At 36.5% G+C, this 72,089-nt stretch overlaps 1 protein-coding gene across 1 annotated transcript; it reads left to right on the top strand.

The window, feature by feature from the left end:
- The first annotated feature begins 45,220 nt into the window (after positions 1-45,220).
- Positions 45,221-49,167, top strand: LOC149236718 (TMV resistance protein N-like). Its single transcript, XM_089372462.1, has 4 exons — positions 45,221-46,006; positions 46,828-47,917; positions 48,052-48,345; positions 48,487-49,167. The coding sequence occupies exons 1-4, from the start codon at positions 45,468-45,470 to the stop codon at positions 49,162-49,164; spliced, it is 2,601 nt and encodes an 866-aa protein (XP_089228588.1). The 5' UTR covers positions 45,221-45,467; the 3' UTR covers positions 49,165-49,167.
- The last annotated feature ends 22,922 nt before the right edge of the window (positions 49,168-72,089 follow it).

The raw sequence follows: 72,089 nt of genomic DNA, 5'->3' as shown, positions 1-72,089 counted from the left end.
AACCTCGCCACCCAACATTGCTACCCAGCATTATAGCTCAGCACTTTCAGTACGCTCTCAGCGTCCTTATGCTAATATGCATACAAGCGTACAGCCCTCTGTTTTTAAATTGTATGATTACATTGTAAGGCGAGTACAGGGTATTTCACATCCTCGGTTCCCATAATTTACAAAGTGAAAGTTTGAAGCAAGGGACGCGTGGAGATTGTCATCATATGGGTAGAGTTACAACGTAAAGGAGTGAAGCAAGGAACGCCGAGGCGATTGTTACCATTTGAGTGGGGTTACAAAGTGAAAATTTGAACAAAGAGCGCAGAGGAAAGTATCACTGTTTGGGGTCGGTTTACACAGTGAGACCGGTGAGCGCCGAGAAGGGAAGCATCACCATTCTACTTCTAACACCCACAGCAGTCATATCGATCAGCTAAGCACCATAATTGAAGATTGAAGGAAGCTACATATACCAGGTAACCGACTTGACATCTCTGTGTTTAAATTCTAAAAGTGTAGACAGAGAAGGGTTAGAGGCATAACCCTCTGCCATCACCATGACTAATAGAGTTGAACCTAGTACATTCGATAGCTCACAGTACCATAACGATTGCATTGAGATTCTTCAAGAAGCATAGTGGTTACCTTTTCTGGAAAAATTCCATGGGAGCAATGAAGAAGTCACAAAACAATTTGCCTTTACCTTCAATGGAGAAAAGGCCCTAATAGGCACCTTCTCCTTCAGAATCTCAGAGGATACCGTAGCTCAGGCAATTGGACTCAGCCCTGAGGGAGAAAAGTACTTTAAAACTAAACAATTCAAGGAGAAATCATGGACACAGTTCAAGTCCAGGTCTAGAGTTTCCTCAGTAAACTGGAAAAAGGGGGTTCCAAGAAGCTGGTTAGTTCATCCTTGGGATGAAATGGTCTACATTATCCAAAATTTTATAACATGTGAAGGTAGATACAACATTGTTTATCTCTATCACATCAAGCTACTCCTCCATCTAAAGAAACAATGTGTCATCAGTGTGCCATATTTTCTGCTGCAAAGTTTAACAAAGATGGCCAAAACTATCCAGAAACAAAAAGGGAATGAGGACAAAAGTCTATACCATTTTGGCCTGATTAAAATCCTCATTGAACATGAGTTGCAGAAGCGAGGGAAGCCATGGAAAGAATTTTTAACTGTCAACCAGATCAGAGAGGAGGAGGAAAAAGAAGAGCTGCAAGAAGATTCTGGGTTTATGAAGGATATAGATGAGGAAATTCCAGTGTCCAAGGCCAGTAGAGCACCTCAACCTGAGGGCAGCATAAGGACCAGAAACATGCAAAAAGAGGATGTCAAGAGAGCTGAGAAAGACAAAATCTTCACCACCTACTCCTGAAGATCAAGGAGGACATCAAAAACTCAGCTGCAAGAAGACCAATTTGAATCTCCTGCCCCTGCCCATTTGGATGTTGAAAGTGGTGATCATTCACCACCAGCACCAGAAGTTAACATAGAGGTGGAAAGCCATAACCAACAGGAGAAATGTTCACCACCTCCTACCAAGAGACAGAAGAAGTTAGAAAATCAAATTGAGGAATTAAAAGAAGAGCTCATGGAAGCTAACATGTTGGAAAAGGTTATCAAAAGAGAAAATGAACTGCTCAGGGCACAAAGCAAAGAAGTACAGAAGACAAATGAAAAGCTAAAGGAAAGGATCAGTGAGTTAGAGACTGAGCAATCTGAGATTTCCAACTGGGCCACTAAGTGGTACAACCAGAAAAAGGCTCTTAAAGAGAAATATAAAAAGCTGAAGCAAGAGCTCAAGGGACAGAAGGATCAACAGGTGGAGAAGAATGTAGATACCCTGCTCAAGGCAGCAGAGATCCATGCAGGCACAGAGTTCAAAGGGAGTACCTCTGGGGTAGCGTGAGGACATGCTAAGTCCTTAAGTCGGGGAGAGATGTTGGTATCATCCTAAGCCCCTTTTTCCTTCCCAGTTTCACATCATTTATCCATACATTTTCATCATTTACCCCTCAAAATCCTTGAATATTGATTATTAATTGTTCTATAGTTATTAAATTGCATAAGAATTAATTTAGGAGTTTTATGTTCCAGAATTAGAGGTTTTTGATGACTTGACTACAGGAAGTACCCACAACCTGTAATGAGTTTACCATTTGACATGTGGCGCAGCGGATGAGCGAGAATGAAAAGCATGGGCGAAAAGTGGAATGTCCAAGGATGGACAAACACCTATCTTCCATCCAAATCGAGCCTCCTATGCATGCGGTCAACTTCAGTCAAAGCAGGGTACTCTGGCGCATAAAAGCAGCAACAACATTGTTCTATTTTCATTTTGATTTTTGTTCTTTTTGAAACTTATGGTATGGAAACATTTTGCAAAAAGCTATGTAAAAACGTGGCAACAGCACTATGTACATTCACTGCATCGATGACATGGCTGTATGAACGCATGTGTAAATACAGTTAGTTAAATGTTTTGAAGGTTAATTAATCAGTTGTTGAAACATTTGCTCAGAACAGAGTTTAGTTAATACACAGAACCGGTTACAGTTCCAACATGTGTTCACTCTTTTGCATTGGTTGATTGCTGAACGGTGGTAGTCAGTATACCCTTAGGCGCGGACGGGCCCTGCGTCCTTTGTTTGGTATACTGCTCTTCGTTTTGTTACACTTCATTTCAGTTTATATATATATATATGTTTGCACAGCGTTGTATTAGTTTCAATCTATATGCTTACACAGCGTTGTATTGGTTTCGATTTATGTATCACACAGGTTGCATCATAGTTTCGATTTACATAACTGTTGATTCACATAGCATATACGCTGCAGTCATATGAGCTTTCGATTCCTTTATGTTTTGAGTTTCATTACATGTATATGGTGTGCGCATCCGAAGGGTTTATTGTTATGTTGAATGGTCAGCACTAAGATCTGGAACGAGAATCTTGTAAGGGATTTGGTCCTTGTGTGATTTACAGATGCATGCTCATAAACTCTGCCTCATTTCACAGTCTATTCATGTTCTTTTTATATAGTTTTATAGTGTAAATATCTTGCATGCTGTGTGTGTTTACTAAGCAAAGGTTTTCTGAGTGATACCTCTGTAAGGGGGTTAGAATCATTGCCACAATCATACACAGTCTTTAGATTCACAGTTTGCTTTGATAGATGCATTTCATAACCAGCATTGTAGTCAAGTACACCAGTAGGGTAATCTAGGTGTGTGAAGGATAGGCTGCATATCACGGTCTTCCGTAAAGAAGCCTGGCAATTTACCTCATAATCACCTGGGCGGTAATTCTTTATGTCTATATATTTTAGACCACGCCTCTAAGCTTACGCACCTCGATCGATATTAAATATAGAGTCCAGTCTAGCACCCTAGCTGGAACCACTACAAGGTCATCAAGAGATTGAATTTTCCATTAATGCCACACCCCCAACTATACACCATTGGTTGGTTGAGTATGGATGAGACATCTGTGTCAGCCAACAATGTCGTTTGTCCTATGGCATCAAGCCCTTCAAAGACGAGGTACTGTGTGATGTTTCCCCACTCAAAGTTTGTGATGTTCTTTTAAGAAAACCTTATATGTGGAAACATTATGCTATATATGAGTCTCAACCCCATAGTGTCATTGTTACTTTGAGGGATCAACTCTACAGGATACACGATGTAGTTCTATCTACTGCAAAAAAATGTGAGAAGGTAGTCTCTCATACTTCTAGGTTTTCCCTCTCCATGGTTCATCCAGAAGGTGAACAATTAGTTACAATGACCACCATAATTTCAATACAAGCTCTCTCTATGGAACACAAGTTGGTGGAAAAACTTATAGAATGGCCCAAAGATATACCCACCTCACCTACAAACGTGCCCTACACTTTCAAGTTACACATCCACTTACACATGATGACAAGATTCCATATGTTCAACATGGCTACAACATAGCTCTTTTCAACTCTATTAACTCTTTTAAAACATGTTCAAGGTTCCAGTCAATAATCCCCATGGATTTCAATTTTCAGATTGCATCTTCACCAACCAAGTCCTCCCATAAAGCAACCAAATTTGTTGACTTATTTCAACACTTTCAACATCAAGTTCATGGTGCCTTACCAAAATCCAATGCCAAGTAAAAAAAACAACATCAATAAGGACCCATGGATGTATACACAAATACATCTATACATAAATGGAGTTCATGGATATCTCCTCACTTGGTGCAACATACCAATATGATGTCAAAATAGAGAAACACTTTAAACAGAAGAAGCGAGACTTTGGATCTACAAATCCTTCACAATGGAAGCAGGGTAAGGGACAAGGCCAAGGTAGACCTCCCCAGGATAACCCTTCTAAGATGCAAATAAATAATGGTTATGGAAATTCAAAGGAATACATCAGAAATTGTTGTAGGCTCCACAAAATTATGTCACATAACACTGATGAATGTCGCTTGAAACAATCATTGTTGACATAGCTTAAATAGAAACAAACATAATTTGGATCAAATTCTAATTCAGAACGGGATAAATTAAAGTTAATCATTGATGCAAAACCCAATGTTACCATTAAAATCGTGAAGACCCAACTAGAAGAGTTAGAGGAACCTGAGGAGGGTGAGCACATCTTCCATTCATAGATGTGGGTGAGAAGGACCCCACTACATTTCATTGTTGACAATTGGAGCTAGGATAACCTAACCTCAGCTGAGGTCATCAATATATTTAAGTTTCCAATAATTCCACACCCACAACCATACACCATTGGTTGGTTGAGTCATGGATGAGGCATCTGTGTCAAACAACAATGTCATTTGTCCTATGGAATCAAGCCCTTCATAGATGAGGTACTGTGTGATGTTTCCCCGCTCAAAGTTTGTGATGTTCTTTTATGACAACCTTATATGTGGAAATATTATGTTGTACATGGGTCTCAACTTCGTAGTGTCATTGTTACTCTGATGGATCAACTCTACAAGATATCAAAGGTAGTTCTAACTACTACAAAACAATGTAAGAAGACAATATCTTATAATTATAGGTTTTTCCTCTCCATGGTTTATCCATAAGGTGAACAAATAGTCACAAAAACCAACACAATTTGAATATAATCTCTCTCTACAAAACACAAGTAGGTGGATAAAATTGTAGAAGGGTCCAAAGATATATTCACCTCACTTACAAAGGTTCCCATACACTTCCAAGTCACACATCCACTTACACACGATGATAAGATTCCATATGTTTAGCATGGATACAATATAGCTCTTTACAACTCTATTAACTCTTTTCAAACATGTTCAAGGTTCCATATGAAAATCCCCATGGATTTCACTTTTCAAACTACATTTTCAACAACCAAATCCTCCCATAAAGCAACCAAATTTCTTGAACAATTTCAACACTTCCAACAATGGATTCTTGATGCCCCGCCAAAAGCCAATGCCAAGTACACACAACAACATGAACAAGGATCCATGGTTGACTGCATAAATATGTCTAGATATAAATGGAGTTCATGGACATCTCCTCACTTGGTGTAGCATACCAATATGATGTCAAAATAGAGAAAAAAATTAAACAGAAGAAGTGAGACTTTGGATTAGTAAATACTTCACAATGGATGCAGAGCAAGGTACAAGGCCAAGGTGGACCTCCCTAGGAAAAACCAACTAAGACACAAAGAAATAATGGTTATGGAAAGTCAAAGGAAGATATTGGAAAGTGTTGTAAGCTCCACAAAAGTCCCTCACACAACACTGATGAATGTTGCTTGAAGTAATCATTGTTGACAAAGCTTAAAGAGAAACAAACAGACTCTGGCTCAAATTCTAATTCAGAATAGGATAAAATAAAGTTGATCATTGATACAAAACCCAATTTTACCATTGAAATTGAAAAGATCCAACTAGAAGAGTTAGAGGAACATGAGGAGGGGGAGCACCTCTCTCATTCATAGATATGGGAGAGAAGAACCCCACTCCATTTTGTTTTTGATAGTGGGAAGCAAAAGAACCTAACCTTAGCTGAGGTTGTCAAGAGATTGAGGTTTCCAATAATGCCACACCCCCAACCATACACCATTGGCTGGTTGATTCATGGATGAGACATCTGTGTCAGTTAACAATGTCAATTTTCCTATGGAATCAAGCCCTTCACAAATGAGGTACGGTATGTTGTTTTCCCACTCAAAGTTTGTAATTTTCTTTTACGACAACCTTCTATGTGGAAACTCTTATGCTGTATATGAGTCTCAACACCATAGTGTCATTGTTACTTTGAGGTATCAACTCTAAAGGATACCATAGGTAGTTTTGACTACTACAAAACAATGTAAGAAGGTAGTCTCTCATACTTTTAGGTTTGTTCTCTCCATGGTTCAGCCAAAAGGTGAATAAATAGTCACAACAAAAACCACAATTTCAATAAAAAATATCTCTAAATAACACAAGTAGGTGGACATACTTGTAGAAGGGCCCAAATATATATTCACCTCACCTAAAAATGTGCCCCTACACTTCCAAGTCACGCATCCACTTACACATGATGACAAGATTCCATATGATCAACATGGCTACAATATACCTCTTTACAACTCTATTAACTCTTTTCAAACATGTTCAAGTTTCCAGTTGAAAATCCCCATGGATTTCACTTTTCATATTGCATCTTCACCAACCAAGTCCTCCCATCAAGCAACCAAATTTGTTGAACGATTTCAACACTTCCAAGAACATGTTCATGATGCCTCGAAAAGAAAATGCCACATACAAACAACAACATTAACAAGGACCCATGCCTGTCTACAAAAATGCATCGAGACAGAAACAAAGTTTGTGTACATCTCCTCACTTAATGGAGCATACCAATATGATGTCAAAATAGAGCCAAAATTTAAATATAAAAACCGAGTCTTTGGATCTCCAAATCCATCATAGTGGCAGAAGGGAAAGGGACGAAGCGAAGGTGGACCTCCCTGAGACAACCCGATTAAGACACAAGCAAATAATGGTTATGAAAAGTCAAAGGAAGACACTAGAAAGTGTTGTAGGCTCCACAAAATTCCCTCGCACAACATTGATGAATGCCGCTTGAAAAAATCATTGTTAACTATGCTTAAAGAGAAATAAAAGAACTATGGCTCAATTTCTAATTCAAAATCATATAGAATAAAGTTGATCATTGACGCAGAACCCAATGTTTCCATTGCAACTACAAATATCCCACCATAAGATTCAAAGGAATGTGAGGAGGGGGAACACCTATTCCATTCATAGATGTGGGTAAGAAGGACCCCACTACATTTCATTATTGACAATGGGAGCCACAAGAACTTGACCTCTGCTGAGGTAGTCAAGAGAATGAAGCTGCCAATAATGCCACAACCCAAACCATACACCATTGGTTGGTTGAGTCATGGACGAGACATCTGTGTTAGCAAACAATGTCCTTTGTCCTATGGCAACAAGCCCTTCATAGATGATGTACATTGTGATGTTTCCCCACTCAAAGTTTGTGATGTTATTTTAGGACAACCTTATATGTGGAAATGTTATGCTATACATGAGTCTCAACCCCGTAGTGTCATTTTTACTCTGAGGGATCAACTCTATAGGATACCAAAGGTAGTTCTGACTACTCCAAACTAATTTACGAAGGTAGTCTCTCATACTTCTAGGTTTTTCCTCTCCATGGTTCAACCAGAAGGTGAACAAATAGTAAAAACAACCACCATAATTTCAATACATTCTTTCTCTATAGAACACAAGCAGTTTGACAAACTTGTAGAAGGGCCCAAGGATATATTCACCCAGCCTACAAAGGTTCCCATACACTTCCAAGTCACACATCCCCTCAGACATGATAACAAACTTCCATATGTTCAACATGGATATGACATATCTCTATACAAATCTATTAACTCTTTTCAAACATGTTCAAGGTTCCAACTGACAATCCCCATGGATTTCACTTTTTAGACTGCATCTTCACCAACCAAGTCGTCCCATTAAGCAACCAAATTTTTTGAACGATTTCAACACTTCCAACAATAGGTTCATGATGCCTTACCAAAAGCCAATGGTAAGTAAAAACAACAAAATGCAACATCAGGTTCTGCATAAGTTTTAGGCTACACTTGATGGGATTATGGACACCAAAATCAAGAGTAATCATCAACATAACATCCAATTGTATTGAGTAGTTAATGTAGGTAAGCTTCTTCACCAAGGTAAGTGGTTCACTAGGAATCACGATCAACAAAAAATAATTCCCATCCGATGAGATAACTTGACGCAATGGAGACCATTGTGGGGGAGGATTGATCTGGGTGGATGATAATTATCATAGTTAATAATCAATTTTCCACCCATTTTTGTAAAATCATGAATTATATTTGTAATATACATGGTAAAAAACAAAATAAATTATAATAGTGAAGTGAGAATATAATCACACGATGATTTAGTTTTTACCATCATATTCAACCATGACATTTGCTGATGGATTTTGTAAACAATGTTATCTGCCCATGGTATTTGAATCACACAATGTTTTAATCTTTACCATCGTAATTTCTGATATTTACCAATGGTATTCACCCATGGATTTTTTAAACCATGGTATTTTCAAATGTAAAAGGGAATGAATCTTAGTGGAAAGACACTCGTTAAAAGTATAAATATGAGAATTCACTAGGAGAAAACCATGTTTTCTCTCATAATGTAGTCTCATGGTATGTTACCAATTCATTAAATATTTGAGTTCATTTTAATGTTATTCTGCAATATCTCTCTTACACAGGTGTCTCAGTTATATTTATAATGTTTTTCTATAATATTTCTCTAACGCGTTGTTCCTTATTCTCAATTACTTTATAATATTTTTTTTGTAATATTTCTCTTACACATTGTGACATATTCCTTTGTCACTTATGAAGTTTCATATTTTAAACAACTTGGATCACACAATATTAATGCATCATATTTCATGAGAACTCTATAGTTAAGCATGCTTAGGCCAAATTAGTAGTGGGATGGGTGACTTGTTGAGAGTTTTTAGATTTATTTTTTTCACTCTCTGAGTCTCATTCGTCCTAGTGAAACCTTGATCTTCCACCTCCATTTGGGTAAAACTTATTTACTACTATAAAAATGTATATTATTTAATATTAAAACTTTTATTATTATTAGGTATATTATTTAATATTAGATCTATTTAATTTTAGAGCCATTAATATTATAAAAAGGTATATTATCTATTAGAACTATTTAATTAGGGTTGTTTAATAATAAGGTTATTTAATATTTGGGATATTTAATGTATAAAGGTTTACATTTTAAATAAATAGGCTTTGAAATTTTAAATAAATAAGGTTAAATATTTTAGATAATTTAAAGGGTTGATAATATAAATAATTATAATATTATATAGTTTGAATTAAAAAAAACAAGTTCACTAAGTTTAAAAATAGGGTTTAATAGAGTAATGTTAAAAAAATAATGGTTTATAAAAAGGTATTTGTAGAAACTTGGTTATCAAATAAAGCTCATCTAATTTGTTGAAAATTGAACCATGGATATTTGTTTTTTCATAACATTGTGCATTGTTCATAACATTGTGGGTTGTGAATTGCATTATTTTATTCTGGGAAGTTTCCATCATTATATATTGTTCATGAGGTTTAAGGGTTGTGTTTTTATCTTGGGAGTGCAATGTATTTTGTATGGTTAAAAAAAGCTTAAAGAACATACTTTTTTTGAGATTCTTTCTTTATATGTGTAATATAACTCATTGAAATTTAATTTAAAAGCTTTATAAATTTACATTGTCATTGGTAAATAAATTTACTATTTCAATTTGCATAACTCTTGATCTTAATGAAGTAGTTGAAATGGTTTTCAAGGACTTTAATTTTGATAGTAGATCTTGTATTTAAAATTCAATTTGAAATAAGATTTACTAGTGATTTAATTATTGAATATATTATGCTTTTGTGTAACTTTGAATATGTTCAGTATGATTATTGCTGAATATATTTAATGTTAGTATTTATCACGAATACTAACATTTATGAAGTATGTTTAGTCTGGTAATTAGCATGTTTAATATGATAGATAAATTGTTTAAAATATTTTTTCTCCATTATATAATAGACAACATATATTTTGGTTCTAGGAAAACCCTTCATTTTCTCATGGATCAAACCATTTTGGAAGTTTCTACCATTTCAGATTATTCAGCTAATATTTCATTGACTTCCATTGTCAGTATTGAAAATATTTCAAATTGTCTATAAACAATTGAATATGGTTTTGCAAAACCCTATTTTCTAGTCTACTTGCAGTCGATTTGTTGTTGATGATTCAAATTTATTTCTCTACAAGTTCATAGTGCTCATAGTTCCCTTGTTGGATTATACCTTAATGATAAAGGACACATATCTTCCATTCTTTTTCCTTTTATTCATTCTGGATACAAAATTCAATGTACAGTTGGATTAATGATTATGTTCTCTGTGCTTATAGCTTCTTCCAGTGCAAATATTTTTTTTGTAGTGAACCCTTTTACAAAGACCTTTCAAAATATTGGGTCCCTTTCTCTTGGAGAGTGCATATTATTTTCTCTCTTAGAGAAATTTGGTTCATGAAAATATGATTGGGTTGTAGTAAGGCAGATACAGGAAAACATGTAATCACATTTCTTGATATGCAGTAGCATTGCTATGGTTTGGAAGAGGACATAAATTCCTTATGGTGGGATAACCATATTCTAAAATGTAAAAGTTTATTTGTTGTGTTTAGACTAGGATTATGATGATTACCCTACATATGCATACATTATCTATTGGTTGGATCTTATAAGGAATCTGTGGGGTTTTTCACTTATTCTTATCACTGACATACGATGCATGTCATTGGAATTATACAAGAACCAACTGGTTTGTGTCATTAGTAATGGTTCTACCTCTGTTTGGTCGATTGAGGAGGTCAACAATTTTCAATTTGGTCAACCTTGCAATGAAAAAAGGCTAGAGTGTTTTGAAGATGATTGGGGGTTTAGATGGAGGTTGTTGGATGTTATTTCTACAGATATTAATAATAAATGACCGAGCTACCTTTCTCTTTGTACAATTCAAGGAAAAGTACTTATGTTTAGTTATGTGGAAGTGTCATTCAAGTTATATGATTTTTTGATTGGATTTTATGCATCGATAATTACTTATAGCATATCCATCTTATAGAAATCAGGGTTCCATGTCCCATCAATTGAACATTACAATGTTCTCATTGAAAGTGCAAAAGTTTTCACACTTATTCCAAATGCAAATTCAATTGCTTACATAGCACCACTTCCTATGGATATCATGCCTTAACCTTTAAGGCTTCAAAAATTTTTCTCTCAGACATTCTCAAACATGTTATTTTTCTTTCATTTTTTTCTAGATATACAAAGATCATTGTTATACCAATTTGGAATGTACACTAAAAAAGATATTCATATCAATTTGTGATATGTTTCTTGGACATTACTTGCATTTTTCTTCTATTTGGAAATGGAATAACACACTTTATGTGTTTGACCGTCTATTATCATTTATTGAAATTTTATTCCATTATAAACTATATAAGTTATTAAATGGATTGATGCACTTATTTATATATTGAATGAATTAATGAGTTACATTATAGGTGAAAATTAATGATATACATTAAGTATTCAAGTTCTTTAAGAACTTAAGTTTAAAGTTTTAATAGTATTTAAATTTGTAGTAGATATGTCGACTCTTAGGTCCCTATAATACTAGTGATTCCCCTATTACTATTGTCATTGTAGCCCTTATTGATATTATCATGCCCCTATTGTTCCCATATTGTTGTTATTGTGCCCCATAGAATCCCACTATTGTTATTGTTGTGCCCTTATATTATTATTGTTATGTTTGAATCATCCAAGAATTGTTCATTTGTGTAATGTAAAGGATGTTTCCCCTTCAAAGAGGATGATTGTGAAGTTGTTGATCTATCTTTTCTATCTTTTTGTGAGCTGGTTTCATAGCATTGGTATCAGAGCTTTGGATTCTAGGGTTTCACTACTCCATAATAGGACATCATGGAATTTTTGCCATAATGTTTTTTCACGACGTTCCAGAAGCTAAAAAAAAATCCATTTGAACTGAAATCGCGATGATCCTCAAGTTCGAATTTCATATCTTGCCTCGCTATATTTTTGGAGATATGATCCAAGGAAGTTAGGGTTTTCGTAGGCTCTCAGATTACATCCCAAACAAGTGACCTTGGGAAAACCGTAATAACTTTCTATCTGAGTATCAGATTGAAATTTCATAAGAATTTACCGAAATAAGACGGACTGTAGTTTTTTGTGCATCATTTTCTGGTCTAAAGGTTGAAACAGTGACACATGACACTTCGTACAAGTTCGCTCTACTGAAAAAGTGTATAATCAGGTCATCCTGGGAGATTGGTCATAACACTTTCTTGGAGAATACAATTTCGATCAGACTGGTGGTGTTGGAAAGAGGACTCAGAGAGCTACCACAGTGCACAATTTCAGACCTTAGAGATCCGAAATTCGAAATATATGTTAGATTCAATATCGAGCTCCTGCAAAGTGAAAAGAGGTGTGTAGTTATTTTTTAAATTTTGCATAAGTTTGGTTTGAAAAATTAGTTTGAAGGAATTCAAAGGGAATAGTGAAGAATAATTATCATTAATTGATGGCCCAGAGAAAGAAAAGGGTAACACCTAGTAAGCAACTTGAAAGCTCTAGCATGACTCATGAAGAAGATGAAGAAATGCAACATGATATACCAAAATTATGAGACCAAGTGCAACAAATTTCACTCTCACAAAAAGTAACAAAAGCTAAGTGTTGAGCCTTGCAATAGGTATGTATTTACTCTTGATTATTTTCTTTTTCCTCCCTTCTTATCCATTTTGTGCCATGATATAATAACATATTGATAGGATTTTGATAAGGAATGGATGAAATTGCTCTTGATACGATTTGACCGACCAAACTAACTCTCCTTACTTTTTATGTAGAAAAACAACAGATGGAACAGTTGATGTTCCTATGTTGAAACAACAAAAGCTAATCAAGGGAAATGAGACGCGTTGTGTGTGGTCGAACCAAGGAATGAATCAAGAAGATTAGCGCAAGATAGAAGAATTGTCTGAAGATAGCATTTAGTTGTGAATCCCTTAGGATCTCCTGATCCTGAGGGATCACATTTATCTTTTTCCTTTTGACTATAAAAGGGAAACTGAAGAGGGATCTCTCGTCTTTTACTTCAATTGTAATTTTAATTTACAGAAGTGTGATTCTAAAGAACAAGATCGTATTGTAATGACAAGTGACTTTGATGATTAATATATAACTTGTGTTGCTATTAATTTGGATATTCTGAAGTAGCTAAGCAGTGTTTGCTGGTGGCTAAGGCTCGGTCTCTGGTGGATCTTACTGTTGTTCCTTGTTTTATGTTTTTTCCGTTTCCTGAAAGTTTATTCTACTTTACAGCTTTGCAGTTGACTTATTTTTGTTAATTCAGATTTCTGGAATTCATTTCATTAATGCGCAATCCTAGTTGGCTTTATTTAATTCATATCATGGATTGAATTAGATATCAGTTAAAGAATCATTTATGATTAATTAAAGAATAGAGTGTTATTGATTAAATGTTTTCCTTCTATCCAATAGTTTAAGTCTAGCTAAAAGAGCTCAGTTAATGCTACGGTGCTCTCGGTTGATTATCATTCCAATTTCGTTGATTAAGATTGAATTATGGTTTTGTTTGAGATTGAGTCATGATGCTTAGATGAATTATTTCCCTTAAAGTAACAAGCTTGAGATTTATGATTGCATCTGTTTACTCTTGTATTGAATTTAATAATTTATTTTAAAGCATTAATCTCTGGATTTATAGCTTGCACATATTGTGTACACTCTTGGAATGAAAAGACTTACCGAGGTTGATAATTAATGTGAAGTAATTAGGAGTTTTTAAGACACCTTTTAGCACCCAACATTTTGGCACGTTTTCGGGGAGAGTGTTTCCATTTTACAAAGAGTGATGTTGGTCTACTGAGAGAGAATTGGGTATTAAAAATGGGAGGTAAGAACCTGCGTACCGAGCGAGTAAAACTCTCGCTCCCCCGCCCGCTTTCCAGCAGAATTGCATAGGAATTTAAGGTAGAAATGAACGTTTGTATTTTTGTATGAATGACTAAGAAGAAAAGAATAGAAAAAGATATAATTTCTCCCCCCAAAACTGAAAAATCTAAGGGATTGATGACCCTTGGATGATCAACATTTATTGACAAAATCATAAGAAAAGTTGAGTCTCAGTCATTAGTAGGACCCTAAACTGTTGCTACCAGACATCCTACTATTTCCCTTCAGGCCACAAGATCACCATCTATAGCTAACATTGAGATTCACAGTAAGACTGAAGGGTCTGAACAGAGTTTTCAAGATATTGAAAATTCACAACCACACCCTTCACAAGAAGGGAATTCTTGCAACCTCCGTGAAGGAGAAGGAGAAACAGGTAATCCTGAAATTAAATCATCAGAACCTAGATCTCCTAAAGTAGTGATTGAACAGAGGACACCTAGTGTTCTGGATTGAGGTAGCACTGTTAGAATCATTCTAGCCTCTTTTGGACATCTTAGGAACAAATCTCTAGCTCCAGTGATCCCCGAAGAATATTGGCATATTTTTGACCAAATGGCCAATAATCAGCGACAACCCCAAACCTCTACATTACAATACCCTATTGTGGACACAACTGTCAATGCCCCCATGAAAGCTATCCCATTACAGAATATTCCTACCTTTCATGGGCTAACTTTAGAAGACCCCGATGCATTCCTTTTCGAATTCGATGTCCTATGTAAGGGTTATGATTACACCACTGACCCCTAGAAGTGAAACTGTTCCCCTCTTCTCTGAAGGGAGTAGTCCTGCATTGGTTTATGGGACGTGGTGGAGGTACCATCAATGACTGGGAACATATGAAAACATCCTTCCTTAAAAAATACCAAGATTATTGTCGAACTAGAGAATTAAAAGATGAAATATTTCAAATGGTAGCTAAGCCTAACAAGACTCTGGAAGAATATGTGGAGCATTTCCAATATAATCTACAAAGATATCTGTATGCAAATCTACCTGATAATGTTCTAAAAACCACAATGATTAAAGGTATGAAAGACCAATGGGTAGAAACATTGAATATAATGGGTAAGGGTGATATTTATCAAGAATAGTATGACAATATTATAGATTTGTGCATCAGGTGCTCCAGGGGTAGTACAAGGTTGAAACCAGCCAAACATGATGCGATCACCAAAGACAGCAAAGCCTCAGGAGGAAGCATTACAAGATTCAAAATTGGCAATCTATTGGAAGATTTCAAGACTGATATCCTAGGGACCTTGATGACACAATTGGATATCATGCAAGCTAAACAAAAGCAGGCCGAAGCAGAACAAAACCTGGCTATTTTCTGTCCCCGTTGCAGAAAGAAACACAGTCATAAAGAATGCCTGCTAGATATGATACAAACATGTGCCATATGCACTAAGGAGCATGCCACGAAAAGTTGCCCATCACTCCTAGGATTAAAAGCAGTCTTCAAGGAAGCGGAAGAAGAAGTGGAACCAGTATATCTGCTGAATCAACATCGTCAATGGCAAGCACGTTAGATAGGTATGCCTATCGATCCATCTTCATTCTTTCCTCCCTCGCAATATAATTCTCAGCAATATTTAGGGGTAGCATGGCAGAACCAGCCACCTTTTTCTACTTGGCCACCTCAAACATTTTCTATGCCACCATGGCCCAACTAGTCAAATCCAAACAGTAATTGGCCAAATCCCTCTTACCCTCCATAATTCTGGTAGAACAATACTTATTCATCGTAATGGCCTCCTTCCACCTTACAAAATCAGAACTGGAAATCAAATTGGCAAAGGTCCACGAACCAACCTATGGGGACAGTTCCTCTGTCTCAACCAACTTTACCAACACCTTACACATTGCAGTAGAATCCTCAATCTAATATACGACCACAACTCCTAGCTCAACCCAACCCAAATCCCAACAACAGACCAATCCAGTCAGTACAAATAATTTTGGGTTTGGACCTTGAAGCTAAGTTGAGAAAGTGTAATGAACTCAAATTAAGATCTGGATGCATAATCGTTCTAGACAAGGATAAAAATCTGCAACCTGAAGAACCGCACCCAAATAAGCCTTTGACTATAGATGATCAACAAGGGGAAGATACAGTCAGGCAGAAAACTCCTGAACAGATCATAACTACTTCCCCACCATTCCTAGAAAGATTGATGATACCACACCCAATTGAATATCTCAACTTTGATCTTCTAGGTGAACTCAAGAATATCTGTAACAAAATACCCCTCCTCCAGGCTATTCAAGACATTCCAATATATGCCAAAAATATTAAAGAATTGTGTATAAAGAAGTCTGTGAGGAAAACAAAAATAACCCCAACTGTCCATGTTGTTGGGACTTTATTTGATTTATTACTAGGTAAAGAGACACCCATAAAATATGAAGACCCAGGAAACCCCATTGTTATAGTATAGATAAATGGCCGCTCTTTTCCTAATGCTTTAGTTGATTTAGGGGCAACCATTATCATTCTCACAACAACAACTTGCAAAGTGCTTGGCATCACAGCCTTGGAACCAACAACTACCTTGCTGGAACTTGCTGACCTCTTAGTCATTAGGCCAGAAGGAACATTACCAGATGTGGTGGTTTCTGTAGACATTTGGGAATATCCGACATATTTTTTTTATTATTAACCCTAGGAACTGGCTAGATGGACATCCATTAATTTTAGGAAGGCCTTGGCTAGCAACTGCTGATGCTTATATCAGCTGCCGGACAGGAAGTATGACCATAACTAAAGGGAATGATGTGAAGAATCTAGCTTTATACCCTCCTGCTCAGCCAAGCCTAACCATTGTAAAAACTAGGAAGCAACCTGTAACATATTTAACAGAAAATATTCAGTCACCATTGACTGTGGCAGATGCCCTTGAATTTAAAAACCAAACAGAAGACGATGTCATTAATACTTTTATCAATCATCCTGCTACAATGTCTAGTTTTAAATGTCACATGATTAAAGCAGTCCTTGACAATGAAATTGAAGAAGATTACCTAAAAGATATCAATGGCCAAGCAATACCAACAACCACTGTCTATAATAGCAAACCTATCGAGATCGAGCCAGGGAAGATCTTGAACATTAATAGTAATCTGAGTGATGACCGACAACAGAAACTTATTCAAGTCCTTAGGAAATATAAAGGGGCTTTTGATTGGGATTAACTATACATGAAAGGGATTGACCCTCAGCTATGCATGCACCACATTTACACTGAAAAGGATGCAAGACCCATTCGACAACCTTAGCGTAGATTAAATCCTCACCTAAAGGATATTGTTAAAGAAGAACTTCAAAAAATATTAGATGTGAATTTTATATATCCTATATTTGATAGTAAATGGGTTTCTCCATTAGTAGTGGTCCCCAAAAAGAATGGGAAATGGCAGATATGCGTCGACTACAGAGAACTCAACAAGGCAATACAAAAAGACCATTTTCCCCTTCCATTCATCGATCAGGTCCTAGATACACTGGCAGGGAAGAAATTCTTCTCTTTCCTAGATGGCTTTAGTGGCTACAACCAAATTCAAATTGCCCCTGAAGACCAGGATAAAACTACTTTTACCTGTCCGTGGGGAACGTTTGATTACAGGGTACTACATTTTGGATTGTGCAACGCACCTGCTACATTCCAAAGAGCCATACTCAGTATTTTTGTAGACTTGATAAATGAAGGATTGGAAGTGTACATGGATGATTTCACACCCTATGGAGATGACTTTGAACAGGAATTACAGACATTGGAGAAAGTCCTGGAGTGGTGTATCGCTACTAGGCTATGCTTGAGCCACAAGAAGTGCCATATGATGATGAAAGAGGGCCTGATCCTGGGTCACTTCATTTTAACAACTGGAATTTAGGTAGATCCAACAAAAATATAGGTAATCCTCTTATTAGCTACTCCCTGCACTCAAACAGAGGTATGTAGTTTTCTGGGATTTGTAGGATATTATTGTAGATTTATAAAGAACTTCTCACAGATTGTTGTACCATTATATGCTTTAACAGGAAATATTGATTTTATATGGACTGAAAAATGTGACATTACCTTTACAGAGTTGAAATGGCTACTATCAACAACACCAGTATTACGAGGCCCGAATTGGGATATACCATTCCAGATTTCATCAGACACGTCAGATTCAGCCATTGGAGTAGTTCTTGGCCAAGAAGAAGACAAGAAACCCTATGCTATATATTACATTAGCAAAAACTTAACTCCTGCTGAGTTGAATTACACAGTAACAGAGAAAGAGTTTCTAGCTGTTATTTATGTTATTAACAAATTTAGACACTATATAACTAGATACCCTGTAGTTCTATATACTGATCACTCTGCTATCAAATATTTAGCTAATAAACCCATTATGAATGGAAGAGTGACATGTTGGTTACTACTTTTGCAGGAATTTGATATAACTATAAAGGATCGACCAAGGAGGGAAAACCTTGTGGTAGATTTCCTCTCCCGAGTGCCAAGAACAAATGATGCAATGGCGGTAGAAGACCAGTTCCCGGATGAACACCTATCTGTTGTGGTCGTAAAAACACCATGGTATGCAGATGTGGCAAATTACTTAGTAGTGGGAAAACTGCCCAAACATCTAACACCTAGAGAAAGGAAATTAATAGTGCAGTGCAGCACTCGGTTCTCTTGTATCGGAGGATACCTTTTTGACACAGGGGCCGATATGCACATTCGCAGGTGTATCAAGGAAGACGATATTTATGATATCTTAAAAGCCTACCACGATGGACCTTGCAGTGGCAATTTTGCAGACCGCAGAACTGGATAAAATTTTGCAAATGGGCTACTACTGGCCCACGATTTTTAAGGATGCTAAGAAATTTGTCCAGGCATGCGATAGTTGCCAAAGGATGGGCTGCCCTAGCCAATCTGATGAGATGCCCCTGCATCCATAGCTGGTGATAGAACCCTTTGAGCGATGGGTGTTAGATTTTGTCAGGCTGATCAACCCACCATCCAATTAGAAATCATATATATTGGTTGCAACAGAATACGTGACTAAATGGGTGGAGGCAGTAGCGTTACCAAGAGCAATAGAGGAAACAACGATTAATTTCCTTTTCGAAATTTTTATGCGATATGGCTTACCCAGAGAAGTATGGGGGGCCACAATTTGTAGGCCACAAGATCACTGCTACACTGAAGAATCATCACATTATCCATAAAATTACCTCTCTGTATCACCCGCAGGCGAACGGGTAGGTGGAGAGTACCAACAAAGTAATTGAAGTTATTCTAACGAAGACAGTCTCGTCACACATACAAGATTGGGTTACTCGACTACCAAAGGCCTTGTGGGCATATCGCACGACTTGGAGGAACACAACTGGATACTCTCCATATCAGCTGGTATTTGGTAAGGAACCCATTTTCCCCATAGAATTTGAGATACAAACACTAAGGATAGCCCAGGAAGTGGGACTGGATTTAACTGAAGCCCAGATTAACAAACTACAACAAATAAATGAATTAGATGAAATTTGGCTATTGGATCTACAACATACTACACTCATTCAACAACAAAGAGCCAAGTGGCCCAATTCCCTGATTAAGAAAAAGACATTTCATGAGTGAAATTGGGCACTTCTTTACGATTCTAGGTTTCATGACTTCCTTGGTAAACTACAGACTAGATGGTTAGGCCCCTATGAAATAAAGGAAGTACATGACAATGGTACTCTTGCATTGGCCACCATTGATAGGTCTGGTTTTTCCTTTAAAGCAAATGGGCATCAGGTGCGCCTCTACCTAAAACCACTTACAAGAGAATCCTTTTACCAGCAGATATGCGAGGACTCCACCATGAAAATTCTAGCTGCAGAAGGCAATCCTTTGGCAGCTTCACTGTTGTAAAAAGTTATTTCTTTTTGTAAAAACTGTAAATATAATTGCTGATTTGATTTTCTGCATTTTTGTTTGTTTGTCATTCCCACTTCGGAACAATACTTTTTCATTTTTGCTGTTCCGACTTCGGAACAACACTTTTTTGTTTTTGTTATTCCCACTTCAGAACAACACTTCTTTTTTTGTTGTTCCCACTTTGGAACAACACTTTTCGTTCCCACTTTGGAACAACACTTTTTTGTTTTTGTTGTTCCCACTTCGGAACAACGCTTTTCTATTTTTGTTGTTCCCACTTTAGAACAACACTTTTTCATTTTTGTTGTTCCCACTTCAGAACAACACTTTTTCGTTTTTTCTGTTCCCACTTCGGAACAACACTTTTCATTTTTTCTATTCCCACTTCGGAACAACACTTTTCATTTTTGTTGTTCCCACTTCGGAACAACACTTTTTGTTTTTGCTGTTCCCACTTCGGAACAACAATTTTTTGTTTTTGTTGTTCCCACTTTGGAACAACACTTTTTCTATTTTTGCTGTTCCCACTTTGGAACAACACTTTTCTGTTTTTGTTGTTCCCACTTCGGAACAACACTTTTTCATTTTTGTTGTTCCCACTTCGGAACAACATTTTTTAATTTTTGATGTTCCCACTTCGGAACAACACTTTTCGTTTTTGTTGTTCCCACTTCGGAACAACACTTTTTGTTTTTGTTGTTCCCACTTTGGAACAACACTTTTCATTTTTGTTGTTCCCACTTCAGAACAACACTTTTCATTTTTGCTGTTCCCACTTCAGAACAACACTTTTTGTTTTTTCTATTCCCACTTCGGAACAACACTTTTCGTTCCCACTTCGGAACAACACTTTTCGTTTTTGTTGTTCCCACTTTGGAACATCACTTTTTGTTTTTGTTGTTCCCACTTTGGAACAACACTTTTTGTTTTTGCTGTTCCCACTTCAGAAAAACACTTTTTTTGTTTTTGTTGTTCCCACTTTGGAACAACATTTTTTTTATTTTTTTTGTTCCCACTTCGGAACAACACTTTTCTATTTTTGTTGTTCCCACTTTGGAACAACACTTTTCCGTTTTTGTTGTTCCCACTTTGGAACAACACTTTTTCGTTTTTGTTGTTCCCACTTTGGAACAACACTTTTTCATTTTTTCTGTTCCCACTTTGGAACATCACGTTTTGCAATTTTTTACTATTCCAACTTCAAAACAACACTTTTTGCGTGTTTGTTGTTCCAACTTTGGAACAACACTTTTTGTTGTTTGTTGTTCAAACAACACCTTTTTCTCTTAGAGTGTTTTGCTGTTCCCACTTTTGAACAACCACTGTTCCGTCTTTGGAACAACATTTTTTCTCCTTGAAGTCATGAAAACACCCTTTTCCTTGGATTATTTTAATGTTGAACAACACTTGCAAAATTATTCCTAGCTCATCTCAGCACCATTTTTCTGATTCCCTTTCATGGCATGAAGTACAATACTTTTATGAGGACAAGAATTATGGATTCTATTGAAGCAGGTGAATACCCTTAACATTATGATCTTTAACAAGACAACTTCTTGATGATAGATTTTTAAAAAAAAAAGGGGGACACAATTATTTATATATTACTTTACTGTATTGATTTCTGTTGTATATTATACTGATTGATCATCTTTACCATGCTGGTTCCACCCCTTCTGGTTATAATCCTCTCTGTCTATTATAAGTGAGATTATGGGTATATTTTTTTATATTGACATGTTCAACTTCTTCCACCATCCCTGCCCTTAAGGAGTACTGAACCTCCCTCTATTTATTATAAAATTGTATAATAACAACAAAATTTTGCCTGCAGATAGATGATAGGGGGTCTCATTAAGAGCCAGCCTACCATGTTCATAAGGATGTAGCAATGTGATGGTTAAAATATCCTTGGAATAGGAGGTCTCATCACGAGCCGGCCTGATCACTTTTGCTACTTCCCAGTGAATGGCAGTGTGGTCATTTGGTTACCATGCCAGCACACTGATCTCTTCTGTAGAAACAACAATGGAATTCTCCAACTATAAATTGAGGATCCTGGCTCATATGGGTTAAAAATAAACTCTGTCGAGGCTATGGACGCCTGCTGGCAATAGAAGCTCTGCTTATGGTATTGAAGTTCTATTTTCAACATCAATAATTATTATAATACCCTCTTCTTACTTTACTTAAATTACCAGAAGAATTATTTCCATAATTTCTCCCTACCTTGAACCTTTATGCATGAGTTAATATTTTTAATTAATCATATCATTTTCAGCTAGAACATCATCAGCAAAGCATATTTTTCTTGCATATTGTTGTCCTTTTTCCTTACCGCATAACCTATCATCAACCAAAGCATCTTGTCTCTTATCAATAACCATCATTACACACCTCACTTTCATTATATCCATACCTTTTACAGTCCTTTCATTAATATACGTACTCTGTCTCATATTAATCTCATATCTTTCATCCTTGTACATTGTCGTCAAAATAGCATTTCCCCATCCATCCATTCATAGGCGACCTCTCATCTTGAAGGAGGGAGGGGACCTCCATTACACTTGTGCATGCATTATAATTGTTTTATTGGATTTCATAGGTTGATGTGGTATTCTATGATCACACAGCATGTGGCAAAATATTCTATGATCACACGGCATGTGGCAAAATAATAGTCCTCGAATTAATTAATTCTCATAGAAATATCGTTTAACATTGTAAAACTTAGTTGTTACAACTACTTGCTATTCTATCTCTCTGTTGTTGTGTTTTCTCCACTACACTAATCCTTTGCAATAGTAGGAAGAAATCAAGAATTATGGGTGGTAAGATAGTGCGCCGAGAACCTTTAGTGTTGGAAGTCTCCGATAGAGCTAAGGAAATTCTGGTCCGCATAGGGTGGATATCATATTTCACAAGATTTCAGCCCCCTAGTGAGGAAATCGCTATTGAATTTCTATAGCATCTGTAGAATGGGAAATCCCTGGTGAGAGGTAGAAGAATCACAGTATCAGACGTTGTAATAGCTGAAGTATCTGGGCTGCTAGTGGAAGGAACTATATGGCCAAAAAAACACATAATGTTGCAAGACGCGGTGGACATTTTCAGAGATGCAGACAAGGAATTAACCAAGAAAGGCAAGGGCATACAACCATCTTCTCTGGCAGAACCATGGCATGAGTTGGCAAGTGTTGTCCAGAGGTACATTACCTATGATGGATGATGAGATGTGGTAAGACCATGACAACTCAAAATTTTAGCTATTTTAAAACTAAAGATCACTGTTAATCTGCCATCTTTCTTGAATTCATTGCTGCATGATACCGCTAATAGAATAAGATGGATTAGGCACTCTGAAACTATAGTTAGCCACCATGGATTGATTAGACTAATTGTTACCCATAACCTTGTTCAACAAAACTTAACTTGGGATGGTCTCATAGCGCCCCTAGAGATTAGTCAAAACCCTGTAATCCAAAATCCTGCAATCTTGGAGATAAGCCAGTAGAGCCTTGTTCCAAAAAGGAAAAGGACTACCCACTCAAACATTGAACCCCATAAGCGCAGGTGGTCTGCAAGGTTAAATCTAGCCCATAGAATGTTTGTAAATCCACAAGATAGCATCGAACAACCTACAAAACCATCCAGACCAGTTAGTATATAGGACTCTGAGTCGGAACCAGAGGAAGAACCTGAACAAGGGGAAGGGTGTCATTCAAAATCAGAACCCAGGGAAGAGGCCAATTTAGAACAAGAACTCGAGGAAGAGGATAGACCAGACTTAGAGCAAGAAAGGGCACAACACTTTGATGATGAACTGGAAAATGAAGAAGAGCCTCCTCAAACATCAACCATGAGCCCCCAAAATGATATTTTGTAGGATTTTGAGACAGGGATGGCTCAGGTCCTGGAAAATCTGAATGCATACATGCAGCCTGGAGGATCACTTGATCCTAACCTAATGGAAGCTCAATCCCCAGAAGATTCTGGGCATACAGAAATTCTGCCTTCTTCAGAAGCTACAGACCAGGAAAAGGAAGCAGACACAGAAGTTATTCATGAATCCGACAACCAGTCTGGTGACACAATTCTATTGGAACACAGCCATGATAAACAACAGGAATATTTAGATACAGAAGCTATTGACAAGCCTGTTAGTGTAAAAGATGCTCCTCAGAAGAGGCGAGTAGCTGGAGAAAAACTAAAGAAGCTGAGACAAAAATACCAAAAGCTTCAAAAGATAGTTAAAATGCTATGTCGGAAGATTAAAGAAATTGCAAATGACAAAGACCAAAACACTACTCCTGAGGTAGTCATTGCGGCTATGCAAACGGAAATATGTAAGGGTAGGCCAACAGAAACCCAAACCGGACTCATTCCTACTCAAACAGTAGCCACCCAGGAAAATTTACATGCAGAATTAGTGGATGCAGCCATTCAGATGGAGGGTTTGTCCTCCCACAGTAAGGAAGTATAAACCAAAGAAATATCCTCTCGTAACACAGGCACTCAGACAGAAGAGCAAGCCAAGGATATCTTGTCAAGCAAAGACCCTATTATTCTAAAGCTACACGAAGAACTGATGCAAGCCCAGGTTGCTCTAGAACGATGTGAACAAGAGACAGTTCCCCTGCAAAAATATCAAGAGTTGTAGAAATAGTTTAGGGAATTAACCATAACTGAGAATGGGACTTTTGATAGATTTAGACAGGAAGAAGAAAAGCTAAAGAAGGTGAAGACCAAGCTAGATAGAGCCAGGGATCAGATAGACACCATTTGCTCGCTATATTTGGATGTCTTGACATGTAGGTCTCCTGCCACAAATTATGCCTCGTTCTTATTAGAACAGTACTTATTGTTAAATATTAAAGCCGTAAGAGCTGGCAAGGAAATCGAATTAAAGACAACTGAAGATTTTATAAGTTGCTGCAAGGAACATGGGGCAAAAGTCCAAAGGCTTCTTTGTGAATTTTATCTGCATAATTTCATATTAGAAGAAGAAGTGGATAAGAATCCTAGCCCTTTTGTTGGAGATATTCAATTCCAGGCTTTTATCTCTTTTGTAATTAATCAACTTAAGTGGTTTAAGGCATATAATTCATTCCAAAGATAGGAACATGGGTTGGATCTCTAGGTAAGGAGTGAGCCTACTCACCCTTTGCAACTGTTTTCTAAACATAAAAGGCTGATGACACAAGAAGGCGTGATTCAAATTTTAGGGCCCATACATAAGGAAATTGTACAGAAAGGAACAACATATTTCGTTTCCATCTAGGAAAGATCCCTGACTGCATCCAAAATGAGATGGACGGTCTCAACTAACAGTGTTAAGGAAAGAGAACCATTTCATTATGGGAACTTCAAAGCGGCTACGAGCCGGTTAGTTACATACAACAATCTTATCTTGAGGGAAGGGCCTTATTGGTTGGGATGTCGATTTAGGTGTCCCATTATTTGGTATCCTCCTGAAGGGTATTGGTTTGACCATGAGTTACCTGAAGGACACAAATAGACAGCCTTTGCAAATCTGGCACAACATCACAGTTTCAGGCTTGATGAGGAAACCTTTTCTCTAGCTTACTCCTTAACTACATTACATAGGAACTATTTATTTGTCATGAGGACATGAAAAAAGGTAAGTAGGGGAGTATGTTGAGCCTTGCAATAGGTATGTATTTACTCTTGATTATTGTCTTTTTCCTCCTTTCTTATCCATTTTGTGCCATGATATAATAACATATTGATAGGATTTTGATAAGGAATGAATGAAACTGCTCTTGATATGATTTGACCGACCAAACTAACTCTCATTACTTTTTATGTAGAAAAACAGCAGATGGAACAATTGTTGTTCCAAAGTCGGAACAACAAAAGCTAATCAAGGGAAATGAGATGCGTCATGTGCGGTCGAACCAAGGAACGAATCGAGAAGATCAGCACAAGATAGAAGAATTGTTTGAAGATAGCATTTAGTTGTGAATCCCTCAGGATCTCCTGATCCTGAGGGATCACATTTATCTTTTTCCTTTTGACTATAAAAGGGAAAACTGAAGAGGGATCTCTCATATTTTACTTCAATTGTAATTTTAATTTACAGAAGTGTGATTATGAAGAACAAGATCGTATTGTAATGACAAGTGACTTTGATGATTAATATACAACTTGCGTTGTTGTTCATTCAGATATTCTGAAGTAGCTAAGCAGTGTTCGCTGGTGGCTAGGGCTTGGTCTCTGGTGGATCTTACTATTGTTCCTTGTTTTATGCTTTTTCCGTTTCCTGCAAGTTTATTCTGCTTTACAACTTTGCAGTTGATTTATTTTCGTTAATTCAGATTTCTGGTATTCATTTCATTAATGCGCAATCCTAGTTGGCTTTATTTAATTCATATCATGGATTGAATTAGTTATCAGTTAAAGAATCATTTCTGATTAATTAAAGAATAGAGCGTTATTGATTAAATGCTTTCCTTCTATCTAGTAGTTTAAGTCCAGTTGAAAGAGCTCAGTTAATGCTACGGTGCTCTCAATTGATTATCATTCGAATTTGGTTGATTAAGATTGAATTATGGTTTTGTTTGAGATTGAGTCATGATGCTTAGATGAATTATTTCCCTTAAAGTTACAAGCTTGAGATTTATGATTGCATCTGTTTACTCTTGTATTAAATTTAATAACTTATTTTAAAGCATTACTCTTTGGATTTATAGCTTGCACATATTGTGTACACTCTTGGAATAAAAAGACTTACCGAGATTGATAATTAATGTGAGGCAATTAGGAGTTTTAAAAGACACCTTTTAGCACCCAACACTAAGATGGATGGTTTAAAGAAAGGTGTGGAAGATAATATGGATGGTTTAAAGAAAGGCATGGAAGCTAAGATGGATGGTATGAAAGACAACATTGAATATTGGAAGAAGAACATTGAAGGTTGGAAGGAAGGTTTGACAAAGTTGCTACAAGAAAGGCTTCCTAATGGCGAAAAGGTAGTAGATAAAACTCAAAATGAGAACAAAAAAATGTTAACCATGATTGAAAGAATGAAAACATTGAATATTTGAAGAAATACGTGGAAGGTTTGAAAAAGTTGCTACAAGAAAGGCTTCCTAATGGTGAAAAGGTAATAGAGAAAACTCATGATGAGAACAAAATAAATGTTAATCATGATTTCATAGACTCTAACAGTGGATTGAAGACCCACCATGTTCCAAAGATAAATATGATGAAGTTTCATGGCAAGGATCCCGTAACATGGATACTACATATGGAGCAATATTTTGATCTCCATAATGTGCAAAAGACACAAAAGATATGCATTACAACTTTATATTTGGAACCAAATCAGTTTGTATGGTATTGATGGATTTTCTCTCGTAAACAAATTGTCACTTGGGCAATTTTTATGGAAGAAATGATAGCACATTATGAGGATACAAAAAGAAACACTTTGTTTAGCCAATTGATAAATCTCAAACAAAAGGGTTCAATGATGGAGCACATTGAGGACTTCCAAAAATTGAATATAAGGGTAAAAGATATTCCAGAGGAGCATAGGAATTATGTTTTCATAGGGACTTTAAAGGATAACATCCAACATGAGGTTCGCCTTTGGGAGCCTGATTCATTAGAGAAGGCATTCAGGTTGGCAAGAAAAATGGAAAGGAAAATCATGGAAACAAGGAAGCCTACCACTCACAAATATAAATATGGAAGTGTTGTGGCCTCTAGCCTTCCACAACCTACAAGGTTGACACCACAAAAATTGGAAGAAAAAAGAGCAAAAGGGCTTTGATACAGTTGTGATAGAAAATACACTAAAGGTCATAAGTGTGCTGAGAATAAATTATTTTACATATATTGTGAAGAGGAGGAAGAAAAGGAACAATAAACATTAAAAGAAGAGGATATATAGTGGAACAAACCCTAGAGAAAAAAGAAATGAATCCGACCATATCTTGTAATTCATTGGCCGAAATTACCACTCCTCAAACTATCAAGACAGAAGGACACATCAAGAAGAAAAAGGTAATAGTGTTGATTGATTCGGGAAGTACCCATAATTTTATTCATTGTAAGATAGCCAAGGAATTGAATTGCTTCCAATATCTAGCACCAGAGTGTCAAGTGATGGTTGTAAGTGGAGGAACCATAAATTTCTCTGGAAAGTTCCATAATATCAAGCTATCCATGGGAGAATATGTATTGAATATTCCAATGCTTTCCATTCCAATGGGTGGTGCTAATGTTGTACTAGGAGTCCAATGGCTACAATCCTTGGGTATAATAGCTTTTAATTTTCAAGAAATTTTCATGAAATTTTCTTCAGAAGGAAAGGAATTTTAATTAAGGGGTATCATAGGGAAACCAATAAAGATAATAAGATCTAACGGAATGACAAAGCTTCTAAAGAAAGAACAACACGGTGTAATTGCACAATTATGTTCGCTAGAGGATCCCACATAGAAATCATCTATTTCTCCAGATCTCCGAAAATTCTTGGACAATCATTCCAATGTATTTGAGACTCCCAAAGGCCTCCCACCTATTCGTGATCATGATCATGCTATTCATTTGATTCTAGGAAGTGTTCCTCCAAACATTAGGCCTTATAGATATCCCTATGCCCAAAAGAGTTAAGCTGAACATATGGTTCCAGAAATGCTAGAGGCTAGTATAATTCAACCTAGTCAAAGTTATTTCTTTGCTCCAGTAGTATTGGTGCACAAGAAGGATGGGTCATGGCACATGTGTCCAGATTATAGGAAGCTCAACAAGCTCACTATTAAAGATAAATTTCCCATTTCTGTCATTGATGAATTATTGGATGAATTGCATCTATCAATTTACTTCACCAAGTTGGATCTTCATTCAGGATATCATCAAATCAGAATGAAGACTGAAGACATTCCGAAAACAACATTTAGAAATCATGAGGGTGATTATGAATTTTTGGTCATGCCTTCTGGCCTTACCAATGCACCTTGTACATTTCAAGGTTTGATGAATTCCATTTTAAAGCCCTTCCTTAGAAAATTTGTGTTAGTATTTTTTGATGATATACTAATCTACAACAAGTCTTTGAAGGATCATGTTCAACATGTTGACAGGGTGATCAAACTATTGGAGGAGAAATAATTATATGCAAAAAGCTCCAAATGTTTCTTTGGAGTACAAGAGGTGGAATATATGGGTCATATTGTATCTCATGAAGGTGTTAAGGTAGACCCTAGAAAAATTAAAGCCATTAAGGAATGGAAAATCCCCACATCCATAAAGCATCTGTGAGGATTTCTTGGGTTGACAGGGTATTATCGCAAGTTTGTTAAGAATTATGGCAGAATAGTAGCACCTCTAACAACACTTTTGAATAAAGATGCATTTTCGTGGACTCCAGAAGAAATAGAGGAATTCGAACATCTTAAAGAGACAATGTGCCAAGCACCAGTCTTAGCTATGCCGGACTTCACAAAAACCTTTACTGTGGAATGTGATGCCTCATGAAATGGAATTGGTGTTGTTGTAATGTAAGAAGAAAGACCCATTGCTTTCGAAATTCATTCAATCAAAGGAAAGTATTTACACAAAGATATTTATGAGAAGGAAATGTTGACAATACTACATGCACTTAAGAAATGGCGACCCTACCTAATGGGAAGACACTTCAAGGTAAAAACGGATCATGATAGTCTTAAATGTTTCTTAGAACAAAGATTATCTTCAAAAGAGTAGAAAAAATGGGTCACAAAGATGTTGGGTTATGACTTTGAAATAATCTACAAAAAGGGAAGAAAATGTTGTGGCAGATGCACTCTCAAGAAAGGATGAGGATGTGGAAGCATTGTTTTGTGCCATTTCTATTATCCAACCAGATTGGATAAATGAAGCAAGGGATGCATGGAATAATGACGAAGAAGTGTGGGTACTCGTTCAAAATTTACAACAAGATCCCAGTACATATGATACATTTAGCTGGAAAAATGATCTGTTATGGTACAAAGATTGCTTATACCTAGGTAAGAATTCCCAACTCAAACAAAATATTCTTATGGAATTGCACAATTCTCCCTTAGGAGGTCACTCACAATTTTCAAAAACTTACCATAGGGTTAAGAAGGATTTTTTTTGGGATGGCCTTAAGTCAGATATTCAAAAGTTTGTGGCAGAGTGTTTGGTTTGCCAACAAAATAAAGCTGAAATAATTAAGACCCCAGGTCTATTACAACCTTTATCCATTCCAAGCCAATGTTGGGAGGAGGTTTCAATGGATTTTATCACAGGTTTACCCAAATCAAAAGGAAAGAGTCTCATCATGGTGGTAATTGACAGAATTACCAAGTATGCACACTTTTGTGCATTATCTCATCCATTTAAAACCAATACAATTTATATTTCATTTATGGAAACAATTCAAAAGCTACATGGAAAGCCAAAGATTATTGTAAATGACAGAGATCCCATTTTCACTGGAAATTTTTGGACAAAATTATTTTCTTGTTTTGGTACTTAGTTAGCTCATAGCTCATCTTATCATCCTCAACTTGATGGGAAAACTGAGATAGTTAACAAATGTTTGGAAGGATATCTTTGTTTCTTTGTCTTTGATAAATAGACACAATGGGTTAAATGGTTTCCTTTGGCTGAATGGTGGTATAACACTTCCTTCCATACTGCAACAAAAATGACCCCATTTATGGCACTTTATGGATATCATCCACCATCCATCACATCATATTTAAGAGAAAATTCTAAGGTTCAAGCAGTGGAATACCACATTGAGCATTAACAACAAGTTCTCCAACTCTTAAAGGATAGCCTCACTTTGGTGTAGGATAGAATGAAACAACAGGCAAATCAACATCGTAGCAAAATAAGTTTTGATTTAGGTGACTAGGTATTCTTACGGCTACAACCATATAAACAAATTTCCCTCAAGCAAGATAAGAAGGATAATAAATTTCACCAAAGTATTATGGTCCATACAAGGTGTTGCAAAATATTGGTACTATGGCATACAAATTGGAGCTTCCTGCAGCTTCCCCAGTGGACCCATTTTTCCATGTTTCATGCTTAAAGAAGGTTATAGGTGAAAAGCTCCTAGTTCAAACAATATTGATAGAACTTGATGAGGAAGGAGAAATCATATCGGAACTTGAAGTAGTCACAAAAACAAGAAATCAGTAGCTACGAAATCGATCAATTTTAGAGTATTTCATCAAGTGGAAGAACTTACCCACTAAAGATTCCACATGGGAGGATGAGAATTTTATACATAAGCATCTAGAACTCAAGCGTTGAGGACAACAATTTTTTGTTTCAATAATTACTATTGTCATTGTAGCCCTTATTGTTATTAGTGTGCCCCTATTTTCCCCATATTGTTATTATTATGCCCCATAGAAGCCCACTATTGTTATTGTTGTGCCCTTATATTATTATTGTTATGTCAGTTTTGATTATATTGTGACCCCTTAGACTCATATTTATAGAAAGGAGGTTTTTTCATTTGAATCATCCAAGAATTGTTCATTTGAGTAATGTAAAGGAGGTTTCCCGCTCGAAGAGGCTGATTTTGAACTCGTTTGTCTATCTTTTCTATCTTTTTGTGAGCTGGTCTCATAACATCAACTGAAGAAACAATAAATCGTAGTTTGAAAAGGACTCATTCTCCTACTTCAAGGGAGAGAGAAAATGAATATTGGAGGCAGTGGTATCAAAAAAATAAATATGCAATAAATGAGCGAAGAAGATATGCATATCAGAGAAGAAAGAGAGGTTCAATAGGTGTTCATAGTCATGAAGTTGTTAATCGTAAGTATTGAAGGTTGGATAATATAATATGAAGAACATTTCCTGCGATTGTTCATTTCCCTTCACATTGTGCATCTCGAATTTTTTTAGTATTCCAAAATTCCATAACAATAGCCTTATTTTGGAACACTGTTTTTACAAAGATACCCTGCATAGAAGTGAGAACCATCAATCTTCTACAAGTGATGGAAGAGAAGAAACTATGGGGGACATGCACAATGATGCCATTAAACAGTTATCAACATCTAATTTTTTGGCTAATAGTAATATGATTTCCAAAATGATTAACAATTTACAACATTTTGTTGCCAATGTAGAATTTACCATTCCTCAGTGACACTTTATAGATAATATTGTTGGTGCTACAAAATCTATGCATACTTTATCTCTTGGGACAACACAGGTTCTAATAAATTATTTTTATAAGCTTCATACATTTTAATGTATTGTACTTATTGTTTTGTCAATATTTTATTTTTCTCCTTTTTTGTAGAACAATATTCAAATGAATATTGCTCGAGAAATAAATTCACATCCAATACAACATTCATTCCTTCCTCCAATTGAGCTTGGACTAACTAATTGGCAAGAGAATGTAGATGTTGTATGTTTTTAATGTACAGTTTGTTTCAATAATTAAACTTCTCCTTTTTTTCATGCATCAGGATAACATTACGATTTATATTTTTATCTGAGAATAACATAATTAGGTGTAACCAATTTAAAAGATTGAAATCCTGTGATTTTCTAGAAACAAATGTTTAAAATAATTGTCCCATTAGACAAGGTGGTTCACATCATGGTTAACCCCGAGTCTTTGTTCATAGAGAAAAAAAAGTACCTTTGTTCATTTTAGTATAGAGATGATTGAATTTCATAAATAATTCTAGTCGAGGATTGATAACTTGTCTATTGTCCAAATGCGCCAAGTATGTAATGAATGTTATCTTTGTATACAAGTTGTTAGATGGCATGAAGGACATATTTGTAAAGGATGTAAGAGTGAGAAAGCCTCCCACTATTTCTCTCGTTTCAACAACAAGGATCCTAGTGAATAATCTGATGTTCTAAGAGTTCTGACCCAAGTTGAAGACATTCTAATACCATAGCTTAATCCAATATTGCAAGTGACACATGCTCGTGGAAGATAATATAAATATAGTGGCCACACAATAATTTTTCCACAAGATATTTCTCAAATTACAAAGAAGCTTCCATGACATCTTAACCAACTTGATTTTCTAATTGTGAGGAGACGTGGCATTCGTTCCAAATATTATGAATGTTGTATGAAAATATGATGGGTGATGGATGAATTTCTTTACAAAATTCGTATGGATAAATATTACAGGGATGTTGAAATTGACCTGGAATCGGTTGTTGCTCTCCGGGAAAGACCAACTGATGTGTCTAGCAAGCTACAATTTGTTGATTGTGATATCAATGAAATAGAGAGAAGTGATGAAGGAATTCAAATCTTGGGCCCTAATTTTTTATTGTCTCATCCTTCATATTTTGTTATTTTCCTACCCAATGAACAAAAGGAAGTGGATCAAATAAGAATATTTATTGAAAATGCATATTTTGCATCTACTGACTCATTGGCCAAACATTGGTTCCTGTCTCATCAATGAGTATAATATAGAAGGGTTATTAGACATGGCATTCCCCACTCTATTTCCCATTGGTGATGTTGATTGGTTGCATCCATATATTTGTAATGTTGAAATGCATGAATATGGTTTACATCTACTCCGATACTTTGACCATAGATTTGGAAGCCATCCTAAGTTTCGATATTTCTTGCTAAACATGATTATGCATCATCATATACAAGGAAGAACTTCATTATTTTTGAAAAAGAGTATCCATGAAAATAGACCTGCAACTATTGAAGACTTGCATCAACAACTCCGACGATTTACCTGACAATAAGTTAGTTGATAAATTGATGCATTTTGGTTCCTCTCTTAGTGGCATAAGGGCCTATTGGATAAATTTTTGTATTGATCTCATTGACATGATTACACAATTAGGTTTCCACACTTCTTTTTTTTTACTTTAAATGTAATGAACACAAAGTGGCATGACTTACATAGTCTTATGCCTTCAAACACACATTCTAGTCGAGGAGATGTTCATGCAAAAATAAATAAAAAATTATTCAGTATCCGCATATAGTTGCCATGTATATGAACCAAAGATTCAATGTATTCCATGAATTAGTTCTTCAAGAATATATTGGAGCTAAATACTTTTGGTGTAGGTTTGTCTTCATTCCTTTTCTTTCGTTCTTTATGATTTTGGAGAAGTTTTGTTGTTTTGATATTTTTATGTATGTTGACTATATATTCAACATGTTGACTATATAATAAGAATTTTTCTTTATGTTACACAAATGAACAATTCTTGGATGATACAAATGACACGACCTCCTTTTTATATATAGGAGTCTAAGGGGTCATAATGTAATCAGAGCCAACATAACAATAATAATGTAAGGGAACAACAATAACAATAGTGAGCTTCAATGGGGCACAATAATAACAATATGGGAACTACATGGGCACAACAATATAATAAAGGGGTTTCACGAATAACAATAAGGGGTTACACTAGTAGTGTAGGGACCTAACATGCCCCTCTCCTTCAGAAAGTGTTGTCCTCAACGCTTGAGTAGTTTTGAATACTTTTGTATAAAATTCTTGTCCTCCCATGTGGAATCTTCAGTGGATAAGTTCTTCCACTAGATGAGATACTCTAAAATTGATCGATTTCGTAGCTATTGGTTTCTTGTTTCCACGACTGATTCAGGTTCCAATATGATTTTTTCTTCCTCATCAAGTTCCGACAATATTGGTTGAACTGGGGGCTTGTCACTTATAAACCTCTTTAAGCATGAAACATGGAAAACTGGGGGCACTAGGGAAGATACAGGAAGCTCCAATTTGTATGCCATAGTACCAATCTTTTGCAATGCCTTGTGAGGACCATAGTACTTTGGTGATAATTTATTATCCCTCTTAGCTTGCTTGAGGGACATTTGTTTGTATGGTTGTATTTGTAAAAATACCGAGTCGTCTATATCAAAACTTCTTTCGCTGCAATGTTGATCTACCTGTTGTTTCATTTGATTCAGTGCCAAAGTGAGTTTATCCTTTAAGAGTTTGAGAAATTTTTGTTGTTGAGGGTCTATCTTAACACCTTCATGAGATACAATATGACCCAAGTATTCCACCTCTTGTACTCCAAAGAAACATTTGGAGGTTTTTTCATATAATTGTTTCCCATTCAATAGTCTGAGCACTCTATCAACATGTTGAACATGATCCTTCCAAGACTTGTTGTAGATTAGTATATCATCAAAAAATACTAACACAAATTTTTTAAGGAAGGGTTTGAAAATGGAATTCATCAAACCTTGGAATGTAGAAGGTGCATTGATAAGGCCAAAAGGCATGACCAGAAATTCATAATGACCCTCATGAGTTCTAAATGTTGTTTTCAGAATGTCTTCAGTCTTCATTATGACTTGATGATATCTTGCATGAAGGTCCAACTTGCTAAAGTAAATTTCTCCATGAAATTCATCCAATAATTTATCAATGAGAGGAATGGGAAATTTATATTTAATAGTGAGCTTGTGGAGTTCTCTATAATCCAGACACACACGCCATGATCCATCCTTCTTGTGCACCAATACTACTGGAGCAGAGAAAGAACATTGACTAGGTTGAATTCTACCAGCCTCTAACATTTCTGCAACCATACGTTCAATTTCAGTTTTTTGTGCAAAGGGATATATGTAAGGCATGATGTTTGGAGGAACACTTCCTGGAAAATGAATAGCATGATCATGATCACAAATAGGTGGGAGGGCTTTAGGAGTCTCAAATACCTTGGAATGATTGTCCAAGACTTTTTTGAGATTTGGAGAAATAGATGATTTCGACATGGGAACCTCTAGCGAACATAATTGTGCAATTAGACCACGTTGTTCTTCCTTCAGAAGCTTTGTCATGCTATTAGAGCTTATTATCTTTCCCAGTTTCCCCAAAGATTGCAGCCATTGGACTCCTAGTACAACATCAACACCACCCATTGGAATGGAAAGCATTGGATTATTCAAAACATATTCTCCCATGGACAGCTTGATATTATGGCACATTCCAGAGCAATTTATGGTTCCTCCACTTTCAACCGTCACTTGACACTCTGGTGTTGGATATAGGAAGAAATTCAATTCCTTAGCTATCTTACAATGAATAAAATTATGGGTACTACCCAAATCAATCAACATTATTACCTTTTTCTTCTTGATATGTCCTTCTATCTTTATAGTTTGAGGAGTGGTAATTCTGGCCAATGCATTACAAGATATGGTTAGATTCATTTCTTCTTTCTTTGGGGTTGGTTCTTGGTGAGTATCCTTTTCTTTTGATGTTTCTTGATCCTTTTCTTCCTGATATTTCATTGCTTGAACCTTCTTCTTCTTGATATGCCAATTTATCTTGAGAGTTTGAGGAGTGGTAATTCCTGCCAATCTAGTACAAGATATGGTAGGATTCATTTGTTCTTTCTCTAGGGTTAGTTACCGGTGTATATCCTCTTATTTTGACGTTTCTTGATCCTTTTCTTCTTCCTCTTCACAATCTATGTAAAATAATTTCTTCTCAGCACACTTATGACCTTTAATGTATTTGCTATCACAATTGTAACAAAGCCCTTTTTCTCTTTTTTCTTCCAATTGTTGTGGTGTCAATCTTGATGAGCATCATCATTGGGTAATTATATGGGTCTTAATTCACATCCTAGCTTAGTCAAACCAACTCTTCTCACGACTTATAACATGTTTTAATTATATTTTGTTTAATGAGATGATTTAAAGTGAGATATTATGCCTAGTGGACTAATATGCATTGAATGCAAGTTTGGAAGAGGAAATCAAGGAATTTTGGCAAGACCAAGGTTTGAAACTCGAATGGGACAAGGGAGAGAGATTGTAGGAGGTAAATACTCCTCATTTAATCCCCCCCCCCACTCGAATATTCCTCCATTAATCATGCCAGCTTAGAGTGCAAGAAGCCAAGTCATGAAGATCCAAAAGGTAGCCGAGCAAGTGATAGACAAAAAGTTAGTTCATCTCGAATCTGGAAGCCGAGCATCCCTAGATTTAAGGAATTCATTGGAGACATTAGTTTTATATGTAGAGAGTCCTAGAGCCTCATTAGGATTCAAATTTTTGTTGTAAAAACTCTAGTTATTTTCGAGCTCTAGACTTGTGGAAGATTTTGATGTAATTTTTTGTTTTGGTAATAAGAATGAGCTTTTTCTTGATCCAGTACTGAGTTAACTCAGAGGGATGAAGCTCTTGGGTTAGGGCCCAACCCTAGAAGCAAAGGCTCCTCTTCTTGTATCTGTATGCTTAGCTTAGTTTCATAGATTCATGGTTAAACTATCTTTAGAAGTATTGCAAGTAGTGTAGATTTGATTGATTAAAAATTAGTTTGCATCCATGTGTGCCTTACTTCAGTAATAGGTTAGAAGGGATAAAAGAAGCACCACAAAGTTTTTAGTAGGTGTCCTAGCCTCACTTCTTCCTTTTGGGATCATGATTTGAGGAAAAGACCCTTATGCAGCCCCAAAAAGACAGATTTCCATTTCTTTCATAAGATTTAGAGTTTACTATACTTGAACCAGCATTTGATCAGTTTTTCAAGTGTAGGATTTCATTTCCATCTTTTATATCTTCATTATTGTAGTATATCTCATCCATGATTCCATTTTAGTCAACAATTTCCTCATGCATAAGGTAGATAGTTAGTTCATTAAATTATGCTTTTCTAGATCATGAGAATTCTTCTTGTTTACATGAATTTTTGGAAATTACAAATGTTTAATGTAGAGAAGGTGCTTCAAAGGTAGAAAGAGATCTCATAGCAAGCAACCACCTTCCAACTTCATCCACCCATAAGCATTCCTTGTTTTCATCAAGACCTTCACCAATTTCATCATTTTACATAGAAATTCCCCCAAGCATGTTGAGCGAATCCAACCATCTCCTAAACTTGGTTTTGGGTTCTGAGTGATCCTAGGCCTTTTCTCACTCCATTCCACCCATAAACTACCTTCCCTAAGCCTTCCATCACCTCCAACACCCATCGATTTTCTCTCGGTTGTATCCTGTAGAAATACATGGAATTTTGTAGGTTTCTAGTACATCTTGTAGGTTTTCCTGTAGTGGTCTGTATTGAGGCCGAATTGAGGGAAAACCTCTAAGAAGCCACCTAAGGTCACCCAAGGGTCTCCCAAACCTTCCAACCATCTCCTGAATCTTCCAACCGTCCACTAGCATCCCTAAACCACTTGCCACGTCACCAAAAGAGATTTGCTTGCACATTTGTTTTTTCATGAAAAGCATAAAAAGACAAAATAGATTTATTATAGTCCTTTGCATGCATAACAGTGATGTTTGATGTTTTTAACTTCCATGCTTAGGACAGTAGCATTTTTTTCATGTTAATTTAGCATTATTGCAAAGCATAGCTCTTAGTAGTTAATTAGAAAATGGTGTGACTTAGCATTGAATTTCAGTCTTTTTCATTATTACAGTAGATCAAATCTCTCTTAGAGTAGATTTCTATTTCTTTCATCAAGGAACCAAGCATCTTCCGAATCCATAGAAGTCTGGCTTGAAAAACCTAGTGGTCTCTCACCAGCTGAATAGTGACAAAAGGAAGAACCATCACTTTTACTTGTGTATACAGTAGTGTCACCTCAAAGTTTGTACAAACCCCAGGTTGGTAAAGTAAAGCTGGTAGCCCAAGAGTTGCAACATTCTTGCTGCAATATTAGTTCTCATAACTTTTTGGCTTTGTTGCCGTGGAGGTGTCTGAGTAATATGTGATTACTTCTTTCTATCTTCTATTTCATGTTTCTAATATTCTGCTCTTAGTTTCATTTATGCAAAAGTAATTTAGTTGCTTCCTTTTTCATTCTATATTCTCTGCTTTCCTTTCCATTTTGCAAGTAAGATTTCAATTCAGCAATTAGTTTTTCATTCAGTCAGTAGTTTTCATTCAATCTGCAATTTCATTTCTGCAAAGTACTTCCCAAAGTTTGAAAAAAAAACAAAACCAAACCAAAAACCTTTCCTTTCAAGCCTCATAGGAATAGGAATAACTTAGGGAATTTTTCTCCAAATACCCCCACTACATAAAAAATCCAACCTTCCCTCTTCTTTAGTGGTTGTGAACTGGAGGAACCCTTAGGTGAGAAACCAGACATATTTGAAGAAACTACAGAAGAAGAAGAATAAGAAGAACCCATTCCTACCGAGCCAATGGCTGAAAAAAAAAATGACAGAGGGAATAAAGAGAGAGTTGAGGGTGCCTTCCCCATCAGGGAAACCAATGGGGACACTAAGATGAAAATAATAAGCCTCTCCACCCTTCCTCATTTGCATGGCCTGACCACAAAAGATCCTGACACTTTCCTATTTGAGTTTAATGCTATATGCCAAACCTATGACTACCTAAATGATGAGAAGAAGTTGAAACTATTTCCATCTACCCTCAAGGATGCAACTTTGCGCTGGTTCATGGGTTTACCTGGGGATAGCATCACAACTTGGGCTCAGATGTAGCAAGCCTTCAAAAACATGTATCGAGACTACTGTAGGTCTAAAGATACTAAAGAGGAAATTTTTAGGATGAATCTATGTAAACTTTGAAACGGGAACTATAAACTCAAAACAAGAACTCTGGCCAAAAAACCCCAAAAAAACATCAAAAACAGTGCTAAACATGAAAAGTGTGTATACTGGAATGATGATTTTATTTTTTAGGGGTCAATTTTGAACATGTTTTAAAAATGGAAGTGACTATGAAATTTACTACGAAATTTTCATGCAAAATATAGCTTCAAAACGAAAGTTATGATACTGGAACAATGATTTTTTTTTTAGGGTCAATTTTCAAACTTTTTAAAAATTGCTAATAAAACCAAATTTTTATGTGCCAAACAAAGTTGTGTATGAGGAAAAAAACACATTAATGTTTCTGGTAGAATATCATTTTTCTTTCCTAAGTATAAATTCAACATGTTTTCAACCATAACATGCTAGATACAAAGGAAATTGAATTTTTTTCAACTATAAAATTAAAAAACCATGACATTATGAACGAATTACATCACTAAATGAATTCAAAAGTCATTATTTGTATATTGAATAAAACATACATTATATCTCTAATTTAATATTGCATTGTAGATATTTTAAACAATAAAAATTATCATAATTAAGACATATAATCCAACAACATAAAAATGCTTCATAACTTCTCATTTAACACCATATGGAAATCATTAATTTTATTTCAAGATATGATGCATACATCAGTTATATAAACTGTCTTAAACAATTATTCAAAATCACTCATATTTTCTTGCACACCATCAGAATTCACATCTTCAGATGAGTGACTAGATGCTGACGAAGATGTTCCATATTCTTCTCTTTCATCAACTAGTGCCCCATCTGATTCCACATGCATGCCCAACACTTCAGGTTTCAAAATTCTTCTAGATCTACGACTGGTTTCAGCAGACTCCCATCTCAACACTGTTCCTTCTGGTAACAACCTTTTCAGAATCTCTATCGTCTTGAAGCGAAGAGTTCCTCTCTTTGTTAAATTGAAGTCATAAACAAGTATGTCAACATCCTCCAATTTTAATATGTCTGTGCGGTGACGATTTATATTTGTACCCTTTCTTTTTCTATTTCTGCCATTTTTTTTGTCGACTACCATCTCTGGCTTATACACACCATTGAATTGGTGTGTATTTGTGGCACAAAAATGTACTTCAACACTTGTAACATCCTCATTTTCTGTAAATACCTTTATAACTTTAGCAACCTAGAATGGATAGACATTGGGATCTCCATCTGCTAGCACTGCAATCATGCAACCCTCCTTAATATCATGTACTGAACCCCTGTAAAGGTCTTCCATGGCTTCAAGTTGTGCACGAGATCTTCTGGAACCAATATACATCTCTCTTTCCCCTGCCTGTGAAGAATTAATAATACCTTGAGATTGTTGATGTTCAAAAATGTTTATTTCCTCATGTTCATTTGACACATTTTGTGGCCAAATAAATGGATTTTTCAAAGGTATATCTTCATTTGTTGTTGTTGAAATGATATCACTTTGATTATTGATAAATGATTCCCACCAAACTGAATCAGCAATGTCAAAGTACTCATATGTATATCTAATACATTTTTTAATTTCTTCCAGGTAATCAGAATAATTTATATCTCTATTTTGTCTGCGTGCATTCTGAACTTCACTAACTGATTGCAATAACAATATTTTTTATGCAAATATTGGATGATCTAGAATGAACTTCCAAAATTGCAAACCTGATGATGGTGCCCATTCTGCAGTAGTTGAATACTTCTTGCCCCATATTAGTGTTTTTCCATCAATTTTTTTGATATGAAATTGATGTTGGAAGCTAATGTCATTAAGTTGTTCAATGCATTTCCACTCACCATATGATCCAAGAATAAACCTTCGCATGTCAATAGTTTCTTCCAACACATCAAAAGTAGGCTCTCGCATGTATGATTTCTTAAGACATTCAATTAGTGATGGTAAGCTCCCAACTTGCTTCCTCCTCAATATGACTGAAAAACGACTGAACATCTGATTAATATGGTCATGAGTGTGCCCAACAAGAAGGAAACCAACCTTTACCTTTTGAAAAATTCTCAATTCAACAAGCATGTTTAGATATCCAAAAACAACCTAATTTTTGTTTTCATGGCAAGTGTTGCCCAATTGTAGATACAAAACTTCAAGAAGAGTACCAGACCAATGAGAAATCACATCATGAATTATGGTTATGGTTAGATTTGCATCATTATGAATATTTGGAGTTGTGAAGTACACCCTTGGCAACAATTTCCCATTGAAGACCATACAACCGACCAAGTGAAACTGAATAAAATTTTCCTTACCAACCCTTAGAGGATTCAGCTTCCACACCAACCCTTAGAGGATTAGGTGTCCAACAACAACAAAAATCAACATTGATGCATAAAAAACAATGCCTAGAACATCGAATGATTTCAATACATAATAAAACAAATGGATAGAAACAAAAAATAATGGGTTGATAATACAATAAAAATTAGCATTTCTGTATAAAAAAAGAGCCTAAAACATGGAATGATTTCAAGACGAAAACAAATGGGTAGAAAGAAGCTATAATGCTAACAAGTAAAAAATAACATTGAAAAACTACATGATTAATCACATTTAAAATTCAATTAAGTTCAAGGGATGAAACAATGTCCATATATTTTATATGGAGTTCTAAGTTAAAATATAATAATTTAACATAACACATGTAAAATCTTATAAGAAGTACAAGAGTTGTGCTTTATCCACATTATTTTAATTGATGCCAACTTCACACATGGGCTCTCTTTTTTTCTTTGATTGTATAATAATATCCATTTCACAATCAAGATGACTTGATGACTTAGTTCTCCTTTTTGAAGATCATGAAGACTCTTAAAGGGAATAACAACTTCAACTTGTGTTTATACTGAAATAACTCTATTTGACATCCATACCACCAAGAAAACCATCTAGAAGTTCTTGTAGCATCATCTATGTAACTTTTTCCAGTATTAGTTTAAGTGGTTGTTGCGACATTCTCTTATTTCATAGAACTATGCAACAATCTAATTGGGTTGAGTTGATTTTATGTGTATTTTGTTTTTTTAGGGTGTCACTTTATCTAGCTCAACTCACATTTATCGACAAATGTTTCTACCCTAACAAGGGTCTCAACTTTTCTTTAAATTTTTAGAGTGAGTAGTGTTGTTCCTCCTTAATGCGACATCTTTGGTTTACAAACCAAACAACAACTTTTCCTGCATTATCGTCAATCCTCCTCAATCTCAACATTTGCTCCAATTTAGGTTGCATTTTTTATGTGGTGTCTTTGACTTATGCTAGTAATATTTCATTCATGTTAGATTTTATGACTTGGACATTGAACCAACTAGCTTGCAACAACATCATTGATTATATTTTTACAAAATCATACCAAGAAACATCCATTCTCACTTATAATTTCATGAATATAATAGATGATCCATCAATTTCCTTCCATTTGATCATGTTTGAAAACCTCTATAACTCCTAAACATACTCCACATACAATGCATTCAATTCTTCATACTAATACAATCATTTCCTTGTAAAATTTCAATGCATCATTTCTTTATACAAATCTACCTCTTTAATTAATTTATAAGAAAATTAATTACATTACAACTGCATTGTCAAAATATAAAATGAAATTAATAAATTACTTTATAACTACAATGTCAATTTTCTCCAAACTTGTTAGTCATCTCATTTACAAAAGGTTAATGCCCAAACCTATATATGAAACACCACCATAAATTTCAATTGTAACATACATCAAAGGCATCATAATTGTAACATACATGAAAACATATATGAAGTTTATCTTCGAAAATTGGGTGAAAAACATAGATGATGTTTATCTTCAAAAAGTGGGTGATTAAAATACTAGCTTGATATACAGGAAAGGACTTGGAAATGAAGATGTTTTTAGTGTGACTTTTTGGACTTTCTAGTGTTGGAATCTGACGGAAAGTTTCGAGGTGAAATCTTGATTTGTGTTATTTAAACTGGTTTTTTGATTGTATATACGGATTCAGCACCCTAAAAAACCCATAGGGCACTTAGATTGTGCAGTTGTTACCCATCAAATTTGTGATTTTTTTATTTGTGTTATTTAAAATGGTTTTTTGAATGTATATATGGATTCAACATCCTAAAAAACATTTACCATACTTAGATTGTGCAATTGTTACCCATCAAGCTTGTGATTTCAATAAATTCATGCCAGATTTTAGAGAAATTAGACCGGAAAAAAACTAGTGGAAAAGCTTCCAAAAAGTCTCACCAAAGGAAATTGGTTTGGGAACCACTTTGGCTTTAAATAAGGATAAAGGTTCTCTTGATTAATTGAGAATATAAGTTTAGGCTTTATTGGTAAAGTCGTTAAGTTTATTGTATGAGTCAATTTTTAAAATATAGTTTAATTATTAAAAAAATGTATTTTTTTAATAATTTAAAATGTGCTTCTTTCTTTATATATATATATATATATATATATATATATATATATAAATATATAATTTTAAAATAAAATTATTTATTTAACAAATTATTTAAATTGATTATAATTTTAAATTATTATTATTATGTAATATATCTGGAAGTGCATTTCAACTTAGTATAGATTAGATGTTGTAATATCGTCTTGTAAATATTTTGACTTGGTCAAATTGTAGACAAATAAAAATAAAATAAAATAATAAAAAACTCAAATCAATGCATAATTAGAAGTATACAAATAAAAAAATAAAATTAATAATTATAATTTTAACACATAAAATTTATAATATTAAATTAAACTATTGAATTCTCTGAAAATTTATGGCTTTTCCCATAGTATTCTTCTTTAATGTAGCCTATTTAAAAGCATAAAAGTCCAACAAATTTTCCAATAAAAATAATTAGTGCCTTTAAAATTCCTCAAAATACAACCATTTTTTTTTTTTTAAATCCTATATATAATTTGGTTTACCTTATGAAATTATTATAAAATTTTATAATTTGGAAATGATATTGTTTATCTATTTTTTTTCCACACTATTATATTTGTTATTTATTATATCAATAAGATTTCCTAAACTAGATTATTCAAACATAAAACTCAAAAATCATTAAAAAACAATGAGGAAATCAAATTATTTTATACTACAAATTTTCTTTAAATATCTTGTGAGTCAAACTTGATCTATGTAAATGGAAACCTCTTCAAACTCAAGAAAAAAGCCATGCGCCATGTTAACCCAGTTTCCTATAACTCTTACCAAATTCTTTATATTTAATCAATGCGTCATACCTGGTAGTAGGAAGAATTGAAAATGCGTTCGTGAAGAAGTGGTTTGTAAAGATTTATGGTATGTGTGGTTTGTAAAGATTTGAAAATAAATGAGAAATGAGAAATGCTTTACGTTTGATCAATGCGTCACATCCAAGACTCATCCAAGACTCGAAAAAGCAGTGGCCAGGAAATTGCCAAGGACTCCTGGCTGCCCCCGTTCAGACTAATGTATTATTAGTTACTTCCTTCCTTCCATCCATTGAGAGAAAGGGTATTTTCTTCAGGAAAATAAGAAGTTCAGAATTCAACCAGATCTCAGTGCTCAATTTTTCAATAGATTGGCTGAATATTGAGAGTGATAAAGCCGCATAATACTGGTTTCTCTGAAATAGTGAGACCATAAAGGCGAGGAGGACGACAACAATATTGAGGTTAAGTGCGCATTTCCCGGCTCTGCAACGCACTTTTAATCTTTACTTCTTTGTTATCCATTTCTATAATATCCCATGGCTTCCTCCTCAACATCCACCTCCACCTCACATAGCGTCAACAACAACGACGACTATGTGTTTGATGTTTTCATCAATCACAGGGGCCCCGATGTCAAGAAAACCTTGGCCACCCATCTCTACCATCGCCTTTGCAAACATGACTTGAGGGTATTTTTAGATGACCAGGAATTGCGCGCGGGAGATACTGTAAGCCCTCAACTTGAAAGCGCCGTTAGAACATCCTCTGTGAATATAGCGATTTTTTCGGAAAATTATGCGTATTCAAAATGGTGCCTTGATGAACTGGTAAATATGGTAGACTCTATGTCAAAGTACAAGTCCACCATCATCCCAATCTTCTACGGTGTCAAGCCTGCAGAGGTTCGGTGGACGCAGGACGGACAGGGAGTCTACGCTCAAGCCCTATACAAACTTCAAGGGAAAAAAACATTTGATGGTCAGCATCGACACGATTCCGACATTATTGAAAAATGGAGGAATGCTCTGTCTACAGTTGCAGATATAAAAGGTTTTGACGGGGCGACATACAACAGGTGAGAAAACCACCCTAATTTGAGCATTTAATTGATAGATTTTTTTTGCAAAGAGAAAAATCTGTATAGTATTATATTGAAATAATATAAAGAGTACATATGAGATACAGCAAGAGCTAAAACACTAGCATCTTTGCGATCATATGGAACCAAGATTTTACAGATATAGGGCCATCATCATGAAGAACAGAAACATGGATATAGCATATAGTCAGACAAAATGCAATGAACTAGTTCAGATGTAGAAAAAACTAAAAGCCAAAAGGAGAAAAACTGTGAAACATATCTAGATAGGGAAGAAAGCAAAAAGGATCAAATCATATTCCCAAGATGAAAAAATCCCATTTAATTGATAGATAGGTAGAACCATATGTCCCCATTTCTACATGCTGACTTTTGGCCAATTATTATCTGTTTCCATTTCTGTTTTAAAAGAGAAGGAAAGAGATGAAGATGAATTTCGTTTGCCTGGTAGCAATAAGCACTCCTCTAAAAAAAATCAATAAAATCTCTTTGAAAAAATAATGAACAAATAAACAAATATCCTAGAGCAAAAGCAAATTAAATTCATAAAAATTTCATAGTTAAATGTAATTAAAACTTCCGATGCATGCAGATCGACCATGTATATAGGCAGCTTTATTTGTTTCTAATTATGATTAATGATAAAGATGAAACCAAATCTAGATTAAATATCACTCAAAATAAATTCTTCTTTCCTGTCTATTATTCTTTTGAGATCTTTAGTTCTGCCCTTGTACTTCATAGCGAGTGTCTGATGTTCAACCACTGTTCATGTTTGGTTTCTTTCACTGTTTTAGTATGGAGCAGCTCCTAGAAGACGTGGTGGAAGGAGTGCTGAAAAATGTGAAAAGAAGACTGTATGTGTCAGAATATCCAAAAGGCTTGGAGGGGAAATTAAAAGATTTTGAAACCACAATGTCATTGCAGCAGGAAGATGGGAAGGTTAGAGTTATAGGAATTGTGGGCCTTGGAGGGGTTGGCAAAACCACCCTAGCAAAAGAGTTCTTTAACAATCAGAGATCAAAATACAAGCGATGTTGCTTTTTATTTGATATCAGAGACAAATCTTTAGCTACCTTGCAGAGCGACCTTATGAAGGATTTAATTCAATCAAATGTGCAAATAGGCAGCACTGATGAAGGCAAAGAAAAGCTCCGAAGGTATCTTCCATCTTCTGATTGTCTCATTATTTTAGATGATGTGGACCATACTAAGCAGTTGGAGGCATTACTTTTACCAGCGAAAGATGCCCTTAAAACCAATAGCTTAATTTTAGTGACATCCCGCAATAAGGATGTTCTCATAAGATCACAGATTCCAGAGACGTCGATTTACAGGCTACAAGGTCTCGATCGGAAGCATTCCCGAGAGCTCTTTTGCTGCCATGCATTTGGCAAGCCTCATCCTGCTGTCGGATTTGACAAGGAGGTTGAAAAGTTTTTGGGTGCCTGCCTTGGATTGCCGTTATCTATTAAAGTATTTGGGTCGCTTCTCTGTGGAATAAATGATTTAAATCATTGGGAAGCACAATTTCGCAAAATCTCCAACATGCTTCCTGATGATATACAAGGCAGGCTAAGAATTAGCTACGACGGTCTTGATGAGGAGGAGAAAAAGATATTCTTAGACATTGCCTGCTTCTTCAGAGGAGAAAAAAGAGATAGAGTCATTAGAATATTGAATAGAACCGGCTGGGAAGGAACGCTGGGCCTTTGGAAGCTGGAAAACAGATGTTTGGTGCAAGTGGACAGTGAAAACCGTCTGAGAATGCATGACCATGTCAGAGACATGGGCAGATATCTGGCGGAGAAGGAACCTCCTGATGGTGAGCTTCGGCTTTGGAACCCAACTGCCAACCTTTTTCATAAGCTTTCCGGCCAATTACCTGTAAGTATTTTGAAGTGTTTTCGACAGATTTCCAATTAGCGTCCTGTTATCACAATTGTGTCTGGTTAGTTTTGAATTCTTAAAACTTTGCAAGAATGAATCTTGTTTCTAACAGCTCTGAGTGAACAATTCAGGTGCGTGGAATTAGCCTGGTAGATGGAAATGAGGTTGAACAATCTTTCGAAAACCTTGCGGAGCCTGCTCGCACTCGTTTATTGAGTAATATGAGCGGGTTGCAGTTGCTTAAGGCTGAAGGTTATTTTCCTAAATGCCTATTGAATGTTTGCCACCATTTACCAAACCTAATATATTTAGACTGGCTGAGCTGTCCCGAGTCCTCCTTCCCTTCCTGGATTCCAACCAAGAATTTAAGAGTTTTACATATAAGCGGAGATTTTTTTGAAACACTCTGGCAACACGAATCTCAGGTATTCTTCTTAAATTTCTATTTCTTGTTTTTTCTTCAAATTGTAAAAATTTACTGCATTTAAGAATTGTCTTCCTCTAACACACTGCCTGTGACATTTACAGTCTTAGACGTACTTTAATAATGTATGTAAACAATGCAGGCACCTCTGCAGCTGAGGGAATTGTGTATTCGCGCTCCCCTTTTAAATGTTCCAGATTTCATTGGGAACCTGCAGCACCTCGAAATATTTGTACTGTCCAACAGTCGTCATCTTGAAAGTTTGCCAGATTCGGTTGGGAACCTAGCAAGCCTCCAACATCTCGACTTGAGATGCTGCAAAGCTCTGCAGACCCTTCCCGACTCGGTTGGGAACCTAGCAGGCCTCCAACATCTGGACTTGTTTAACTGCTCCGCTCTGCAGACGCTTCCGGACTCGGTTGGGAACCTAGCAGGCCTCCAACATCTGGCCTTGGGAGGGTGTTCCACTCTGCATACCCTCCCACACTCAGTTGGGAATCTAAGAGGCCTCCAAAGTCTTACCTTGTCCGAATGCCCCGCTCTGCATACGCTTCCAGACTCAGTCGGGAAGTTGAGAAGCCTCCGAAGTCTTGTCCTGTCTGGGTGCTCCGCTCTGCAAAGGCTCCCAGACTCGATTGGCAACTTAACGAGCCTCCAAACTCTTCGGTTGGCCCGTTGTTCCAATTTAGAGATGGTGCCCAATGTTGAGCATTTGGGTTCGTTGAAGTATCTTAATGTGTCTCAATGTTCCAAACTGCAATGGGATGCGGGAATAGTAGAGCAGCTGCGCCAACGCCTGAGAATTATATTAAAATATTAAAAAAAAAAACCTTAATAATTTGAAATTCTGAAAATTCTTTATCATATTCTAAGTGATTATCATTTTAAAATTTAAACTTTATTGTGTACATTTTTCAAATATAAAAAAATAAAATCTAAAGCATTTTAGCTTCAATATGTTTTTATAAAATGTGTTTTCTTTAAAAATTAATTTATTTTCATTTTGCAAATATAAAAGTCTATAATTGAAAGCTATATATATCTATCAGTAAAGATCTTTTTATGATTGATTCATTCATTAGTGTATTTTTATTTTTAATTTTTCTATTATTTATTAATATAATTTTTTTCTATTTTTTTAACTTTATATTCTATACATTTGTAAATAACTTTTTTAACTTACATAAATCAATATACTTTTAGGCATTTACAACCCTCATCAAAGCATTTACATACAAATAACCATTAACCAACTAAATAATAATATTGCTATAAAGTAGCCCTACATTGCTTGTTATTTATACCTGTTTTTATAAATAAGGAGAAACAAATTAGAGAGTGGGTATGCAAAATACTAAGGAAACTTTTTATTTTATATGCAATTTCTCACCAGTGGGAGTCATATTTGTTGATAGTCATTGAGAGTTGAATATTCTATAAATTTAAGTATTTTCAATTTTTTTATAAAAGTATTGATGACAATAAATTTAATTAAATTTTTATTTTTATTAATTAAACTCCATTTTTATATAAATATGTATAGAAACAAATTCATTAATTATTATGTATAAATTATTATTTATTCATAAAATATTTAATAAAAATAGATTGTATAATAAAAAAATTATATTTAATTTCTCAATATATTTTTCATTTTGTAAGTTTAATCTAATTAATTTTCAAAACTAAATTAATCATATTAATTTCATATATATATATATATATGCCCTTAAAAATTGTGTTTATATTGTACCTAGGGTTTCTTTTGTTGTCATGCTATTTTAGTCTAGTGAAGTTGTGAGTTGCGTTTGTAAATTATTAATTTCTTCATCCTAATTTCATGAATGGATCTTTGAGCAATTTTGTCAACATCAGACTCCCATATATTATTGTGTGTTTACTTATGCCTTTCATTTCTCTAGGCTTGCACTTCATATTTGTTGAGATTTTTTTGTTGGTGTGTTGTTAAACAATCTCAATGGTTCAACAAGTGAAAAGAAATGCAAAATTGTCAAAAGGGCGAGTTTCAACTCCACTCTATATATGAAACACTCTATGGAAAAATCAAACATCAAAAATTCAATGGAGAGAGGATTAATTAATGATTTAACTAGCCATTGGTCTAGCCCCAATATTGTTCAAGAATGGACCCCTAAGAATTGCATCATTCAAAACTTTATTTCTATTATTACTACAAAAAAAGCATTTTTATATATTTTTTATCTGTAAAATACAGTGGATATTCCATTGAATAGTTCGTCTCAACATATTTGATAAAATATATTATAAATTTGAAAATGTATACTATGAGGTTTTATTTTTCTTAGATTTCTAAATTTATTAATTTAATAAATCTAGAACAACGAAAAATACAGAAAATAGAGGACAGTGAAAAGTAAACATTAACAAACCACAATGAACATAAGATATGCTTTGGGAAATCCTTTTAGGAGAAAAATTAGTTGGAAAGTGAGGTTGCTTTGCTCTCTCTTCCTCTGAATGGAAGTGGTGCAAATACAAAGTAGTGAGACCTATGGCCCATGGGCTGCTACAAAACAAAACCCTATGTTATGCTCTCTCTCTCTATCCACTCTTAGCAACTCTTTTCAACTATGGAACATAATGCACTTGAATAGAATGGAACCATGTTACCTCCTAGTGGCATGGTTATAACATAGCTTGGTAGCCAACTAGTGGTTAATTTTTACTCCTTTGAACTCCTAAGTAAAGTTACAATATCAACCCTTCTAGAGTCCTCTTCATCATGTTCACGTGTCTAGTGCATTTTCTATGAATAATAGGGCCCGGTGTGGCATCCTCTCGAATTATGGTGGTTCATCATGATAGGTGAACTTTGGGAGGCATAACTCTTGCATGCAAACTCTAATTAACGACTTTTGTAGATAGTTGGAAAGTTCTATGTTGTATAATAACACCAGTGGATGGAGTGCTTAAGGGGAAAAGTTTTACTCCCCAAAAAACATCATTAAAGGCCTCACACTGGCCCTAGAAGGTTCAAGGCCCCAATTCTCCAAATTGGGCCTTACCACTAAAATGCTCATGTAAGTTGATTTCTCTAATTTTCCACTTTATAAGCATTGAGATGGATAAAAACCAATGTAACGATCCAATCCATGTCGATTTTTATTTGAAAATATAGAATAAAGGGACTTGATCTTTACAACTCGTTCCTATTCTATGGGTTGCAGGGGAATAGGGGAATGTATTTATTTCATTGGACTTTGGACTTTAACCCAGATATAGAAATCATGTTTGCTCCTATTTGGATCAAACTCCCACACCTCCCTATTATCTTTGGGACCTTGATTCCTTCAAATTATTGGAGACAAGTTGGGGTGTTACATAATTTACATTGAACCTAAGGAATTTTTTTTTACATGTGCTAGAATTTGTGTGGAAATGGACTTTCAACCGAGAGTGTCTGAGGAAATTTAACCGAATTTGGAGGACCAGAGTTATCAACAGGCCCTAATCACGAGCAAGTCATTTTTTAAATGTAACATGAGTGTGGACATTTTATAAAATGTTACTTAAAATCCCAAGAAATTCAACCATATTTGAAGCAGAGTTCAAAGAAAATTTCACCCTCTCAAAATGATATTGACCAAGGTTTTCTCAAACAAGTAAGAAGAACGCATAAGTGACAATAGCCTTGGCGAGACTCAACTTGATAACCAATCTCATCTACACTTATCCAATCCCTCCAATAATATATTTGGAGCTCTGACGATGAAGAAGAGGTTGAGAAAGATCATTCAAAGAATAACTTAGAGCCTAGCTTAGGGTGTCTTTCAAAGGAACAAAAGATTTAAAAACATGTAGCTTCTAATGATACCCATATTGAGCAGTGTGCACCTTGTTAGGTGAAGGGATCTATTCCATAAATAAAGAGTATGGCTTCACTTGTGAAGGATAATATAGTTATCAACTTAATGAGAATTTTTATCTCAAAATGAGAACACTAAGTCAACAAATCTAGATTAAAAAATCAAAATTGACTCTAAAATTGGAACTTGAAATTTATTTACTATTTTATTTATAAATTTACAGAAAAATAAGTTAATAAAAAAGAAAAAAAATGATATGATATTTCGTGATTCATCACAATATATTTTCTGGTTGACGTTTCAAGCTAGCAACTGTGGCTCATCATCAAGACATAGATAAGAAATATGATCTAGTTTAAAAAGATAAATAGGAGAGAGATGCAAGGTCAAAAGAGTGGAAAATAGATGTTAGGTTAGATAAAAGTTAGAGATAAATTTAATTCATTAATAAAATTGTAAGAACATGATTCAAACAATCATATTTATTAAAATATATAAAAAAAATTAATGTGTGTGTGTGTGTATGTGTGTGGATTATATCAATAGATTGTAATCAAAAGTATATATCTATATCTATATATATATATATAATAAAATGTGTAAAAATAAATTAGTAATAATATCATTAATATCCCCGGATGTGGGTGTTTAAGTCTGCCTTAAAAGCGATGGGACTGGAGTGGGCTGAGAAAGGCCGCCACCTGCCAGCCCTGTACAGCGAAGCCATTTACATGTGGCCGGATGATCATAAGCAGGTGGGTTTCATTCTGTTTAAAGGAATTTGTGCAGGCGACTTTGATTTACCTTTCACCTCCGCACGCTCTGTTATGTTTTGGCTCTCGGCTCCCATGAATGCCACAGTAATGGCGGGAGCGTCTCGAGGCAGGGGAATGGGCATTAAAACCAGCCTCCGCCATGGGTTTCTTCAGGTGTCTCTTATGTTATGTTGGTTGGGCTCTTGCTCTGCTAGCTCGGAGAAGCTGCCTCTGTCAATTTCCCTGACTCCCTCTGAAGCTTTGGGCTCCCGTCCGATTGTTTGTTTGTCTGGCCTAAGTCTTACCTCTCCAGTGGTTCGTTCTGGTATCCACAAGGGTGTTGTCGCTGTCGTTATGCCTCGACCCCGCCAAAGGATGTTAAGCCGCAGAGGCACCTCTCGGGGTGCGCCTTCTCGCCCTTCTTCCCGCTCTCCCTCTAGTGAATTCACTTCTAGCCAGCACCCTCGCACTCGCAGTGGGAGAGGGCGCTTTCTGTGGCCTAGTCAATTCCTTGAGCCCAACTCTCCAGGTTCCTCATCCTCGCCCTCCTTCGGTTCTGCAATCTTCACTTTTAATTGCACCCTGAACCGTCCTCAGATTACAACCCATGTCTCGGTGCTCTTTCTCGAGGAAGCCCAGGAAGAGGGCAAGTCTAGTGTTCTCCAGGAGGACCCAGACTTAGTTTCTGTGCCAAATTCTAGCTCCCCGTGAGCTATGGAGACTCCGGTAAGCAATGTTAATGACACAGTGATGGAGCCAACGGCCCCGGGTTCGTTTGTGAACGAGGATGCTCAAGCTCAGGATCTGGCTGATGGTGGTTGGTGCAGGATCGTGGAGGAGCCTCCAGACGCCTAATTCATGCTCTGCAGCTTCGTCTCAGGTTATGCGGCCCAGTATTGAGGGCTTTTTGCCACTGTTGATAATTTTTGTAACTGCTGTTGCGTCGAGGTTAAATATGCATGTTTTTTGTAATGCTTGCAAGCTCAGCAAGGCCAAGATGGGTAACGCTGGCTCCCCTGTGTGGGACTGCATAACTTGGCCTAGTCCAAACTCTCTGTTCTGGACAATTTTCTGTTTCAAGCTGCCTTTCCTTCAGGGCAGCTATTTCTTATGCTAGTCATGCTGTAACTGTATACCTTTAATGTGAATAATAGAATGGTATTATTTAGAAAACAAAAAATAATATCATTAATATAAGGAAATCAAGAAACAAAAGAGATTCAAATGGGCAAAAGTATATAATAATTAATAGAAGGATATATATATATATATATATATATATATATATATATATATATATATATATATATATATATATATATATATATATATATATATATATATATATATATATATATATATATATATATCGAAGGAAAAAGATGCAATTTTCATTAATATGTTAAGAAAATTACATGTTGTATAATGCTGCATGTATGAGAAGCATTCACTGAAGAGAAATTCAGAAGAGTTAGGGAAAAACTGTATACAAATTTACATCATAGTAGTCTAGGTAGTTATGTCCACCATAATAAACAAAAATACTGAGTCACTGTCCCAATAGTAATAACAGAAAATGCAGCAAAAAAACATAGGACCAAAAAACTGAAAAAAAGGGAATGATCTGTGAGATCACTCTGAGAGATTTCCATTCATCTCAATGAACGACCAGTGGAAAAAATGGTAGAAAATGCCCTCCCTGTATTCTTTAATTTTCCATTGTCCTGTGTTCAGCTGCGCAACCGCTTTGGAAAGACGATCAATGATCTCATTCCTTTCATTGTATATATGTGAGCATACAATAAAATTAAATTGTGATTTTAATGTAAAGATATCATCCAGCATGTATCTGAGTGTGTGCAAGTGACAGTGATATACATCATTTATCCAATTTATAACAAGCTGTGAATCCTCGTATATCTGAATCTTTTAGAAATTTAGTTCTCTCGCAAATAGGAGAAGGTGTTTTAGACTATTTAGTTCTGCATAATTATTGGTGCCCCTACACAGGTTGACTTGGATTTTATAGGACAAAAGATTGTTGATGTGTAATATAGCTCCTCCCGACAGCCGTCGAGTTGGGCTGAACCATCAAAATATCCAATATATATATATATATATATATATATATATATATATATATATATATATATATATATATATATATATATATATATATTTGAAATCTAAGAAAATATTTGACCAAGCTAAAAAGAAGGGGGTTAGAAGAAAAATAAAGTAAGAAGAATCATGGAGAAGATTTTAATGATCAACATAAATATGTTAGAATTTAAATAACAAAGAAATGGAACACATAAAATGTTATAGAAACACCAACGCTAAAAAAATCAAAAGACAAGAGAGACAAATATATACTTGGTTCACCCAATTTGGGCTACATCCCCAAAGAAACAACCAATCATTCATTTTTATATTATCAAGTAAACTGAAGGGATACAACCTATATCAAATTCCTTGTAACTTCCTCTTATCTCTCACACTATTTCCTATGTTTTTTTGTCACGGAATAATACACAATCGCAATACAATTCCATCATATAAATTAAGGGTTGTCGTCTAAGGAAAAAACCCTAAATTAACATAAATTCTACTATTAAATGTTCTGCCTGATAAACAACCCAAATTTACTACGAAATTACAATGTTTTACAAGGCAAATTTTCTCTAATTTTTTTCAAGGGCGCTACCCCTGAACCCCTGCCAAGCCCCCTCTCCCCCTGGTGACACTAGTGGTGGGGGGTAAGCCCCCCCACATCCCCTGTAAGGGACTGACATCCAAATGCAACTAAACAATACCTCTGAATCAAGAAAATAATTAGGCTCCACACCCAACAAAAGAGAGAATGAAGGGGAAGATAAAAATGAAGAAGACAAAATTTCAAATGAGACAAGAATATTAAAGTAGAAGGGAAAAGGGAAAGGAATTGCTCCAACATGAAGCAAAAACGGGAACTCTGGCCAAAGACCCCAAGAAACATCAAAAACAGTGCTAAAAATGAAAAATGTGTATACTGGAATGATGGTTTTTTTTAGGGTCAATTTTGAACATGTTTTAAAAATGGCAGTGAAAATGAATTTTTCGTGCAAAAATCGTGCAAAAAACATCATGAAAATGAAAAGTGTTGATACTGGAACAATGGTTTTTTTTTAGGGTCAATTTTCAACATTTTTAAAAAATTCCAGTAAAATCGAATTTTTATGTGAAAAAAATCCACTGTTTTTGAGGAAAAAACACACTAATGTTTTTGGTAGAATAACATTTTTCTTTCCTAAGTACAATTTCAACATGTTTTAGTAATGATGATAAAGATAAAATAATGGGACCTGAAACACATTAAAATTCTATTAGATTTCATCAATGTCGTTCAACATATAATAACATCACACTAAAGATCGCTAAAATTCTAATTGTTTTCAACCATAACATTAAAGATACAAATTTTTTTGGGAAATTTCAACCATAAAATTAAAAAACCATGACATTATGAACAAATTACACGACTAAATTGATCAAAATGTCATTATTTGTAGATTGAATGAAACATACACTCTATCTTTAATTGATTGTTGCATTGTAGATATTCTAAACAATAAAAATCATCATAATTAAAACATATAATCCAACAACATAAAATGACTCATAACTTCTGATTTAACACCATATGGAAATCAAAATTTTTATTTCAAGATACGATGCAAACATCAGTTACATAAATTGTCTTAGATAATTATTCAAAATCACTTATATTTTCTTGCACACCATTAGAATTCATATCTTCAGATGAAAGACTGGATGCAGATGAAGATGTTCCATATTCTTCTCTTTCATCAACTAGTGCCCCATCTAAGTCCACATGCATGCTCAACATTTCAGGTTTCAAAATTCTTCTGGATCTACGACTGGTTTCAGCACACTCCCATCTCAACATTGTTCCTTCTGGTAACAACATTTTCAGAATCTCTATCATCTTGAAGTGAAGAGTTCCGCTCTTTGTTAAATTGAAGTCATAAACAAGTATGTCAACATCCTCCAATTGTAAGAGGTTTGTGCGGCGATAATTTATATTTGTACCCTTTCTTTTTCTCTTTTCGCTAATTTTTTTATCAGCTACCATCTCTGGCTTATACGCACCATTCAATGGGTGTGTATTTGTGGCATATAAATGTACTCAAACACCTGTAACATCTTCATTTTTTGTAAAGACATTTATAACCTTAGCAACCTAGAATGGATAGCCATTTGGATCTCCATCTGCTAGCACTGTGATCATGCAACCCTCCTTAATATCCTGTATTGAACCCCTGAAAAGGTCTTCCATGGCTTCACGTTGTGCATGAGATCTTTTAGAACCAATATACATCTCTCTTTCCTCTGCCTGTGAAGAATTAATAATACCTTGAGATTGTTGTTGTTCAGTAATGTTTCTTTCCTCATGTTCATTTAACACATTTTGTGGCAAAATAAATGGATTTTTCAAAGGTATATCTTCACTTGTTGTTCTTGAAATGATATCACTTTGATTATTGAAAATTGACTCCCACCAAACTGAATCAACAATGTCAAAGTACTCATATGTATATCTAATACATTTTTTAATTTCTTCTAGGCAATCAGAATAATTTATATCTCTATTATGTCTAGGTGCATTATGAACTTCACCAAATGATTGTAATAACAATATATTTGATGCAAATATTGGATGATCTGGAATGAACTTAAAAAATTCCACACCTGATGATGGTGCCCATTCTGCAGTAGTTGAATACTTCTTGCCCCATATTAGTGTTTTCCCATCAATTTTTTTGATATGAAATTGATGTTGGAAGCTAATGTCATTAAGTTGTTCAATGCATTTCTCCTCATCATGTGATCCCAGAATAAACCTTCGCATGTCAATAGTTTCTTCCAACACATCAAAAGTAAGTTCTAGTATGTATGATTTCTTAATACATGCAATTAATGATGGCAAGCTCCCAACTTCCTTCCTCCTTAAAGTGACTAGAAAACAAATGAACATCTGATCAATATGGTCATGAGTGTGCCCAACAAGAAGGAAACCAACCTTTACCTTCTGAAAAATTCTCAATTCAACAAGCATGTTTAGATATCCAAAAACAACCTGATTTTTGTTTTCACGACAAGTGTTGTTCAATTGTAGATACAAAACTTCTGAAAGATTACCAAACCAATGAGAAAGAACATCATGAATTATGGTTATTGTTAGATTTGCATCATTATGATTATTTGGAGCTGTGAAGTACACCCTTGGGAACATTTTTCCATTGAAGACCATACAACTGAGCAAGTGATATTGAATAAAATTTTCCTCCTATAAATTTTTGGGTATGCGAACAAAATGTGGTAAAAGTGTTTTCTTCTGGTCCATACCATCAATTATCAAACCCAAATATTTATTTGGATTATCATAACACTTCTTTCGATGCTTGTACAACTTCTTCCTTTCGTTTGTTTGTTGTTCGTGATGATCCTGAAGTTCTTTGACAATTAAATCTACAAAACATAAAAGAAATTCATTAAGAAATATATTTTCATAGTTGATGATTGTACAATTTTAAAAGTTAAAGTTATGAATGCTTACCTCTTTCTGACCCTTCACATTTGTCTCTTTTTTATTTAAGAGAAGCAGTTGTACTGCAAATCCCCGTCCTTGTATTCTTAGGAATACGGACATTGTTGAATTCTTTCTTCCATACTTTCACAAAATATTGATATTGATATTGTTGAATTTTCTTGAATTCTCGAGAGACGAAAATTCCCAATTGAATGAAACATTTTTAAAGCTTTTCTACAAATAAATAAAGTCCCAATATGATAATAATAACCTGACAATGTAGATTGCATGCACCCAACTAAATATGAATTTTGCATGCTTTTATTCATTGACAAATATCTCTTCCTGCTTTCTAATGCAAACTTGAAATCCGTATGTTTCAAGCAATCTTTTTGGAAACATTCACTTGAAATGAGAGCACTGATAGAAATTCTTCTCGTCAGATATTCTGCTCTACCCCTTGTATAACTAGAACAACTTTCATTGATACGAAAAGGTCTGCTCCTACTCCTCGATACAATATTTCTTGGCAACATCTCCATCATTGGATCATCATTTGTATAAGGATTTTCATCGTCATTAAGAGAATGTTATCCACACTATGATCAGCTCTGCTTTTCAAATATTGACTTGGAGGATATTCTTCATCTTCCACTTCTTCAGTGCTACTGTCGTAGTCCTTAGAATTCAGACTGAATGGAAAATCTGACTCGACGTTTAATGGATATTCTTCCTCATGTGCATTATCAGTGCTACTCTCATAGTCCATAGAATTAGGACTACGTCGAAAATGTGACTGTTTACTTATTGAAGATGTTACATCCTGTCCTTTGTCACTACTACCTTTATACTCATTAGAATTAGGACTAAGTGCATCATCTTGTCCTTCATCATTGCTACTCTCATAGTCCTTAGAATTAGGACTAAGAGGACACAGTGACACTCCATTCTTTTGAAATTCATCATCACGCTCTTCATAACTATTGCTCTCATAGTCCGTAGAATTAGGACTAAGTGGACACCGTGACACTCCAATCTTTTGAAATTCATCTTCCCTCTCTTCATCACTGATTCTCTCATAGTCCTTAGAATTAGGACTAACTGGACACCGTGACACTCCATACTTTTGAAATTCATCATCATGCTTTTCATCACTACTGCTCTCATAGTCCTTAGAATTAGGATTAAGTGGACACTTTGACACTCCATTCTTTTGAAATTCGTTATCACGCTCTTCATCACTGTTGCTCTCATAGTCCTTAGAATTAAGACAAAGTGGACACCGTGACACTCCATTCTTTTGAAATTCGCCATCATGCTCTTCAAAACTACTGCTCTCATAGTCCTCTGAATTAGGACTAAGTGGACATCGTGACACTCCATTCTTTTGAACTTCACCATTATGCTCTTCAAAACTGTTGCTCTCATAGTCCTCAGAATTAGGACTAAGTGGACATCATGACACTCCATTGTTTTGAACTTCACCATCATGCTCTTCATCACTGCTGCTTTCATAGTCCTTAGAAGTAGGACTAAGTGGAATCTGTGACTCTTTATGTATTTGAAATTCTCCATCCCCTCTTTCGTCAGTGCTGCTCTCATAGTCCTTAGAATTAGGACTAAGTGGAAGAATTGAGTTTCTATTCATAGTGGAAGAATTCCTGCTATATTCATCAATATGAATAGAGTTGTTACGTGATGAAGATGTTGATGGTGTATAAATCGAAACTTCACTATCAAAACAATCCATCCCTTTCAAATAGAAGATGTTGAATGATACAAATGGAGAGTCTCCTAAAGATATTATATAGCTTAAAGAATGAAATTTTCCCTCCAAAAATTTTCGCGAAAATATTTCCCTCCAAAAGTTTTCGCGAAAATATTTCCCTCCAAAAATTTTCGCGAAAATATTTCCTTCCAAAAAGTTTTTTAGATTTATTTACCTTCATTATTTTATTCTACAATTTATTGAAAAATGTAAACTAATTTTTTTTATGAAATAAATCATTAAAATTAAAATTGTAAACTACAACTTCTACATTAATTATTTTAATAGTTAAAGTATATAATATTTACTAAACAATTGATTTTTATTTTTTTTAATTTTTATAATATATTCTAAAACAAATTAATCCCACATTCAACCCGTTGTAAAACAATTCTACAATATTCACTTTATAATATTTTAAAACAAATTATCCCACATTCAACCCGTTGTAAAACAATTCTACAATATTCGCTTTATAATATTTTAAAACAAATTATCCCACATTAACCATACGGTAAAACATCTCCATAATTTCACTTATATATTAAAATTTCATTATCACTATTACTCACATCACATCCAAGTTTTCTAAAAATCGTTGAAAGACTCATGAATTTGTGGAGCAGATACATCGCTATCAACAACATATTCAACGAATTTGTGGAGCAGCTACATTGCTATCAACAACATATTCAACGAAGAATTCTCGCAATTGAAAGGTAAGTTAAATTTTTTTCCTTGAAAATTTTCATATTAAATTAGTTTAAGGAATTTTTTTTTTCTTTTTTAAAATTAAAAGTTTTTTTGAGCCAAAATAACAATTACATCTATCGTGATCATGGTGGGCCCGATCAAACTCAATCACCCAATACCCGTGGCTGGGCCGTCGTGGTGTCGCGGGGTGGGCGGGGAGGTCGGGCGAGCGGGCTGGGTGTGAGGGCGGTAGGGGGTGTGGGGGTGGCCCAGTGGTCGTCCCCCTGTCGTGGGGATGGGAAATTCTCATAATCGCCCAACCCGTGGTGGGCAGGTGAGCTGCCAGGGTGGGCACCGCAGCCCGACTCGCCCCCTACCTCCAACCCCCCCTCCCGACACCCTCACTCCCTTCACCCACACCTATGCCCCTGCCCCCTTAACCCCCTAAATGCCACCCTCATCCCCTACCACCAACCCCCCAGACCCCTCACCCCCACATCCCCACATGATTCGCTAACCCTCCCATCCCCACCTGCACCACCCCCTTCCACCTCCACGCACCCACGTCGCCCCTATCCCCTCACCCACACCCACTCGCCCTCCCCCTCACCCTCATCCCTCTACACCCACCCGACTGCACCCCACATCGACCGCACCACCCACGCCGCCGCTCTCCCCCTCACCTCCTTCCCACCCACGTGTCCTCCCTATAACCCACCCTGCACCCATCCCTCCCTCACCCCCCCTCTCTCACCTCCCCCCACCCCACCGACGCCCCCCGGGGTGCTCTCCCCCCTCCCGCACCCGTCTCTCCCTCACCCACACTTCTCACCTCCCTCCACCCCATCGGTGCACAGGGGCGGCCGCCATCCCCCCTCCCTCCTCCGGCGCCCTACCCCCCTCACCCTCCCGAACCCATCCCTCCCTCACCCCCCCTCTCTCACCCCCCCCCCCCCCCACAAGCGCCCTCCCCCCTCCCTCTCCCAACACCCCCTCCCAGGCAGCCCCCGCCCTCACCCCTCCTCCTCCGTCCCCCAAGGCGCCCTCCCCCCTCACCCCCCTCCCTCACCCATGCTGCCCCCCCCCCTCCCCCCCACCGGCGCCCTCACCCCTTCCTCCCTCCCCGCCTGCGCCCTCCCCCTCCCTCATCCCCCTCTCCCCTCCCTCATCCCTGCCACCTCCTCCCCCTCCCCGCCCTCCTTCTCTCCCTCTCGGAGCCCACCCCCCCACCCGACCGATGGCCGGGCGATTCCGGGAATCGCCCGGCTGCCGGTTGGGCGAGGCGGCGGGCCACTGGCATGGTGCGACCGAGGCCTGCACCACCTCAGTGGCCCGCCCCCCTCGCCTGACTGGCGGCAGGGAGATTCGGGCCTGCGCCACCCCGGTGGCCTGCCCCCCTGTCCGACCGGCGGTAGGGCGATTCCCGGAATCGCCCGGTCGCCGGTCGGGCGGGAGGGGTGGGCTGCCGGTTGGGCGTCGGCCGGGGGCGGGCCATGGGAGGGAGAGAAGGAGGGCAGGGAGGGAGAGAAAGGGAGGACACGGGCCGAGGTAGGGAGGGGGGAGGGAGGAGGAAGGGGGAGGGCGTGGGCCGGGGGAAGGGGTAGGGGGTGAGGGGAGCCTGGGGAGGGGAGGGGGTAGGGAGCGCGAGGGGGGGGGGGGGAGCATGGGGGAGGTAGGGGAGAGGGGGAGGGGGAGGGGGAGGGACCCAGGTGAGGGGGGGAGGGGGAGAGGGGCGCGAGGGGAGTGGGGAGCATGGGGGAGGGCGAGGGGCCTAGGTGAGGGGGCGCGGGAAGGGTAAGGGGGAAGGGGGCATCGGGGAGGGTGAGGGACCCTGGTGAGGGGGGGCACAGGAAGGGTAAGGGGGGGGGGGGGGGGTGGGAAGGGTAAGGGTGGGGGCATGGGCGGGGGGGCAGCCGGGTGAGGGGGAGGGTGCGGAGGGGCGGCGGAGCGCCTAGGTGAGGGGGAGGGAGGGAGAGGGTGAGTGGGGGTGAGAGCGTGCGGGTGAGGGGGCAGAGGGTGAAGGGGAGGGTGGTGGAGGGTTGTCACTCACGATGGTTGTTATTTATTTTGAATTAATGGAAACTTTTGTTATACACCTTCTGTTTACAAACAATTTTATTCACTTCTTTTATGGTTAAGTTTTTGAAGATTTTTAATGTACACAGTTCATTTTGTTTCGTGCCTGACTGAGTGATATATTTTTTATTTAAAATCTTTGGCGGTATATTATAATTACTTTTGGTCAAATATTTTTTATTCATTACATATATTTTTTTTGTACTTATTAAAAAAATCAGACATATATTAAATGAAATATTAAAATAAATTGTTTTAAATTTGAAAATGTTATATTTTTGGGTTTAGTAAATATCAAGATGTAAATATCATTTTAAGCGTAAAGTTTAAAAAATGTTTACATGATTTTTTATTCTTCTACATTTTTATTGAATATAGAATCAAGATAAATCTATGAAGGTTTCGACTAAAAAAATAATAAAATGTAAGAATTTTATTATTTTCACTACTTTCATATAATATATACATAGTTAATTTTGGAATGTTTTATTCGTGATTTACTTTTTCTACACTAGAATGTTAATGCATACCCTTTTAGAATGTGAGGAGGGGGGGTGGTGAGAGAGGGGGCGTGGGTGGGTGGAAGGGTGGGCGCGGGGCGGGCGGGTGAGGGGGGCGGCGTTGGTGCGCGTGGGCGAGGAGGGCGTGCGGGTGAGGGGGCGGGCAGAAAAGGGGAGGGCAAGGGAGGTCGTGCGGGTGAGGAGGCGGACATAAAAGGGGAGGGCAAGGGAGGGCGAGGGTAGGTGGAAGGTTGGGCAGGGAGGTGGAGGCCGTGGGCGAGGCTGTGTGGGGATGTCAGGTGGGCGAGGGTGCGCGAGAGTGCCTAGTGTGTGAGGGGGTGGAAGTTGTGAGGGGGTGTGGGAGGATTCAGGTATGTGGGGTGGCGAGAGGGGTAGGGGAGAGGCGGGTTTGTGTGAGGGGGTGAGGGAGTGTGTTGGGGGGGGTGAGAGGGGTGGGCAGAGGTGGGTGGGTGTGAGGGAAGAGGGTCAGCGTGGGCGTGTGGGGGTGGAAGGGGCCAGGTGCGGGTGGAGATCGGGAGGTTGGTGGGTCAAGGGGGCCAGGTGAGGATGGGGAGGTTGGGGGCCAGCCCACCCTGCTCAGCCCTCCCTGCACGCTTGCCCCCACCCACTGCCCGTCTGTCCACACTCGCACACCCCTCTCGTCCACACCCATCTGGCCCACCCGCCGACCCCGCCTGCCCTCACCCGCCCTACTACCCACCCCACCTCACCGTCCCTCACCCGACCCCCTGCCCGCTGACCGACCCGCCTGGCATCGACCCACCCGCCCACTCGTTAGGGGTGGCTGGGCGATTCTGATCATACAAATAAAAAATTTATGATATATTTTTGTTGTTAATTTAAGTTAATATGTTTTTATTATTTACTGATTTATGTGTTTCTATTTTTCAGGAAAATGGCATCAAAGAAAAGTTCAGTGAATCTTTCTGAACCAAAGACTCTTAAAGGTGCATCTTCAAGAAACATTGGTGAATGAAATCCACCTGAGCTCATGGCTACAAATCTTTCAAGTGCCTCAAGTGATAAGAAGATGATTTCAGACTGGAAGACTTCAAAAGAGGTGAAATTTACATCAAGAATCTGGTATGTGAAAGAAAGAGAAAGCACAAATGTGAACATATATCTATATATTGATATACCGAATGATAATGGAATTTTTGAGGTGATGGGAAGAGTCATAGATATGTGTTCGGTACCAGACATTGAAGTTGTTTACATACTTACAAAAGCTCCCAAGTCACATGAAAGTATTAAATACCGACTATTATATTCATTGTATGACACGAGAGAGGTATCTACAAATTTGTGTAAACAAATCGTAAATGAGATGACACAAAACATCGTAAGTATTGTTATTTATATTTGTATTTTGCGTTCTTGAAAGTGTCTCACTATATTTTTTAACTTGGTTTTTTATTGACATATGATATTTTGTTTGGCAGAATTTTGTTGAAAGTTGTTCAATTAGGTTGGGAGGCATTCATTTCATAGAGCATGATATCATGAAAGTTGTCAGCAGTTTTTACTCAGTGTCAGAAGAAGATATGGAAAACAAGCAAAATGTAGTAATTGATGATGCTACAAAACTACATCCAAAGAATTAGAAGAAAGGCCTCTGGTGGATAAATCTAGCAAGGGTAACAAGTTACTTTTGAGGACGATGAAGTTGAAACTGACAGTGAAGCATATGTTGCCATTACTGAAGATGAAATTGGAACTGAGAAGAGCCATAAAAGACCAAAAGTAACAATGCCCAAGAATAAATCTGTTGGGAATGTTATGACCAAGAAAAGTAAAGTTGAAGATTTTATAGCAGTCATTACCCGTAGTCAAGAACCTAGTGAAACTTCAAAAGAAAGCAGAGAAATCATTACACCAGGAGTTGATTTAGAGGATGGCATTATCAAAACAAAACAAAATTCCATTCAAGAGAATTTGACAAAGAGAAACTTAATTGATGGTGGTCGTACATTTCAGCTTAATGTCAGGCAAACTTATAAAGCAAGTGAAGGACAATGTCAATATCAAGTTAGAAAGCCACATCATCTGCATGTTCACAACTTGAAGACATTGATGAGGTACAATCCATAGCTCATGTGGTTAGTTATGTGCTTCTTATTGATCCACTTCAAGTTCCCAACAAAGAAGCATGTGATAAGTAAAAATGTTTTGAATACAATTATTGTGTGCTTGGGGGGAACCATTCTGTAGAAGCTCAAAGACAATTGATGGAGGAATATCCTAATAACCCACGTTTTGAAACAATGAAATGTATCATTTACGCTGGTTTATCAGATACAAAAGCAAAGTTAGTGGCATGGGATCATAATTCAGATAATGAATATAGGATGTCTATGAATTTCATCTAAAGGGTTAGATTTATTCATAGTGAATTTGAAGAAAAATGTGGTGGGGATAGTATAAATGTTACTGCAGATTTCCGAAAGGAATGTTGTATGGAAATAGGCTATCAAATTGAAGAGAAAACCAATTCCAAAGGTGGAAAAGGCAACAAAAATAGTGATTTATTCAGAGGTGTTGATAACATTTTCCAATTGGCCTTTAGAACTGGAGATGTTTGGAAGTTGATTGATGAGATTTTTAGCATGTGGGAAGACATTGCCATTAAAAACCAGAGGGTCAAAAAGTCTAAGCTATTGATATGTAGCAACAGTAAATCAGCTCCTGAAATGAAGCAACTTCTAAACGATATGACTATCACACCTTGGAGGGCGATGCAAGGAGTGAAAGATGAAAACATTTTCAAAACAATATTATCTCGTGTGAGGTCAGGGGAATTATCATTGGAGGAAATGTCTGAAGAATTTCAAAAGTAAGTTTGTTGAATTATTTTTATTTATTTCTAGATTATAATTATATTTTAAATAAAACATGTTGTTCTTGGTAGTATTTGCTATACATATCATTATATTAACTTTTTGTTACTTTATCTATGCAGTCACAAAGTTTACATGAAAATTCAAGAACAAATGGTTAGATTGTTGAATGAAGATAGTTGGGATGATGTTGTATGCAACTATCTAGATTCAAGTTCTACATCAACATTAAAAACTTTTTATCTTGCATTTAAAAAGTTATCTTGATTTATACATTCATTTTTATTCACCTGTGTACTATTTTTAATTTATAACTTATAGATATATTTGTTTATTTTATAAAAGATGAGGAAGGATGATAATGGAGCACCAGATAGTTTCAAAACCTTTATTGAAAAAATAAAGATCAAAAGACTGAGGAAGCAATGTATTAAGAATGTTCAACTTGATCCAACTCTTAATCATTTCATTTGGAATGGGCTAGACACTATTCAATATCAAGTAATACAAGGCGACTGTGAAGACATTGCTAAACTCATACCTAAAAGGGATTATGCTTTAGTCATTGCAGATATTCCCCATGGTTTCAACATTCCAAACATTGACTATGATAGTGACCCTTATACTTATCAAGCTCTTAGTAAAGTGGTTATGGGATTTGTAGAAGTCACGTCACCACCATTATGGAGATTTGTGACATTTCATTTAGACACACAATTGGAAATGATATTGTCAAGCTTCAAGGGGAAAACAAATTCAAGGATGCAGCTTACATGGTAAGACATTTAAAATGTATATTTGATTAATGTTGAAAAATTTATTTATGTACAAGTTAATTGAACTTTTACTATTTCATGTTATAGGAAAAAGTCAAATTTTCTTAACAATGAAGATCAACAATTTATAAATGATTGTCAGTTCATTCATATTGATAGTTGGGCAAAAGATGATAGCCATATGTCTATGATTTTTAATCAGGTAGACAGAAAGAGTCATAGCCAAATACTGACTTATGATGCTGTTGTGAGAAAACTAACATATGAAGACAACGAAGCAAAAGGAGAGATCGTTAACATTTATCAAAAACCACAATTATTGATTAACTATCTTATAAACATTTGTTCAAATGAAGGATATTGGGTTCTGGATTTATTTTCTGGCTCAGGTAAGTTTTATTATATAGAATTGAATTCCAATATGTTATTTTTTAATTAATATGTCATTGTACTAATTCAGTTCATTATTTCTTTTGTGCTTGATAATTAAGTACAACACTAGGATGTTGCTTTCAAAAAGGAAGAAATTGCATTGCAATTGAAAAATATCCAGTACAGTGCAATTTCATTCAGCAAAGAATTAATGCTCTTCAATTTCTTCCAGATGCAATGCAAGAAATTGGGTTGAAGAAAGGGGACTTTAGTGAATCATGTGTGGCAAAAAAGGAAAAGGAACCCCAACCACCATTACATGGAATGTTTGGAAAGACATACATTGGGAGATTTGCAGACATCAAAGATCCATTAGAAGAGGAACATGAGCAAAAGGAAACATAAAATATTGTGGAAGAAGACAATGATGAAACTTTAGAGGACGAAGAGTTTGGATTACGTGACATTGTTGATTAAATTTAAGTTATGCTTGTAAATCAAGCTTTGCAATGTTTTGACTTTAACATTTTATGAGAAGAATAAACACTCAATTAGGGTTGTTATATGTTCAATATTTGTAATATGTGATTTTCGCATTGATTTTTAAGTTAATCATTATTTTTTGAAAAAAATGATTATTATTATTTTTTTGACATGAAATTCATAAAAAAAACTATTATTTAACCATTTTTGGTAAAAATTATCGTATTAAAATTGTGATTTTGACATGTTAATTCTAGCAAAAAATTATCAAAACGTGTAGTTTTTTAGTTATAGTTATGTTAAAAATGGTTATTTTTTATGTCCATTGTTAAAAAATATTGTTTTTTAGAAACAATTATTTCATGTGGATTGAAAAATTAATTAAGGATGTATAAATATGTAGAATATCGAAAATTCTAGATATCGACCTTCTAATTTAAAAGTGCAAAACAATAAAAACCTCACTAAAAAAAATTTAAAATTAAAATAAAAAACAAGAAAATATGAAGAAAACGACCACTTCAAAAATAATCAAATTTACAAAATAATTATTTACATTTTATACATTAGAAAATTTAAAGCCTAAAAACAGGTCTTTTAAAAAAAGGGTGTGATGCAGGATACTCAATTTTTAAAATCAGCATGAAAATCACTACCATTCTAAAATGTAATGTACATAAAAAAAATTAAAGTGCCAAAAACTATGCTCTAAAAAAACATGTGTGTTCTGCATCACCCCTTTTCAAAATCAAGTCACTTTTTTGCTGTCTCTACGAAATGGGTAACAGTATCAGTTCCCGTTTACAAAAGGGCCAAGTGCACACTTGACCCTGAGTCACTGAAGCTAGTCCTACTTAGAGGAGTGAGGAAGACCTTTTGGAAACCCTACACTTGTCAGAAGGAGGAGATATATACCAGTTGCCCTATGAGGATATGAAGACTGCCTTTAGAAACCATTGTAGGGTAGCTAGTAAAAAGGGTAGGGGAGGTCAACCTATGGTTAATACATCCTCTTCCAATTCATCAATAAGGATGAAATTGGAAACATGCTGGAAGATTTCAAAAGTGAGATGCTGCAAACCCTTGCCTTACAAACGGACACTATGCACATCAGGAGGAAGCAGAGAGAGCCTTGGCCATTTTCTATCCTAGATAAACCAGGAGGCACCTTAGGAATGAATGTCCATTGAATTCTATTGAAATTTTCTCATTCTGTGAAGAAAACCACTCCACAGACAAGTGTCCTTCTTTGCTTGGACTTAAAGCTGTATATCAAGGAGTTGAAAGGGTCACTGAGTAGCTCTGCTACATAAACTAAAGGAGACTTCATGGGCCTAGGCCATACCAGCATGGCATGCAAGGGTCATCCCATGCATATTAAAACCCCAACCAGACCACATCCATACCTTCTTGGGGACCCCCTGCTCATCCTTCCTAGTCTACACCTCCTCCTTGGTCCTTTGCATCTCAGTATCATTCCCAACCAACTAGCCAGTCATTTCAACCATATGCTCTACCACAACCTCAGTGGAATGCACCGCCCTAGGGGTGGAGGCCCCAATAAAACAATGTCCCAGCTTTATTTCCTTCACCACCTTCCTAACCACAACTGTTACACTCTGCTCCACTTAAACAACCCCAGATGCTTGCCTAGCCAAATCCGAACCCGAACAATAGATAGGCACAACAAGTATACAATGGAGAGACATCATATCTAGCTTATGCTGTGGAGATCCAGGAAATTAACATGAGATCTGGGAGATTTTTCCCAGATAACCAACCTCCACCTCCACCTAGGGAGGTTGAAGAAGAAAGAGAGGAAAGCATTCTTAAAGTAAATCCACCCTTTCCTATGAGATTAACTCAACCACTCCAGCCTACCCCAGAAGAGACTGAGCTTTTGGGAGAATTAAAAAACCTATGTGTCAAGATTCCACCTCTCCAAGCCATTAAAGATGTACATATTTACAACAATTTGATTAAGGAGAAGTGCTTCAAGCATCTAGGGAGGCGAAGAAGAGATGCCCCTACCATTAATGTCATTGGACAATTGTTTGACTTAATGTTGGGGCAAGTAATCTGTCCAAAGTATTTGGACCTTGGAAGCCCTGTAGTAGATGTGCACATCAATGGCACCATTGTCCCACACACTTTTATCGATCTTGGGGATGCCATTAATGTGATGACCAAGGACACCATGCTCAAGCTCAACCTCCAAGGTTCATTGAGAAAGACCACAACAGTCCTACAACTTGTAGACCGCTCCATAGTGACCCCTGAGGGGATTATGGAGGATGTGATGGTCTCCATTAACTCTTGGGAGTACCCTGTAGATTTCCTAGTTCTCCACCCTAAGGCTAAGCTTACTGGTTACCCTCTCATCCTTTGGAGGCCCTGGTTGGCCACTGTTGATGCTTACATCAGCTGCAAAGCTGGGAATATGACCACCAATAATGGGCATATGTCCAAGCAGTTAGTCTTAAACCCTCCTGCTCAGCCATATCTAGAACATGATCTACCTTTATGGCTGGAAGAGGAGGAAGAAGATGAAGCTTATTCTTCTGAACTGTATACCTTAGAAACAACCATGGGAGGATGACAACAGGATGAAGCTGATTTGATTGAACACGTACTCCAAATTCCAACTCCCAGTACATTTCCCTTAGAAGAAGTAGTAAAGGAAACCAAAAGTAACCATCCAATTGATCTGTACTTGGCCGATTCCAGCCCTCTCTGTGTCAAAACCATAGAATTCGATCCTGAGAGAACTTTGAAAATCAATCCATATCTTTCTATTCTCCAAGAGGAGAAGTTGTGCAACATGCTAAATGAACATCTGGATGCCTTCACTTGGAGTTATAAAGAAATGAAGGGAGTACATCCCTCAGTGTGTAATCACCACATTTACATCAAAGAAGGTTGAAAGTTAGTCTGAAAACCCCAAAGGAGGATGAATCCAGCTCTTAAAGATATAGTCAAAGAAGAATTGCAAAAATTTCTAGATGTAGGATTCATTTATCCTATCTCCGATAGTGAGTGGGTCTCTCCTTTGGTGTTAGTTCTAAAGAAAAATGGTAAGTGGAGGATTTGTGTCAATTACAGGGAGCTGAACAAAGCCACAAACAAGGACCATTTCCCTCTACCTTTCATCGACCAAGTGCTAGATGGCCTAGCAGGGAAAAGGTTTTTCTCTTTCCTATATGGATTCAGTGGGTACAATCAAATCCAGATTAGCCTGGAAGACTTGGATAAAACCACCTTCACTTTTCCTTGGGGAACTTTCGCCTATAAGGTCCTTCCTTTTGGCCTATGCAATACTCCTGCCACTTTTCAAAGAGCAGTCCTAGGTATCTTTGTCGAGTTAGTCCATGATGCAGTAGAAATCTATATGGATGATTTTACACCTTATGGATGTGACTTACAGGAGGCTCTGTCCAACCTAGGTAAATTACTGCACAAATGCATTGAAATGAACCTATCTCTCAGTTCCGATATATGTAAATTCTTAATGATTGTAGGGACCGTGCTAGGTCATTCAATATCTCAGCAAGGACTGTAGGTGAACCCAAACAAAATAGCTATAATCCAAAGGGTCCCACCTCCTCAAATGCAGAGAGATTTTAGAAGTTTCCTAGGGTTAGCTGAATACTATCGAAGGTTCATAAAGGACTTCAGCAAGTTGGCATCTCCTTTATTTTGGTTGTTGGCCAAAGACTCTAAGTTTATATGGTCAAAAAGTTGTCAAGAGGCCTTGGACATCTTGAAGAACAAGTTAACCACTGCACCGATTCTCCGAGGTTCAAATTGGGCCCTTCCTTTTCATATTCATGTTGATGCCTCACACAAAGCCATAGGAGCAGCCCTAGGTCAGATAGAAGAAAATTTTCCTTATGCCATTTACTTCATCAATAAGAATCTATCAAAGGCTGAATTGAACTACACAGTGACTGAAAAGGAGCTCCTGGTTGTTGTGCATTCATTGAACAAATTTAGGCATTATATTACAAGCTATCAAACATTTGT

This window comes from Pinus tabuliformis, chromosome 8 (assembly GCF_031772625.1).
Source record: "Pinus tabuliformis cultivar Carrire ecotype Pingquan chromosome 8, CPIR1, whole genome shotgun sequence".
Lineage (NCBI taxonomy): Eukaryota > Viridiplantae > Streptophyta > Pinopsida > Pinales > Pinaceae > Pinus > Pinus tabuliformis.
The sequence above is the reverse complement of the archived record's forward strand: the minus strand, read 5'-3'. Positions and strand labels throughout refer to the sequence as shown.

Excerpts from the sequence above, each read along its gene's own strand:
- LOC149236718 (XM_089372462.1), top strand. The coding sequence starts at position 45,468 with ATGGCTTCCTCCTCAACATCCACCTCCACCTCACATAGCGTCAACAAC. Across the intron at positions 46,007-46,827 it reads GACGGGGCGACATACAACAG|TATGGAGCAGCTCCTAGAAG; the intron begins GTGAGAAAACCA and ends TCACTGTTTTAG. Across the intron at positions 47,918-48,051 it reads AGCTTTCCGGCCAATTACCT|GTGCGTGGAATTAGCCTGGT; the intron begins GTAAGTATTTTG and ends TGAACAATTCAG.